Consider the following 72,089-nt stretch of genomic DNA (forward strand, 5'->3'; position numbering starts at 1 on the left):
TCTGAATTTCTACTCACTGTTCAGTATTTTTTATTCCTGAGTAACTCATTAGGCTTTTTATTATTTTCTTTTCTAGTTTCTTCTGTTACAGAGCTTAGCTTCCCCAGTGAATTGCACATCTTTGGGTTTCCATGCTTGGGAATTTGCTCTCCAGGTCAAGAGCTAAGGAGCCAGTTTGCATTCCATCCTGTTCAAGAGACCTTCTCCTGTTCTGCATATCCCATCTTGTCTAAATTTATCAAGGGGGGAAAGGAATGTATTACTTTGGCCTGAAAAAATTCTTTCTGAGTTCCTACTCCAATAAAAAACATAATATTTGAGAGAAATTGGCCAACTTAATCTCAGCCTGAGTAGATCAGATGGTTTTGGAGAGAATCTTTTTGTGGTTGTTTCTGTTCACATGGTGACTGAAGCAATTCAGGCTTCAGCACATACCCTGATCATTAGGTGTCATTACAGAAAGTAGAACAGTGATCATGCTTAACTGTATTTTCTCCATCTTCACTTATTTAACATACAACAGTCAGTGTAGTGGAGGTGCTCTTAGAAAGACTTCTACAACTGCTAACCAGATTCAGGGTTTTATCCAAACACCTGAGAAATCTTGGAGTTTTCTCCTTAGTCCTGACAGATTTGATCACCATTATTTTAAAAAATGTTTTATTTTACTTTATTTTTAACATGTGCTAATTGTACTCATTAATGAGGTTTAATGCAACCTTCAGCACTGATCAAATCCAGCCTCCCTCTGTCCACCTCCCCACTTCCAGCCTCTACTGAGCGCTGCTCTCCATTGAGCTTTAACTTCCACAGAGGAGAGAGAGCACACAGAAGCTGTCTTCCTGGGTCTGGCTTATTTCAACTAGAGTGCTGTCCTCAGCTTCTGTCCACTTTTCTGCAGGTCGTGGTGTCTCATCTTCTCTCTGGGAGGCTAACAGCACTGTGAGCAGGTACCACTTTTTCTTTATCCATTTCAGCCATTCTTGGGGACCTGGGTTCATTCCACCATAGCTAAGACGTGGTGAATAGAGCCCTAATAAATGTGGGCATACATATTTCTCTTTGAATGCTAATTTCATTTATTTTGGGTGTTAACCTCAGGACTGAGATAGCTGGACCGTGGTAATTAGAATTTTAGTTTGCCGAGAAGCCACCATATTATTCTGTATAGTGGCCAGTTAATTTACATGAGAGTTTCTTTCTCTCTACTTCTTAGCCAGTATTTGTTATTTTTTGTGTTTTAGCAATAACCTTTTATATGGAGTGAGATAATATCTTACTATAGCCTTTTATTTTGCTAGTACTGGGGATTGAACTTAATAAGTTTTATCAGTTTATTACATGCCATTTCTTTTTTTTTTTTAATTTTATTTTGAAAGTATACAACAGAACAAGTCAGAATAAAGCCAACTAAGATCGTACAGTGAAATTGGTACAGAACTTCTCAGCAGGTTACCGGGCTAACAATAATAGGTATCACAGTATATTTTGTTATCTTTATAATAGTTGTTCTTTCAATCACATATATCAAAATCAGATGAAATATAGAACACTATAGAACTTATCAAAACAGAATATTGAATAGAGCAGTACCATTAATCAGAAAAGAGCAAAACAGTAATAAAAATATTTGCCTTCAAAGAGATGGTAGAAGGAAGTCCCCCTTATTTGCTATGGTCAACCTCCCAGGAGATGCTCAGATTTTTGGTTCCCATTTGCTAATGGGTGGGTGCGGGGGAGGAGAAGGGGGAGAGGGGAAGTGGGATCTTTGACTCTAGGCCATGAAGCAGTATGTTCACTATTGCTTAGCAGGGAGGCAGGATGATCGTTTGGTTTCACAGTGTCCTAAGTTCCAACATGGTGCAGATCTCAGGAGCTGCTGCTGGTTCTCCCCCTGGAAGGGCTGCAGTCTGCCAGACTGCCAATGCTTACCAGGGAGGGGAGGTGCTTGCTTGTCTTCCCAGGGTCCTAAGTTCCAACATGGTGTGGATCTCAGGAGACACTGCTGGTTATCCCCCTGGAAGGGTTGCAGTGTGGCACACTGCTACCACTTACCAGGGAGGGGAGGTGCTTGCTTGGCGTCCCAGGGTCCTAAGTTCCAACATGGCGTGGATCTCAGGAGACACTGCTGCTTCTCCCCGTGGAAGGGCTGCAGTGTGCCACACTGCCACTGTGTACCAGGGAGGGGAGGTGCTTGCTTGGCGTCCCAGGGTCCTAAGTTCCAACATGGTGTGGATCTCAGGAGACACTGCTACTTCTCCCCCTGGAAGGGCTGCAGTCTGCCACCCTGCCTCTGCTTACCAGGGAGGGGAGGTGCTTGCTTGGCGTCCCAGGGTCCTAAGTTCCAACATGGCATGGATTTCAGGAGACACTGCTGGTTCTCCCCCTGGAAGGGTTGCGGTCTGCCACACTCCCACCACTTAACAGGGAGGGGAGATGCTTGCCTACATGCCATTTCTATTAGAAGAAAAATGGAAAAAGTTTAACTTATGTGCTCATTTTTAATTTTTAAATGCAATTCTTTCTCTTTTTAATGACACCACCATTTAAGAAATCATTCTTATTTTATCTATTTATAAATCTGATATATGTTATTTGTAGAAAAATATTTTTTAAAATCCGGTGAAGAATAGGTAAAAGAAGAAAGCAAATATTCATCCAAATCTTCCAACCAAGAGAGAATTGTAGGTTTTTTAGTGAATGGCCTATAAAAAGTGTTAGTGTGGAGCTCCAAAGGAATTATGGGGAAATGTTATGGTATGTGGTTAGGGTTTCTGTGGCACTGAATATTATTTTGTTTTTGTCCTCAATATTTTATCCTGTGATCACGTGCTCTAGCTTGGTTCTGCAATGTTCCCTAAATGCTCATTTGATACAGGCTTAGTCTCTTTTCTGCAGTGTTGCTGGGAGGTGGTGGAGTCTTTAGGTTGTAGGGCTTAGTGAGAGGAAGTGAGGTCATTGGAGCCATGCTTTTGCAGGGATATTGAGAATCTAGATCTTTTCTCTCTCACACTTTGTATCCTGGCTACTTTAGGGGAATAGCTTGCTCTGTTTTGCTCCTTCCACGCTGCTCTTCCTCACCACAGGCCCCAAAACAATGGACTGATGGACAGAAACCTCCAAAATGGTAAGTCATAAAGAAATAAATCTTCCTTATTTTTAAATTGGATGTCTCAAGTATTTTGTTATAGTAATGGAAAGCTGGCTAATACAGTCTCTGTGGAAGGCATTGCCGGGATCAGCCAAACTTTGTTATTTCCTTAGTTGCAGCTTATCTGAATAACTCAAAATATCTCCCTTTCAATAGTTAATCCCCATAAAGTTCCTAAGTATAAAAGGCTAAGACATATGAGGCATGTTCTGTTTCCAATCAGACCTGGTTTAGGAAGTTGAATTTCTAAAAACAAATTCCCTTAAAATTTGTAGCAGAAGAGATGCTCATCATCACCAGACTTGAGCTTTTAAGGGTCCACGTGAAACCCTCCTTCCCTTTCCTCCCACTGCTGTAGTAATTTGGAGGAGCTGAGATGTGGGGCATCTGTCAGCCTTGGGTACCCAGTCAGTCATGTGTGGAGCAGAGCCTCCCTCTGTCTCCCACCCTACAAACCCAAGTGAGAAGTTAACCTTTTTATGCTGGACTTCTGCAATCTCAGGGTCTGTTTGTTAATGTCTCTCTTGGTCACCCACTAGGAGATGGTGCTTTCCTTAAGGCCAGGAGCTCTTTCTGCGTGCTCTTAAAATCTTTGTATCCTGTGGACCTTTCACTGTGTTGATAGTATGCAGTAGATGCTTGACATGTCCAAAAATATCTGAATGAACTTTGGTCATGCCAGGCTGTCACATTGGACAAAACCTCTGAGTTTCAAACACCCCTCAAGTGCTCCAATGCTCCTGATTCACTGTCCTTCTCCTCAGACTCGTCATCATCTGTTAGGCTGCAGGGTGCTGCCTTATATGCATTCTGGGGAAAGAAACCAAAAGCATGATCTTTGATTTTGGCACTACCTCTGTAACCCAACCTCTCACCTACCTTCGTTTATATAAATCTGCCTCTGACATGGGATTGAAACAATTTAGCTACTATTTGATGTCATTGTCAGCTTGCAAAAACAGAAACACATTATTTTGACAACTGGCTTCTTAGCTTGCACTGCGTAGTGTGATAAACACTTTACCTGAATTGTTCCAGTTAATTTTCACAGCACTGCATGAGATAATTACTGTTTTAACCGCTATGTGGCGGGGGGTTGGGGCAACTGAGCTTGGGAGCTAAGAGCTTAGAGCCCCCAAAAGACAGAGAGGGCCCTCAAGGAGTGACACTGTGCCATCTCTGTTAGCTCTCACCATGACCAGTGTCACCTCCAGAAGTGACACGCGTGTGGGTTGAAGTAATAAACAGCATGCAGATCTGGAATTCCAGACAGCCACACACATATCAACCCAGATGTAAAGTGACACTGCTAACAGGACATCTGTAATTACAACTTATTTTATTAGTTGCAAAGGGTAATTGCATCCAGAAAATTCCCAGTGCAGATGCATGTGACAGAGGTGATGTATACATTGCCCCAGGGAAACAATGCAGTGCAGAAGTTGCAGTAACACTAAGTGGTTTTCTAGCACTCATCACTGACCCAGTTCCATCTGGACGGTAGGAAAGCAGGGCCTGGGGGGCTGCTAGAAGTTGGGGTGCTGGGACCCTCCTCTCTGAGGTGTTAGACCTTTGAATCTCTCCACTCTTTGCCCCTAAATGTACCGAGGGAAGGTGGTGACTTTGGAAAATAATTCAGGCAAGCAGCTCCACTCTTGGGTCTGAGGGTGCAGCCAGCTGATTTTGGTAGAACCAGGGTTGCAGCCAGCCTCGTGCACGCAACCCTGGCAAAGCGATCATCACAACAGGCTCTCTCCAGACAGGGTGCTCAGCTTCGACAACAGTGAGCGTTGTGCTATTTCCCATCCCAGCCACGCACAGCTCAGCCATGGTTCCCGTGCTCACTGATGATTCCGATAATCGTTTTAAGTACTGCCTTTTAGGAGCACTGAGGTGTTGGAGACGAATCTCCATAACTGTGAACATGAGAATTTTCTTGTGCTAGGATTGAGTTGAAATGTTCTTATTACTGCGACAGATGCCAGATAGAAAGCAGGCGGGACCATGCTCCACACAGAGATGCTCAGAAAATGCTAGTTATTGTCAATGAGGAAATCATCCAGAAACTCAGAATACTCACAGCTCACAAACCACTTTTAAATATTTCTCATAGAAAATAGCAGTTTGTTATTTGTTTGGTCCTATTGGAGATCCTTATTTATTTACTTTTGTTTTTTTTTAAGCCAGGGTCTTGCTAGATAGTGCAGATGGCCCTTGAACTCACTTTGTAGTCCTGGGTGCCTCTGCCTCCCAAGTGCTGGGGTTACATGTGTGTGCCGCCATACCCAGTGAGAGCCTATTAAAGCTTGAGTCATCAGCTTTTGAAGTTGCTGTGAATCTGACAAATGACTGATTTTTCCTAAAGTCAGTGAGGAACTAACTTGAGATATTGGAAATTATCCTCTTGAATGTGTCTCATAACATTTCCTGGATGTTTCCTGATGTGTGTATCAGTTGGTCTGTGAAACGGTTCTCTTTCACATCATTGCCCTATTGGAGGATTGCTATAGGATGCATGAGGCAAGACACATATGTAAGTGCGGGAAAAAGAGCTCTAGAATCATAGTTTTTCCTTTTCATTGTTCTTTGGGAGTACTAACAATCTTCGTTTCTCTCCTGTATAATATTTGGTCCATTATTAGAGAGAGAGAGAGATAGACAGTCAGACAGACAGACAGACAGACAGACAGAGTGAGAGAGCAAAGGTAAAGCAAGGAAGAGAGAAGGGATGGAGGGAAGGAAAGAGACTGGAGGAGACCATGAGAGAGTCCCCTCTTCACTGAGGAGCTGGGTCTGGGCACTCCTTATCTGTCTGCCGTGTGCTGAAAAGTACTTAGTAAGGAGGCCTAGAAATTATTCTGGAACCAAGAGGCAGAGATTCAGTCAGTTCTGGGGTTTCTAGATACACGAGGAAAGATGCAAGAGGGGGCCTGCCTTAGGATTCTAGGAGATTATTGAAGAGGAAGAGTGCTTGCATGTCCTACTACCACGTACCTTCAGCCACTGCAAAGGCTGAAATTCTACACCAGTGACCTGAAATCTAGGCGCCATTGTAAAAGCAGGAAATAAGTAGGAGCTTTTTAGGTGCCATCTTTAAGCCCAGGCTTGGACAGATGCTCTATGTGTTGTAATTCCTGCAAGAAAAATTTGATTACATTGTGCCTTCCCCATATGTGTGTGTGCCATTCAGATGCACGTGTGCAAGGAGTAGGGGTTAAGGAGTGAATGTGATTTGTGAATGACCACGTGGGAGGGCTGTCTGTGTCCAGTGTGCTTCCTACTATGAAAGCCTGATTTCTTCCCTTTTTTCTCCTTGTCACCAACTCAGAGACATGCCACTGCCTCCAGCTTCACTGCTCACCTCCATTCCATTTCTGTGCAGGCACAGGGTGGAGTTTGTGCCAGATGGATGCTAGAAAGAGGGGAAGCAACAGTGCAGGCATCCACATCGCTGCTTCGATGTTTTGGTGCCAACGAATGTCTTCCTAATGGCCTGCAAGGGACAGACACATTGACACATCTCATTCTTTCTTATTATTCTGGTGGGAAATTTCTAGTGGCCTGAATCTCTGGATTGTCTCACTTGTGCAGTTTCCCTTCCTTTCAACTGTCATGAATTATTCTGCCATTGTGCAACTAGAGCAGTAAAACATTTCAGGGTGGTTTCTTTTAAAAACTCCAATAAATGCCAAAGGACATTATTAATCCAAACTCCTGTAAATGTCCAGTGAGAAAGGAGACAAGCACATACTTCCCCCTAAGTCTGATTTAATTTGTATTATGTAAGGGGGCTTCCTGGTTGGGAACACAGTCTATGGTTTGGAACAAAAATCTGGAAGAATGTTGGACAGTCCTATTCCTAACACACTTAAAAAGTTCCTTAATTCTTGGTTCGTTCAAACACTCATCCACTTATTCATCCATTAATAGATATTCATCAAATATTATGGTGTGCTTATCACTGCCCTGGGTGGGTGCTGTACATATAAAGGTTAGTGAGACCCAATCTCTGATCTTTGGGGGCAGATTGATTCTTAACATGAGAGTGGTGATGCCACGTGTAGAGGGGATGGTGCTGACAAGAGCAGGGGGCCATGAAGTTGACAACTTGGCTCAGAGAGTGGCTCTGCTCAACTGAGGATCTTGAAAGGACTCAGCAGGCAGTGGGGCCTGACTCTAGTGGAGGACTGGGAGGTGCGGGAAGCATGAGACGGGTGGGGGAAAAAGACACTGGAACAAGCACACTGTGTTTCGTAACAAGGGGTCCATTAGTAACGTCAGCCCAAGAAATTTCAGAAGAGTGGTAGAAGCAGCAAGTTGGAAGGTGACCAGCGGCTGAGGTGGTGGACATGAAAGAGAAAGGGTGAAGGGATGTGGGATGGTGGTTTCACTGATGGTCAGATCAGGGTCTGAGGAACTGGTGTTTTTTCTTCTTTTCTGATTGCCTCTTATTTCCTGCAAGTGTTCATCTTATTGTGGTGCTATTTGACTGCACTCTGTTTTCCAGCCTTCAAGTTCCAGGACGTGGGTACTGCATGCTTCCGAGACCACCCAGAGAGTGTGTAAACTGCTCTCTTTCTCTGCCTGCAATTCTGTGGATGGTTTGAGTCAGAATCAAAACACTGGTGGTTTAGGTTAAAAATGCAGATCTCTGGGCCCCATGCTATAGATCTTCCACATTTTAAAAGACTTTCTAGGTGAGTTTCATGATCAGTGATGGTTAATTTTAGGTTTCAACTTGGCAAGGTCAAGATGCCAGCTGTTTGGTCAAATGCTAATGTACAGGTACCCCTCACTGGAATTATGCCCCAATAAATCTGTCAGAAGTTGAAAAAGCATTACGTGCTCCTGAGTTACCAAACATCATCACTTAGTAACATAGCACACTATAAAGTATTAGTAATAGTCATGATTGGGTGGATGTGACTCCTTGTCTCTACCCAACTTTGTGGAAAAGAATCATTCTGTGCTGTAGTTTGAATGTTAAATGTCCTCAAGGGTTTGTATGCTTAAGGCTCTGTCCCAGGGTGGCACTGTTGGGCTGTGCTGGATCTTTAGGGGCAGGATCTAATGGGAGGAAGTTAGGGCACTAGGGGCACAGCCTTGAAGGGGACTGTGAAACTTTGGCCCCATTCCTGTCCTTTCTTTTTCATCCTGGCTGTAAAGTGAGAAGTTTTTTCCCACTATATGCTCTTGCCATGATGCACTGCATCATCATGGCCTAAAATAATAGGGTCCATTGGTCATGTACCAGAACCTTCAAAACTGTGAGCTAAAATGATCTTTTTCTCTTTATAAGCAGATTATCTTAGGTGTTTTCTTGCAGTGAGAGAATGCAGACTAATACAGTGTGTACTGCTAGCCTGAGAAAAGGTAATTTAAAATGTGGTTTCTGGCAAATGCAACTGCTTTTGAAGCACCCTACAGCAGAAAAATCATAAAGTGGACCATTCGTTGTGAACATTGTAAGTTGGGGACATTGCTGTGATGGTGTTTTCAGGTGTGTTTAATGTTTGAGTTGTTAGACTGTGAGTAGAGAAATTTCCCTCCATGATGTGAATGTGTCTTATCCAATCAGATGGATGAAGCCCACTGGAACAAGGACTAAGCTTTTGGGATGAGAACAAATGTGACCTCAGTGTTGCAACACAGAATTCCTAGCTGCCTGGTTCACCCATTGGAGCCAACCATTTCTCAGTTTCTAGTCTCCAAACTTGCTATATGCGTTATGGACTTTCCAGCCCCTACAATCAGATGCACCAAATCTTTAAAACTAGTTTATCTTCCACAGATTTTCTTCCTCTGGAAAAACCTGCTAATATGGTGGCTGGGGGCTTGGAAATCTGTGTTTTAACTAGGGCTCCCCATAACTGTGATGAGCTAGGCTGGCGAAGGCTGGAGAGAGCAAAGTACATGGTGAAATGATCATGAAGTGCTTTAGAACAGTCACTTCGCTTGAACCTTCAACTGAGTGTTTCTCATGTACCTCCCACAGGCCTGGGACTCATTCCAAGCACTGGGCAGAGTACAGTGCACAAGACAAATGTAAACAGCTCTCATTAGAGTCTAAAGTCTGACTCCAAAGAGTTGTAACATGCATCATCTCAGGCAATTAAGAAGTAAAGCTTGTATACATTTTAAAGATCTACAACTATCCTCTTCTCCTTGTACACTAAACATTTTAACTCCATTCATCTAAATATACACTTACAGTGACTTCACACATGAAGAACGAATCTCTAGCCTTAGAGTCAGGTCTTTTGGCATTCATGTTACAAGAGATTATCTTTTAGTTTGGTAAAAGTAAGAGGCACTTACTTTTTACCAGGCATTATGCTAACACTCTTTCCTTCAGGAGTTCACAGGCTAGGGAGGAAAAGACTGGAAAGTAACTCGCCGTTGAAATACAGCAGAGTCGTTCTGGAAGCATGCGTATGGTGTCCTGGGAGGGCAGAGGGTGGGGAGCCCCTACCCTGAAATTGGTTGTAGGAGGCAACTTCTTTAATGGTCATACCTGGAAATAAGACTTCCCTCGAATCAGTGGAGTTATGCTTCCTGGTGTGAGACTTAGCAGAATCAAGGCACAAGACACCCTATTTATTAATTCCTTTGTCTACCATGGTTCCTAAGTTTGGTGTTTTTTAGCTCCTGCTTTCTTTGGTGCTGGAGCCATTGCTGAGGGATGTGGGTTGGGGTAGGAGGGAGGTGTTGCAGCTAACACTGTGTGAGGAAGATAACATTGAATCTTGATCCCACATTTCATTTTTCATTTGCCCGGTTTCCTGATATTTTCTATTTGGCCCCGAGTGATCTTATTACATATGCTTTTCATGTAGTCTGTCACTTGTTGACCCTATCCATGGCATCCTTAGAGCTGAGATTGAAGGCTTGTTCAGTCCCTTAGATGTGGGGAAAGAGAAAGGACTGAAAAGAACCCTACAAAATTGGGATGGTCATCTCTGGAGTAGGGCTGCTTCCAACCCCATTAGTTAACAAGGGAGGCTGGCAAAAATCACAAAAGTTTGGTTTTTATTTAGCAAATTAATCCACAAAAATGCACACATTCTGTGTTACCTGTGCCCCCAGGGCAGTCTCCTCCCCTCGTCTGTGGCACACTCGTCTGTGGCACACTCGTCTGTGGCACACTCTCCACTCATTTCCAGCTCTCCCACTTCACTGGTGGTAGGTGACTTGGCTCCTCTTCCACTGACAAGTGGAGGTTGCCCCAGAGAACTGTTTTTCACTTCAGCAGTTCTGTGACTCCGTCTTTGTGATTCTGGAGATACAGTTCTCCTTTGCCTTTACAGGACTCAACCTTTCACCTTTCTGTTAGCCCCAGTCTTTTCTTTCATTATCATGTTTTGCTCTGTCAGTTTTCTCTCTTTTTGTGTCAAATCTCTCTCTCCCTACTGTGGTTCCTCCTTTGCCTTAAACACATTCATATTACCTGACTTTGAAACTGCCACTCCTGTATAAATTGCTTGCATAACATGTACTCCTACATCCTTCATGTGTTCCCTTCTGTTCTAGAGAATATTGGAGGCTAAACACTGCATTTCTTAGGGGCTCAGGATATAGTCCAGTGGCATAAGTGCCTTTCTGACAAGTGCAAGGTCCTGAGTTTGATTCCTGGTACTACCTCGTGCCTCTAAAAACCCCCTACATTCCACAGCTATTGTCCTGGATGTGACTTAGGCTCAGGTAGGTAGAGGTACCTAGATGAGATTTGGCAAATGAAAATAAAGTGAGATATCATGAAACCACTCACATTTCCATTTCTTTCTTGGCAAGTGGAGGTCGTGGGGAGCATGTTATTTTTCTGTAGCAGGTGTGATTGAAGCTTCAGTGCCGGACAGAAGATCCAATTTGTTGGAGTGGATTGTGGCAGAGATGGCTTGTTTCTGTTTCTAAAAGCTAGAGTTATGGGCTCCAATTTCAGCTGAAGGCTCCTTGATTTTATAGTGTCTTGTTCATGGTAGGGGCAGTAGCTTCTTTGGTGGCCTGATTCTGTGTTACGGCTTTTGGGAGTTGTTCTAGGAAGCTCAGCCTTAAGTCTGTCTTTCAAACTTCCCATTTATTGGCAAGCCATTTTACAGCGTTGCATAAAATTCTCCTTCTACTTAAACTGGCTAGAAAATGTGGGGCTGGTTTTCAGAGGGTTCAGTACCATAGATGGCATTACTGGTGCCCTGCTTATAGGTGACCTTTAAAGACTTTAGGGAAAATGAAGCCTCTAAATGGGGTGGTCATTACTCTTGTGCCTGGTTGCTCATTTGCTTGAAGGAGCAGAAGCCCTGATTCAGAGGGCTCATGATTTGAACAGATTCTCAGTGACTTGCAAGACACACAATTGGTAATCAGTGACAAGGAAGTCTGAGGAAGGAGGATGTGAGTAAACCTCTCCAAATGGGTAAGGTATGAATATATTTGTGTCCTATAAGAGAGTTCACCAAAGAGGAGCATTTGTAAACATGAGCTACATAATCAAGTGACCAAGATGACTGAGTCTATGAACTTGTGTGTGTGTGTGTGTGTGTGTTTGCCTTTGTTCAGTGTGCTGATACACAAAGTGGCAGTAGTGACAGAGCTAGAGAGGGGTGTGACCTCAGCAATACTGACTTCCATGCATAAAAAGAATGGGCTACAGCAGAGTTGCTTCCTTTACTGTCTGGCCAACACGTAGCCTTCAATATATCACCACTCCCCAGGGGATCAGTCAGCCACTGTTGGCAGATTGATCACACTGGGCCACTTCAGTGGGGGAAGGGGCAACACTCACTCTCTCTGGAATCTATGCTTACTTTGGATTGGCCTTCACCGCTTTTGCCAAAATCACCATCTGTGAGCTTTCAAAATGCCTTATTCATCCTCGTGGTATTCGGTGCAGTATTACTTCTGACCAATGGACTCACTTCAGAGCCAATGAAGTGTGGAAATAGGTTCCTGCTCATACAGTTCACTGGTATTAGCAATTTCCCTGACACCCTGAAGCAGCTGGCCAGACAGAACAGTAGAATGGTCTTGTAAAGATGCAGTTAGGTGCCAGCTGGCTGGGGTCACCGGGCATGGCTGAGAGACTGTCTTCATGACTGTGTATATGCCTCAACTCAGCAACTAGTACATACAGTGTTTTCTTTACTGCGGCAGGATTCATGTGTTGAGTCAATTAAGGAGAGGAAATGGAAGTATCTCCATTCGCTATGTGCCCTAGAGTTTCAGTGCTGAAATTCTTGTTCCTATTCCAGTAATTTTGGATTCGGCTAGTGTCAAAGACTTAGTTCCCAAAAGTAGAAGATTTCTGCCAGGGGACATAGCAGTGGTTCCATGAAGCTGGAAGTTGAAGTTGTCTCCTGACTCTCAGGATTCCTCACACCACTGGATGAAGAAATAATGGGATGGGAGGAAGGAGGAATAGTGTGCTGTGGGTGATGATTGGTTTTGATTTTTCTGTGGTTGCTACTAAGCTAAAGGGGCAAGAAGGAAGCTATTTCAGCTGAAGAACCCATTGAAGACAAAGGGAGTAGGGAATGGAGGATGGAAGAAGGAAGGTACAAGTGTTGGGCTTCATGACTAGTTTCAGTAAATAGGCTTGTAATGTGATGAGATGTCTTCTTTAATTCAAACACATGCATACATACATTTTATTTTCCTCTGCTTCATTCCTGTACCATGATATATGTCCCAGTTGTTAAGGAAGAGACACTCAACTGTAAAGACAATGAGGGTCACCAAAAGGTGACCAAAGGGTCTTTGTATTTTCTGAGGTCAGTGTCTGATTTTGGATAAGAATTGTGTGATGTTAGGTGGACATATGACTTTGCCATTGTTTTTTCTTGGATGTTCAGCATAGTTAAAAGGGGTACACAGGTCCGCGAGGACCCGAGGCCTTGGGCATACGTCAACTCAGCTGGAGCTGTTTCCCAGAAATCATTTCCTTTATGAATTCAGGTTCAGATGAATGTAGGGCTAATTACCAAGGACCCACGTGTGAAACTTGGAGGGCTGCAGTGAAGCAGCAGCTGTTGCACTGTGCAGGCTGATGGAGCCCACAGCTCCTGCTGCCTCCGAGCATTGTGGCTAGCCTGCTGGGGTGTCCTGTTGGCTGGGGGCAGCCACCGAGTCTGCACTGCTCCAGGTCCCTTTCGTTCTCCTCAATCATAGGTCAGGCATGCGTAGAACTTTGTGGCAAAGGACACTGACAGTTTCTGCACATCCCCACTGAGACTGTGAGTGGTGAGAGAGTGACACAGGTGTCCCACCCCACCCCGTCACATATCCATCTGTTCTCTTGCCTTCCAGGACCCAAATTTACAGCAACTTCAGGCCTGTGATGGACACACAAAAGCAACAGCCCCGCATCGAGTTCCTTACTGGTCCTACAACCGTGGAAATCAGTTGCCACCAGAATTCCCTTCTCCCGCATTGCACCCTGTGATATTGTTTCTCTACTAAAACTTTGCCCAACATAAATAATTTCTGTTTCTTTGAACCAAACCCTGAGCCATATAACTTCCAAGGTAATGAATAGTTTACCTTTCTATTGTTTTAATAGATAGCAAATGAATGGATTCACTTAATGTTTGAGTTCACTCTAGACTGCTTTGTTACCAAACACTGGTTTCCTAAATGCTTAACACCGATTCATATATGCAGCCAAGCCGCGTTTGCTAAATATTGTGAGCGCAGCAATAGAGTAGGTCAGCTTCCGTCCTCAAGATCGTATGGAAAAAGCAGACAAATGTGGACACATGTTTTTTATTTTTGTACTGCTCCAGGAGACTACTCTTTCAGGGTGCCCAAGGATTGATCACTGTAGTAACTGCCAACTAAAGATTTGCTTATTCTTGTCTTACTGAACACCCCCGGAGGCTATAGGCATTGGGAAATGCTAGTTATTACCTAGAAAGCTCTGCAGGGCCATAGTTTGCTTTGTGTATTATGGTGTCCTCAGCACGCAGGGTTTCTGGCATGAGAAGAGTTAATAAATATTTGCCATATAAATGGGGGAATGTATTTTCTCCTTAAGATTTACTCTTTCATTGGTGTCTGAGAAATTTTATTCTCCTTACATTTCTTCTATCAATGTTTCCTTTTATCCATCGAGCCTTCTTCCATAAATATAAGCCTTCCTTAATAACTTTTTTCTTAATTCCTCCCTTTTGATTGTATTTATTTACTTCACAAGTAATAAGTGAATATTTCATATGCACCCAAAATTATTCCAGTTGTTTGGGGTTCAAGAATGAATAGAGGACTCCTGCTCTGATTTCATCCACCTAGTTCAAACACCATTTCCATGAAAGCGACTTCTGAAATTTCAACTACCCCCAAATCTTTTAAAGTAAAAGGCCTAAGATCAAATTCAATACGTTCATCATGGAACCTGACACCAAACCCATCACTCTACAGGCAGCACATGCTCTGATCATAATTCTGGCTCCCCATCTCTTGGGCGTAGTATTTTGTCTTTAGACCATAAATTTCCTGTCTACATCTATCTGTTCCCTTGACTGTTTTCCACCCTGCCTGGACTTCCGTAAATTTCTGGCTGCTTTGTTTCCCTAAGAGCTGGTGCCATTTCTTCAGCCTGGAGTGTCCTCAATCTCCCATTGAAATCCTCTTGATCAATCAAAGTTCAGCCAATCACCACATGAGAAATGTTCAGAGACACCACAGTGGAACAAATCACTTTTTTTCTCTTGTTCTCCACTTGCATTTTTTTCTTGTCTTGCATTATGACAATTCTTTTCTTGTTTCCTTTCCCTACTAGACTGTAAGTGCCTTAAAGTGTTTTATTTGTCGTTACGTCTCTGACCATAACATCTAACATGGTAATGGACTATAGTATGTGCTCAGTAAATACTTGCTAAAACATGCAACATCCAGACTGAAGCAGTTTACCTTGGGAGGAGGCTGAATGCAAATGTAAGGGAGGAAGACAGGCTGCCCAGTGGGGCCGAGCACAGTGCCTGGAACCCGGGACTATCGGAGTGGACCATCGCCAAGGGCCAGGCTGGCACATCAGAATGTGAGGAGGTTTGCAAAAGACAGAGGGGAGTTCAGCTGCAGAAGAGTCGCAGCTCTTCACCTCATAGTTTACTGTCATGCTGGAAGTCATGGAAGCTTTCTTTCTGAAACTAACTCATTCTAGAATTATCCAGATCTACTTTCCATCTGTCTCCCTGTCTCTTTGATGCTACAGTCTCCCAAGCTGAAACAAAAAGTGAAGTTACCTCAGAGAAGGAGTATAAAAGAGGAAAGGACTTGTTCGTTCAATGCCTATTTCTATCTGTAGCATCTCTCACTGTGCTTTCAGTAAACACATCAATAAGTACACTTTCCAGGAAGTCAGTGTTCCTAAGTGTTATCATCTTATAAAGGTTGTATTATTTCTCACCACACACACACACACACACACACACACACACACACACACACAGACACACACACACAGACACATACAGACACACACACAGACACACACACACAAACACACACATACACACACACACAGATGGACGTGTCCATGTCATGTTTTGTTGTATCATTTGACAAGGGACCTTGCCAGCGCTGTTCATTCATAACACTTGGCTCATGAAGTGGCTTTCTTGAGATTATATACATCATTGGGCCTCTTTGATCTGGATACCATTTTCTTTTGAAAACTTTCAATTTTTCCAGGAAAAAATGCAGTTTACTTTTCTGAGCAGAGATAGTGGTGAGGCCAGTTATTTATGAGTTATTGCAAAATCCCACAAGGAACAGCATCCCAGGGAGGAAAGGGCAACTCTTGAGATGCCTGTTGACAACTGTTTGGATGAGCTAGGAAAGTGTGTTCCAACGAGAGTTGGATTGACAGTGAATAAAACCGCATCCTGTGCAGAAAATACTAAGTTTTGGAGGAGAAGACATTTCCTTTCTTTGTCTAGACATAGGATTTTAGAGTTTGTAACCAGAATGATCTTGGTGAAATAGTGCTGGAAGTTGTGTTATTATGACAGTTGATCATCATACTTATATACTTTAATTTAGGATTATCAGCACTGGATACGCCTTTTAAAAAAATTTTATTTAAAGAAAGACTAAACAAATCAGATAATAAGTAGAAATAATACATATGTTCAGAGATAAAAATAAACAATAAGAAATCACTAGTTGATGTTTACATATTGTTATTTTACAAATAGTTGTTCAAGATACAAAAATGGAACATGTAAAGTGGGAATTCAAACAGTGAGACTGCAAACAATTCTGTTCAACTGTCCAACAAAAACGTAGTAACATGGTTATCAATCCTATATACATAAACATACATGCAGTTATCCATATCTTCATTTATGTTTAGATTAAACAAACTAAAGCAGGTTAAAAATCATTCTGAACAAAGAATAATAGCATTGCTGGATTTCACATCATGACACTCCATGATCAGCACTGGGTACTGTAGTGTGTTTTTTAAAAAATTTAATTTAAAGAAAGACTAAACAAAACAGAAAATGGGTAGAAATAATACATAATTTCAAAGAAAAAAGTAAACAGTAAAAAATTACTAGTTGATGATTACAGATTGTCTTCTTACAAATAGTTATTCAAGATACTAAAGTGAAGCATATAAGGTGGGGATTCAGTGAGATTGCAACCAGTCCTGTTCAGCTATCCAAAAAAAAAAACTTAGAAATATAGTTATCAATCCTATACACTTAAACACACATGCTGTTATCCATATCTTCAATTATGTTGAGATTGAATAAACCCAAGCAGGCTAATATCACTCTGAACAAAGAATAATACTATTGCAGGGTTTCACATTATGACACTCCAGGATCAGCACTGGGTATTTTAGTGTCTCTTTTTCTTCAAAGTATCTGTTCTGTTCATTGTGTGTCAAAAGATTAATTTTTATAAATTGTTTATAGATTCTACACATGCATGAGTCTTAACATGTATTTCTATCCTTTCTATGTTAGAGGGAGAAACAAAACAAAGCTAGGCAAAACAAAACATATTCCTATAAACATGTGAAACGAAATAAACATATAAGACTATTGTACAAAGAGTTCTACCATGGTTCCTGTGCTGTCTCTTGTTATTTCCAATAGAATTGGCCATATCATTGGATATAGTATAATTGAATATATCAGTACATAACAATATTAATAAAAATACAACTTTGTATATAGTATAGAACTTCAAAAACTGGTAGTTATCAAACCAGAATGTATATCATAGAGTCTTGTCATCTTCACTGTAGTTGCCTATACTTTCAGACTTGATACTATCAATCGTATCAGTTTTGAATAAAATCTTCTCTGCCTCATTTCTGTTACGATCCTTTTTGCCATCAATTGTCTGCTTATCTTCTTCATTCTGTTTTCTGCTCCATTCATTGAGGCCTCTCTGCCACTGTTCCTGGAATCCTAGTACTTTTCTCTCTCTCTAGAATGTCCTGCAGTAGTCTCTGTAGAGTTGGATTGGTGGTTACGAATTTCCAAAGTTCCTCTTTGTCTTGGAAGCATCTTGTTTCTCCATTAATTTCTAGAGACAGTTTAGCAGGGTATATCAATCTGGGATGGAGGTTATTTTCTTTCAGGGCTTGGAATATTTTGCTCCAGGCTCTTCTTGACTTGGTGGTTTTGTATTTACCTGTCCTGGGTGGAGAAGTCTGCCATTATTCTGATGGGCCTTCCTCTATAGGTTATCTGTTTCTTGTCTCTAACAGCTTTTAATATTCTTTTCTTATATTGAATTTCTGGGATCTTGATTATTATATGCCTGGGTGTAGCTCTGTTTTGGTGGTAGGTGACTGGAGTTCTGTATGCCTCATATATCAGAATGTCATTTCCTTTTCCTATGTTTGGGAAGTTTTCCTTAATTATTTCTCTGAATAACCTTTGTAGTTCCTTTGTTTGACCCCAGCTTCTTCATTCACATTCTTTATTCTCAAGTTATAGATCCTTTTGTCATCTTCTAGCCTTTGTATTGTTACTGCTTGTTTCCTTGTTATTTTAAAAAAGTTTTTCCTTTCATACTCCCACATTGCAGAATTATCCAAACTGGATAATCTGTCCTTAGTTCTTTCAAGCTAATTTGCCATCTTTTCATAGAGTTTTTAATTTCCTGGTGATCTCTTTGAATCTGCTTTGTGTATTCTATTTCTTTTTTATATTCTTCATCAAATGTTTCTCTCCTTTGTTTGAGTTCCTCCCTTCTTCTGTCTGTGTCTGCTTGAGGGGTGCTTAGTGTCTCTTTTGTTAATCTTCTTATATCTTGCTTTATTTGGCTAAATATTTCACTTTTGAACTCATCTATGAGGTCCCAAATATATCTCTTTATGTCCACAGGCGCTGTGTCTGATATTGCATGTTTGCTGTTCTCATTCTCCTTTGTATTTATCTGTCCTGGGTCAATGTTCTCAGGGTTGGGGCCTGGGGACTTTTTGTTGTTGCTTCCTCTTCCCATCTTTTTTGCTTCTTCCAGGAGGCCCCGGTTCCTTTCTTTGTTGGTTACAATTCTTCTGAAGTGTGTTGTCTAGATGACCCTTCCCACTGCCGTGTGCTAGTGAGTTGCAGACAGGGACACTGTATGCTGGCCCCTCCCCTCTGGATCAGTCAAGCTGCTGTGGCCTGCACTGTATTGCTCTGTGCCACCTCCCCTCCAGATCAGCCACACTTCTGAGGATTCACTAAGTTAGTGTGGTTAGTGTGCGTCACCGCTGCAGGGACTTGACCTCAGATAACCTATTGGGTCTCAGCCAGGTCACATGACCCAGGCCTAGCTTACTCCACCAATTCTGTTCAGGAAGGGAACAATTGACTGAAGTCACTGCTGCCCCTTGTACTTATCAGTCCTGCTCAGTCCCACAATGTCCCCTGCCAGAGCCCCCCTATTTGTGGAATGGCTCCACTCCCATCACTCACCACATGCCTATATAAGAACCCCACCAACTCAGCTCTCCGTTCTGCTCGCTGACCTCTTAACTCAATGCAACTGTGCCTCCAGTGAGTCGAAGCTGTGGGACCTCAGATGGCTCGGCAAGTCATGGTGGGTTCTCGGCAAGTTGCAGCGGGACCTTGGCAAGTCACCATGGGACCTTGGCAAGTCACCATGGGACCTTGGCAAGTTGCCGAGGGACCTTGGATGGTTGGCAAGTCGCCTTAATTTCTTCTTGGGATAAGAGAATTCATCTCCCTCTGTTTGGGGCTCCCCACTCTGTATTATATTGAATTCTAAGTTGACTATCTCAGGGAGCCTCTTTAGCCAGTTGTTATCTATCCACCATCTTTGCTCCCAGTCCAGCACTGGATACTCTTTACATAGTTATTTCTTGTTTGCTTTAGGTTCTTATCATTTTTGCCTTGCAATTGTGTGATTTTTGCTGTGCTTATTATAAAGTACATTCTGTAATTATTTAAAAATATAACAAATTGTTCTGAGCAAAGTTTTCTAATAGCAGTATAATTTATGTTCCTCTTATCATTTCAAAAATCTCAGTGATCTTGTTCTCCATAAGATTTGGTTGGATAATTTTTGGGATATTCCATATTTGTCCAGACTCTGTGGCTACAATCTATTTAGATTTATTTTGGGGGGTCTGTGATACCTGTCAACTCAGATTTTGGGTCTGATATTCTGTACATTTACCTAAGCTGAGCTGAGAGGTTGATTCAACTTTAGGTCTGTTTTTAACCCTTGGGGAAACTGTCTCACATCATGGGACTCAGCTCTCATGCTGGGATGCAGTCTGGTTCTGTGTAGCCTTGCATCTTTCCCTAGCAATATTCGGCAACTAATACTTTATATTTCTTCACTCACAATCTATAACTCTCATAATACATAATTTAGAACAGTCTGGCTCCCCAAAGTCTTGTGTGGAAGATACATCTCCCAAAGAAACAGGAAGTCATTGTTTGATGTGTTTTTCTGGTTGATAATGGAGGAGCCCAACTCCTGTGCCGTGCATTTACTTCATCCAAGTCACCAGCCAGTGGCCAGTGGTGTCTTCTTCGTCCTAGTGAAGAATGGGAGCTGGAAGTATGGAGACATCAGCATCTTGTACTATGATCAAGCAGAGCTAGAAAGACTAGGGCTCCCAGCACTTAGGTCTGGTCACCTAAGTCATAAACCATGTGTCATCCCCATGGTCCCTTTGCACTCATAGTCCACAAACACCAGCTAGGTAACAGACATCACAGGGAAGCTGACATTGCACATGTTCCAAAAAACCAGAGCTTGTAATTTTTGGCACATTTTATTCTTACAAGTGGATGGGGGAGGAGATTAAAAAAAACTTTGCAACTTAACATCTGGTCATAAAAATGAACCACATAATCAGAACAAGAGTCCTTAAGAAGGAGAAAAAAGTATTTACTTTAGGTTTCTGTAATTTCAAACCTGAGAATTCTGTATGAAATGCTTAAAAAAATAGCTGACAGAATAAATACACTAAAAACTGAACAGTAGTGTGACTGATCCCTCCCTCTGCTGAGAAGGAAAATGAGGGGAACCCTGAAGTTTGATAGTGTGATGCTCTCTGTGATTGGAGGAGAAAAGAGGTTGGAACTCATCAAAGTATGGGCCCTCCTCCCCACCCGTGGGCCACCGAGCCTGTGGGTCTGTGGGAGGGGGGTCTCATGTGGGTTGCCTTTGTCTCTATGCACCTTTCAGTTGTCATGGTGACTCCTGGGTCCCTGAGATTTCACATGACAGTGAGGTGCCTTTTTGGCTTGTACTCTGGATTCTCAGGTTGCCCTTTAGGGTTATCTCTGGGTCCAAAATAAGCAACGCCACACTATTCTACCTAAAGGATTAAAAAAAAGCCAGGCAGACTGTAATGTATTTGAACCCAGGGCTTTGCCTTCTCATAGAGCTATGCCCCCAGCCCTTTTATATTTAAATTTTTATTTTTGAGATAAGGTCTTTCTAAATTGCTAAATTTCCCAGATGAGGCTCTAACTTGTGCTCTTCCTGCCTCCACTTTCTAGAATGCTGGCGATTTCACAGGTTAGTTTTGAACAGTCCATTTCATCTCTAATGTGTAAGTCAATCACTTTGTGAATCCAGCCTATCTTACATCATTTAAGAATGATTACTTTAGTATCTAGATGGCAGTAGAAAATCATTTGCCATGTGGCACTGAAAGGCAATTTACTTTTTCTGGGCCTCAGTTTCCTCTGCTGTAAGAAGGAGATCTGACAGCCTTCTGTTACTAGGATGTAGGAGTCTATCGTTAGCCTGTGACTAACCTATATGGATGGCTGCATTTTCTCCTGTAGATGGTGAGAGTCATTCTGCTGCTTATTTGAGTGGTCTTGTACCTGTAGAATCAGCCCCTGAGCTGAGCTGGTGGTATGGAGTTGGCTTCCAAGCTAATCCTTGCTTTGCACTGGGTGAGTTTTCTTTTTTTCTAGCTACCCATTCCTCCACACACTACTTGTAGCACCTCTGAAGTGCTGGAGGACATCTTTCAGAGTACATGCCAAGAAAGTGTGCGGTTTGATTCTCCCTAGCAGCAGCTGCCTGAAAATCTAGGTCCTGCTCACCATCGCAGTTGCTTCCATGAGAGATCAGGAGAATAAATTACTTCGCCAACACTTATTTATGTATTTTCTTCAAACTGAGCATTTAAGGAGTTTTATGCTTGAGAACGAAATCTGAACTCTCTCTTGTGAGCCCGGCCTGTGCAGATAAGGCTGCCACCCCTGGCCCTGCCAGCTAGCTGCCTTTCCAGCTGCCTGGGTTCCCTAGACGGGACCTGCAGCAGGGCATGAGCAGGTCTTCTTGCCTCAGATGCCCTGTCCCTAAGCTTCCATGGCTGCATCTTTCTTGTCATTTGATCATTTGATTCACCGTAGAAGATCAGAGGCCACCTGATGCAAACACGGCCTCCCTTGTACTCTTGCTCCCTCATCCGGGTCATCATGTACCTGATCACCACAGTGCAGGGAGACGGCAGAAAGCCCCTGTTTGTTTAATTTTTTTGTTGTCTGCCTCCCCCTGATAGCATGCGAATTCCTCGAGTACACAAACTTTGTTTTGGCAACCGTTACATCAATAAATAGTGATTAGCAGCTAGGCGATGATCGCTCTAGGCCAGTGCGGTCCCCTAGGACTGATGAGACTGTTCTGTCCTTCACACTGCTCAGTGTGGTGGCTCCTGTCTCATGTGTCTGTCGCACACTCAAAATCAGGCTACTGTAACTGAGAGTATGAAAATTGAATTTTACCTAATTAAAATCTAAAACTATCCCTGTGGCCAGGGCCAGCAGAGTAGACTTGGAGGTTCTGTTTGGTCTTTGGTGCTTAGTGACTCTGTCAGTTGTCCAGTCAGTCAGTCAATGAGAGATCAGTAGTGATGCTGATGGCAAAAGCAGCAGCAGCAGCAACTTTGAGACTCTTCTCCTTCCGGTGGCTTCCCTTCTTATCTCTTAGTAGGATCAGTGAAGTAGAACTTCTGCATCTGATGGGTCCACGGTGAAACTCCATTTGAAAAGTTGTTGTTAGCCTCCTTCAGTGGAAGCAGCAGATAAATTTTATTCATTGCTCTGCGCTTTTCAAGCCTGACCTCTTAGATATTTTCCTTCTGTTAATAACTTGTAGGTTGTGTGCAGCTACATATCTAATAGCTTCTTAAGGGGTAGGGTTAGAAGTAAGTTTAGCTCACAGAGCACTATTGCTTGACTAAGGTTTTAAAAATATCCGTGTTTTCAGGGGCAGACAGTCGCCATTGTGTGGAACTCTTTCTCTACCCTGAGATTTATTCAGGAAAACCAAAGACAACCAACACCGCTATTCACAGCAAAGCCGGGACAAAGCTCTTTTGTAAAGAAACTGTTTATGTGCTCTCAACACTTTCAAGGCATCACTCGGGGTGTATTACCTCACGCTGATTTACATTTGCTGTGTAATGTCACTGCTTTCCCTTGGTCTGTGAAAGGACATTGAAGGAGAATTTTTTCCAGGTTTGCAGCTCGCCGTTTCTGAAGCCCGTGGAAATGCTCTGTGTATTTGGAACGCACCGCTAGGGGAATAAGGGTTTTAGGACCGCGGACTTGCCCATCGTTTATCATCATTATGTGATGTCTGTCAACAGAAAACTGTTTCCCAGAATTCCACGAGGAGTTGCTCCATATAGAAGCGTGGAGTCTGGTGACAAGAAAAAGGCACTGCAATGGAGAGTAATGGGAAAGGGGTGGGGTGGGGTGGGATAAACAGAAGCTTTCAGGGCTAATTCACGGCTGGCGTCATCTCCATTAGCGTTGGGATTGTTTGACGTTCAGTTCAGAGACTATGACCAGGGCTAGTTTCCATCTGTCATGGTGATTAATGGGAGTATTGTTAGGTAATAATAGTTTAATAACACAGTTGGAGCCGAAGAGGCACACCAAAAGTATATGTGCAATGGTACAACTAAGAGAAATTGGGAAGAAAGGCACAAAAGTCAGGAGATGGAGGTCCGGTCCTCAGCTCTGCCACTCAGCTTTCACTGGGCGGCCACGATGCAGATGGGTAGCAGAGTCTGTTAATGGGATGGAGAGAGCTGTTGGAGCTCCCTGAGAGGGCGTCTTGCTGATTTTAGCACAGTTTAGTACTTGTATCTCGAGGACTGCAGAAGTTTGTTAAATCGTAGCTCTTTGAGCCATTAATAGCTGAGTTCACAACAATCAGTGCAGAGGGGAGTAGATAATTCCTCAAGCAGAGAGGCCAGATTCGACCTTCTAAATAACACCCAGATTGTGTTATATGCTATGGCTTTGCACTTGTCTCACTGTTTATCACTAGTGTGAATCAAATCGATCAATTTTTCTTATTTTTCTGAGTTTGCGGTATACAAAATATTGTTGACCCAGGACAACACATGTCAGTGAAATGACCCTTCCCCCCAGACAGCAGGAGCAGCTGGTGGGCCACGTACCAAACTTGGCACCCCCATAAACCCAGAACCTAGGCCACAACTTCTATTCTTGAATGCTGGAAAATTTTAAGCAAGAAATCACTTTCCATACAAAGAAAATTGGCAACAGTGGAGTATTTGCATGTTAGCTTTCCTTGCCAAACACAAAGGCACCTGACCTCACCAAAAACCATCCAGGTTTTCCTCAGAAACTTCCCACCAAATGGATCAGGACATCAGTGGAAAATGTTCAGGAAACAAGTGTGGGCTTCTGCCAGAGCGAGGGGCAGAACCTGGCCAGCGCTGTGTGCTCTGACCTGTTAGTTGTATTTGTTGCCTGTCCTATCACGTCCTCATGAGAGTATGGAACCCAGTGGGAGAAAGGCAGGCTGAGAGGCACTGATGCTGGCGAAAGAGGTGCCCGGAGGATGGACTGCAGTTAGAGGGAAGGAAGAAGCGGGTGTCTCTGGTTCATGTCAGTCGCTTTCTCTATCCGCAGGACAAAATGCCCAGCACTTGCAGTGTAAAGCAGGAGGGGCTTATTTTCGCTCACAGTTCAGACCATGGTTGGCTGGTTCTGAAGAAGAAACAGAACAGCAGAAGGGCACAGCAGGGTGACACTGCTCATGCCATGGAAGCAGAGAAAGAAGGGAAAGAGACGCAGCCTTCGGGTTGCAGCCTAAGTAACTTCCTTTTAAGCAGGCCCACCGCCCTGGTGTAAGGGAAAGAAGGTCAGCTCGGGGCTCCTAGAACCCACTCAATTTCCGAGGGCCCTATCTATGAGTGCATGGAGCTCTCGGGGCCATCGAAACAGAAACCGTAGCATTATTGCTACTGTTTTCCTTTCCTGTCAGTGGTTTCATTACATTTCTTTCCCCTGGCGATGTGGGCTACATTTCTTTTTACATCCCCAAATACACATGCAGGGCTCAGGAAACTAAAAGTTTATTTCCTAAATCAGATATAGTTTTATTGTATTTTTACAAAGAAGATAGCTACTCTTTATCATTGACGCCCTAGCAAAAACAAATGGCTATTTAAAGACAGTGCAGGAATCATATTTATCAATCCCAATCAAGACAGAGGTGTTGCTGGGTGTCTGGCATGTAGGTTTCTATTTAAATCTGGTCTCAGAGTGGGACTACACTGCACAGAGTTCAATAGGAGTTGCTGTTAGTGCAAATTCTAGGTTTTGTGTTTGCTTTTCCTCCCCCAGCACCCAATCAAAGTGAGGACTTCTGATAAGAGGGCATCAGGTTGAGGGCATTTATGGGCCCAAGGTACAAGGCAGCAGGCTTTTCCTGGGAATGGAGCAGAAGTCCAGGTTTGGACTTGGAGTGGTCTTGTTTTAAGCTTTCCTGGGTCTTCCATCACCTTGGCATGTTTCCTCGGCTAAACTCTGCTTATTAGCAGAGTGGTAAGACAAAGAGGTGACTTCAAGATGGACTGAGGGGACTAACAGAAGGACCAGAGGCCACTCAATCTTTGCTTGCCTTGTTGGAATAGTACTACGGCAGGGCTCGGGGCCAAGGCTACAGAATAATATAAGAACACATTGCTTGGTCTTTATGGCCTTCTTGTTCTCAGAAACATTAAACAGGGTGGGTGGGTGACTGTGTCGGAGGTCACAGATCCCCAGTCACTGTTCAGGCTTTAACTTAACAAGGAAGGATCTATAAAGTACCAACTTCCCACATCTGTTCCAGCTGCTTATTATTCCTCAATCCACCACATATTCTTTCCTCCAAACTGAGCTGGGCAAGTGTGGTTGTGTCCAGGATCTTGCATACAAAAAGTCTCCGAGAATCAGGTGACATTCTCATGGCAGTGCCCTGGGCGGAAGGGTGACTGTTCTTTTTGGTTTCCTTTTCACTCTTTTCCTAGAGACATGTCACTGTAAGCAGCAGGCTCGATGAGGGCAGGGAGCATTGTCAGGGACAGTGGACACTTGTGCACCTCCTGCTCCTCCTGCATCTGACTGTGTAGCCTCTTCTCTTTTCATTGTGTGTGATGAAGAGGCTGAAACACTTACCCTCCAAGGTCTTTTCACCCATGCTGAGATGATGGAGCAGAGATTGCCTGCGATTCCAAAAGAAAATTTGGGACCAAACTCTTGTTCGCAGGAAATATAACCATTCAAACATGAAAACAAAAAGTTCCAGCCATTCAGTTTAAAAAATTAGCATTTAGATTCCTCGTTAATTATGTAATTAGAAGATTTTCCTACCTTCTGTTAGTTGGCAAAGGCCTTTTGTGAGCTTATGTGTGTGATATAAAATTACTTTCAATCTTGACTACTGTTTGAAAAACAAGGACCACGATGTACTCTAAAGTGTTTTATGGCTTGTTTAACATCCATGTTCTCCTCCTAAAGACTCTCCATGTATTTGCCTATCATTTGTGCTCATCTCCCCAGTTCCTCAGCTTTCTGGACAAATGACTTTTACTCTTGCTGCCCTGTACCCCACTCTCTGAGGACTTTCTGAGGGGTTAAGCGTTGTGCGTGGCAGGGAGCTACAGGTCTGAGCTTCAGACCAGCCAAGTATTCCTGGCCACAGCCTATGGGTTTTTCCAGCAGGCGGTAAAGGGGACCCTGGGGGAATAAGAATGGATCTGTACAAATCCATCACCTCTGCTGGGGACGATAGTTGGAAACAGACTTTGTTCTCATGATGGGTCACTAATAATGAGATCACTGTTGCAAGGCTAAGGAAATAGGAGTGTCTGCCAGGAGAAATCATTTGACATATCCCAGTAGCAGAGTTGCATGCAGATGGCTGGGAAGAGAAGCCAGCGAGACAGCTTCTCTTGGTTCCAGTACCTGGGTTTCTCTGGGCCCATCCTGATTTCTTCAGGCCGTGCGCTTGGGTGGTTTGCTGAGCTGACAGTGAGTTTGGCATGCTCTTGCAGAGTGATGGGCTGGCTGCTCAGGGCAGTGACACCAGGAAAGGGGCCCAAAATGTCACCTCTGCTTTGCAACCACTCTTTATTGTTGTGCCCATAACTGCAGTGTCTTGATAGGAGAGCTTTCCTGGATTTCTTTGCTATTCCATGAAATTTCACCAAAAAAGCTCTCCTGAGGAGGAGTACTCCCTCAAGGGCAGAGATTTCCTCGGACTTCCACCTTACGATTTTTCAGTGAGTAATTGGTAAAAAGAATCCTGAAAAGATACTGTTGTTTGTGAAGCAGGAGGCCTTTGGTACCTTACCATTAAAATCTTCTGAGAGAGAAAGTATAAAGCCAGAGTTAGAGAAAATGCTAGGTTCTTTTAAAGCTGTGGAAGCTTGCAGGTGTGTGATTGGAAAAATCTACCCTTCCCCTTTTTCTATATTGCTTTTTGGTTTCAGTCTAACCACCATTAAACTTTCCTTATGCCAAAATGCAATTTTAATTGAGGCAGAGAACTGGAGTAACAATTTTGTCTTTAATAGAAATTTGTTTGTTTTGTTTTTTAGAATCTTATTCTTCTAAAATTTGGTGACTTCAGGAGTAGAAAGTCCATTGATTCAACATGGACATTAATTCAGCATGGACACTTCTGGTAAGAATTTTCCAAATCCCATATTTTAGTCAATTTTTCTTGTCAATTGTACATTGCTGTTAGGCAAAATCGAGATGCATTATAAAATGTATGAAGTGTGTAACCTGACTGAGTGAAAGTGTTTCTCGGAATTCTAAGAGGAACTTCTGTGTTTTGTTTTGTCTTTGCATGCTCTGTGAAAAAATGCAAAACAAAATAGAAATACTCCAAGATAAAACCAAAACTTGGCCTGGCTACCTACTACGGCCTTCCATATAGGATCTGCTGAGAAATGAGGTTGTACCTGTTCCCTGTTGAAAATCTTTTATAACTTGGCTAGGAATTAGGCAGCTTTTAAATTTGGCAGGTCTCTGGGTTCCATTAAGAACTCACTGAAATCCTTTCTTGCTTGCGCCTAGATTTTAACTGCCCCTTGAAAATTTCAATTAGAATTGTTACAGGATTAGGTGAGGATGGAAATTAGATTAATATAAAGAAACAATGAAAAGATAGCATGCTAGGAAATTTATGGTGCACACAGTTAGGTTTTACTATAATCATCAGATCTCTCCTAATACATAAGTGAGCTATTACCCTGATGAGGTATGTCACCCATGATGAAATCACAGCAAACTTCGGAAAGTTCTAGTAACACGAAAAGCATGCATAGTTTTATGGCTCTGAAGCAAGTTGCCTGTTCACCTGCAACCAGATTTAGTTGAATAACTAAACTAATTAGATAAAAAGTAATGCATGAAAATAAATATAAAGGCCTAGGTTAGGTAAAGAAAAGCCATATGTAAAATCTGCATGTTATATTTATATTAAGGTCTTGTTTTAAGGTATGCAAGAAAGGAAATTGCAAATTAAGCCTGGTACTACATAGACTGAAGGCTAGAGCTTTCACACTGTGCAGTATTGTTCAGCCTGGGACATTTTATTCCCCATAGTTCCCTCTTCTCACTCCCAGCACACAACCCATACCGTGATCTCCTGAGAGCTGGGCGAGGGGAAAGCTGAGGCTTTCTTTACATGGTGGCTGATGGCCATTGTCACAAAATAAGGGCTAACCAGGAATGCACATTTCACTTCTCTGGTGGAACACTTAATAACTAAAAACATTCCTATACAATAAAGGTGACTTTCTCGTGTTTCTGGTGTTCTGTGCTGCGTAGTTTAACACATGCATGGGCTCCTGTGATCACCGTGGCAGTCGGGCTGCAGAACAGTTTTATCGCTCCCCAAGCTCTCTGCTGTTGTCGCTTCATGGTCTCACCCTGCCTGTATCTGGACAAAATATTTTTTTAAGTTTTATGCAAAGACCTTTGTGGTCCCTGAAACATGTCCCTAAGTCATCACTTGTAAGGTACGGGGAAAATGTATTCTCTGCCCCTCATTTCAGCAGTTTGCTCATTTTCAAGTGCTTCTTGAGAGTGTTTATCATCTGCAGATTTACTCAAAATTAAATGGGATTGGGTTGAGTAGGAGCTTCTGTCCTACAGGCAGTGGGTAGAAAGCACTTGCTGGAATAGAGCTTCAGATCACAGGGCGGTGGATGGTGCCTCTTGGAAGGAGCAGCAGTTAGGGGAGATGAGTCTATGATCCGAAGATAGCTGGGGTTTAAAGCTGGAGAGCAGAAATGAGAAAAGGACATCTCAGGATGGGGAAATGCTTGAGGAAAGCTTAAAAGTGCAAAAGCGTGAGACAAGGATGCAAACAATACCTCGCTCTTCTTGGCTAGCATGAGGGATGCCAACATGGGGATACTGGGAAATAAGGTGAAAGAGATGCCAGGACAAGGATTTTATTCAGTTGATGGTGGGAGATCACTGTCTTGGTACTGAGTGGTAAGAGACTTGATCTGAAATATGCTTCCAGAAAGGTAATTGTTGAAGGAAAACCAGGTTCTAGGGCAGTACTGTGGGGGATCCCAAAAGGACGCTGAAGATGCTGCAGCTGCTCTGTCAGCTGCTCCTCAGTGAACACAAGCCAGAGGCTGCATCACGACCCTGGTTGTAGACACCATGCTGGTACACAGGGCCTCGGGTGTTAGAGTGCAAGCTGTCCTTGAAGCATCATTGAGTCACCTGTTAATTTTGGACCTAAATGGCCCCTCCAGTAAATTAGCAAGCAATACCAGGTGATATTTACCCAAATGTTGGAGTCCAGAGTCTAATAGCCAAAGGAGGGGGGGGGGAACTAAATCAACAGCATTTCTTTGAGACACTGTCTTCATGAGGACCCTTATCTGAGTAACACATGGTGCACATTAGCGCCAGCAACCCCAAAGCTCAGCTCTGCAAAAACTCGTCCACTCATTGTTTAAAGACCACAGTTAGAGAGCAGGTACTATGTTCAGGAGTTGAATGGCTATGGAAGCTCAGTCAAGGCCAGATCTTCAGCCGTCAGACACAGCTACCGCCTGTGAACCCCTGGCCTGGCCAAGCCAATCAGTTCTCATATTTTTATCAATTAGAGAACTTTCTGTGATTCCAAGTTTTCTTGAATACTGGCTCTTTCTTTTGATTTTATTTTAGTATTGGGACTCAACTCAGGGCCTCATACTTGCCAGGCAGGCACTGTGCCCCTGAGCTATCTCCCCGGCCTGGTTCCTTCTTTAAAATCTACTTTCTTAATGTTATTCTCTCCTTTTCCACTTTCTTGCTAATCCTGCTCTCGAGCCCTGTCTCAGTTGAGGTTCTGCATGACCTGCTTGGGTTCTTTTTTTTTTTTTTTTTCTTAATTTAACTTAATTTTATTTTAAAATGCCTGTGTTCTTGCTCAGCTTCAGAACTCTTGTCTGTCTGGTTTTGGCTGCCTTGTGACCTTTTTCTGACATTACCTCACTGGGGCCAAGACCACTGATTCTAGTCTGATTTATTCCAGGCCATTGACCGAACTTTGACAAGGGGTTTCATCTTCCACCACTTCTTGAACTTTTCACTCTGGTAATATCAAATTGTTTTCAGATCCTCCTGCCCCACCCTGTCCCCAAAGAAGCATATGACATGAGGCTGTTTCACAGCTGCTGTACTCAGATGACGTGAAGAGCTGTTTCTCCACACATTTGGTTCAGGGAACAGTTTTAAAACCTTTTAGTTGAGTCTCAGATTAATCATTAGGATGCTAGATGTGGTTCTGTTTTAGATAGATTTCAGAGTGCTTGGAGAAGAGAATTTATTCAGAATTGAGTTAAAAACACATTTGGTTATAGAGACAGAAGATTAGAATGATTTCTTCTAAGTGTGGGTACATAAGAGTTTTGAATTTTTGTCCTGGTGGGAGAGGATAGATGCAGGTGAGGCGAATGTTCCCAGTACAATGACTAAACGGAGTGCTGCCTGGGCTCTAGGTGAGGCCTGGAGAAAAATCGAATTTCCACGTGACCTGCTGGGATGCGGTGGGATGCAAAGGTCTCAGGAACTGAGGGATCTAGGTCAGCTAGGTTCAGCACAGAGAAGATGCTAACACATGTGGTCCAACACCACAAACTTCTCTTCCCTTAGGAACAAAAAATATAGCTGATATTTTAGGTCCCAGAGGGAGGAAGCTAATTCAGGGAATCTGTGGAACTCCTGTCGCGCTGTCTCTGGAGACTGCTGAGGAGTGGCATCTTGATTAGGATCACACCGAGCTTAGAGGTCAGGGTCAAGGTGAGCTCTTGAAAAGACCACCACTATCTTTTGGATGGCCTTAAACTGCTTCTTAAGAGTGCCCCAACTCTTCCAACCCCCGACCCTTGATGTGATTAAGGGGGCTTATGCTCCCTTCCTAGATGAATGACTTCTGATGGCTTCCTGGATGCCTGCAGCCAGCACTGTCACCATGGATGTTCTTCCCACATGCTGAGCAGTTCCAGGGGTGTTGTGCAAATCTAGGGGCAGGAGGAGAGCAGCCATAGGTAGACGGTCTCCTGCATGTCCCTGGGATCCTGAGGACATCTTCACCTCCGAGCATCTGGATTCCTTGACTTTCATTGCTTGTTCTGTCAGCATCTGTAAAACATGTACCCTGAAATTACAAGGACCTGCGAAGCAAAGGAAAGTTTCCTGGGGCTGGGGTGGGTCCCAGTGCTCCTTTACACACTGAGGAACTGAGAAGCGGCAGGTATGTGGGAGCAGGGGGAGACCGCGGGCAGGGGGAGGTGCTGGGGTACAGGCTGCCCCAGCCCCATGGGTCTGTCTGTTCTTTCTGCTCAGCCCAGCTACCCACTGCTGGGAGGTGTGCTCTGTGTCACCCTCACCCTCTCCTGCAGTCCCCGATGGCGGACTCTGTCATTGTTCTTGCTTTACAGTTAAGGAAACTGAGGTCACAAAGTGACACCTGTGGAATCCTATCTCCAGCGCAGGGTGACTGTGGATTAGAGAACCTGAATGCATCATGGTTAGAACAAAGAGACTGTGTTTTCCCAGACTGAAATTGTAAGGCCCAGTGAGATAGTGACTCTGACAGATGCGACCGTCCATTAAAGGAAGTCAGCTTGCGCTTCGTGCTCCTACCTGTCTCTCAGGACTCAGTGTTTGAGAGTTAGGTAAGTCAATTCTGTCAGGCGTGGCATACTCTTTGCCCCTCCTCCTTCTGTTCTGCTTCCTCCGCAGTACTTTCTGGAACTCTCTAGCTTCCTGATCCTTTCTCCTCCTTTGACAGCCTGTGGCTTCAATAGGGAGGTGTAGCCACCCTGTCTTGTACTGCTAATGCAGGTGCTTCAAGCAGGGGCTAAGAGGTAATGGATAAAAAAAGAGCTGAGCTGGGTTAGAGATGCTAGGGGGCTGAGTGGAGGTGGACTGCAGAATTAAACAGGGCAGCAGGGTGGGGCAGGTTAGGCCTCTTTCCGACCATAGTGTCTGAGCAAAGATGGGAAAGGTGGGGTGTCTGTGTGCGCACACATGTGCACAGGTGCCTGTGAGTGAGTCTCACCACCCAGCTGCACTGTGAACTCCCAGGCAGGGATTGTGTTTTATATACTTGATATTCCAGTTCACAGTAGAGGCCAGAGGTGTTTTGTTGAATTCAGTGTGTATCAGATTTAATAAATTGCTACTAAGAGTGAATTAAGTATGAGTGAATAGTGGGGTGATTTATTTTTCCTTGAGAATGGCCCCTTCTCAGAAACATTATTGCTCTTCTCAGGCTGTAGAGGATATATGCGTTTAGTGTAGAAATCCGTGATAACACTAAGATCACTCATAATAACTCCAATTCCAACATAGTAATTCTCAGTATAACTCATGGCGTCACTGCAGTGCATTTTGGTGTATTCCTGTCTCTCTCACACATACACACCAACACACAACACACAACACACATCAGTTACAACAATCAGTATCGTGATTGGCAACGATAGGAAGAAATTGCAATGACTGGCCCATCAGGGCACCAGGCCATCATCGACCTTTGGTGGCAGGGTGGTGGGGACAGCCAGGGACACAGAGAAGGGCCCAGTGCAGCAGGAAGACACCCTTTGCTCACAGCGGTCCAAACTTGTCTGTGTGGACTGAACAGCAGGGCAGGGTGTGCTGCACATGTAACTCTGTCCCTTGCTTTTAACATAGCACAACCCCAGCATCACTCTAGGCCTTTAAGTTTGCAGTTTCTGATACATTTTTGTTGAGTTGTGAGATAAGTGTCAGTTAAAAGTTATCTAAATGTGGGGCCACGGATTTGGCCCCATGGCACAGGCACCTGCCTGGCAAGTGTGAGCTTGTGAGTTTGATCCCTGGTACCCCCCCAAAAGTTATCTAAATGCAGGAATTTTTATCTTTAGAAGAATAAACTAAATGAGCTGAACTTCCCATCATTGCCCACTGTATGATGTGTTGTTGAGGACCCTCATGTCTGTCCTGCACTTGCCTGGTAGAGTGAATTGTGATCAGGGCTGGGAGGGTGAGGAACGAGGAGAGGACAAGAGCAAAGTAGCATCACCTGAAGGCCTCAAGTCTTGGGTGCTTCCAAGCCATGTTCCAGGACACTTCTGTGTGTCATGAAGTTGCCCTAAGGTGTGGGGATGGCTGGGTCTCCTCTTCCACTGCTGCCTTCCTGTCTAAGATTTGTCTGCTTATAGCTGCTGCTGTCAGGGCCCAGCCAGTTGTCCAAAGCCAAAATGGAAAGCTCACATAGCTTCTGAAGAACTCTCTATGAGTAAATTATGTCCTCACCACAAGAATAGCTGCATAGCTGAGCAAACAGTGCTGCAGAATTTGGTATTTCCTCCTGTTAAAGACATTGGCAGTCCCAGAAAGATATATGGGATAAGGAGTGTAGGTTTATTTTATTTTGTGGGTTTTGGAATTAAACCAGCTGTTTAGAGCAAAGACCCTGGGGTTCTACAGATCAAAAGAGTGATTTAAATTTATTTGTTTAACAAATATTTATCGATAACCCACAAGATGCCAGGAACTCCCAGCTGCCCAGGATGAATGGTGCTGGGTAGTTGCCTTGGCTCCATGGCTGTATGAAAGGGGGACAGAGCCATGCTTATGTATTTCCATATTTCAGAAATGTGAATAAATGCATACAGTTGCTTCTCAACAAAATACTAATTTTATTTATTTTAGGTCAACAGTTGCTTCGTATAGGAGAGACCTTACTCTTATTCCCCAAAGTCTGGCTCTATGAGCTTTCACAAATTTATAGGTCTACTATGGACATTACAACCCCCACATTGTGTTTTCAGTCTTTCAGGAGGACAGTTTGTGATGTGCTGAGGCATTTGAGTAGGTAGAGAGTTTAGAGAATCCATGCAAAGACATATGCATTGTTTAATGGAGAATAAAATGGTTTCTTGAGGGAGGCCCACATGTGCCAATTCCGCTGCCCTGTGCTGGAGAATTAAGGAGGTTCTGGAGGCTGCACTCTTCCAGGGATTCTGAGCCACAGTCAGGCCTGCAATGGCTTCCTCTGTAGGTCTGTCTGTGTGCTGGGGTTTGACTGGGCACAAGACCTCCCCGGCTGCAGGATGGAACCAGGAAAGGGAAAGAGGTTGGATCCTCATGGATGTCAGGCATTAGCCTGCTTGGAGCTATGATGATTTCACCATTGGCTAAAGAAAGAGCTAAAGCAAGGTGCATTTCGTGTGTGTGTGTGTGTGTGTGTGTGTGTGTGTGTGTGTGTGTCTGAATGTGTTTTATCTTTTCAGACTTTTCCATTGCTACCTGATTGCCCTTTGATAATGTAGATGGAAGGGAAATATCTTTTGTTAAATAAAGCACTCCATTTGTGAACATATCCTCTGCTGTTAAAGAGTTCTTCAGAAAAAACTCAACTGGAATTTTTATTTCAGGCATTGTTGTACTCTTTGAAATGACAGATTACATCTTAATCCTGCGCACATTCTTACGGTGAGGATTCCATCTGGAAAGACCTTCCATGGAAACGTCTGGGCCACACATGTCCAACCAGTCCTTTGCCAAGAGCTTAATGGAGCACGCAATCATTGGGAAGAGCCATTGGGGTCCTCCAGAGAGACCAAGCATAGCCCTGGAGCCTCAGAGTAGCCTGGCAAAGGCATGGATGGGCTTCAGCTTCCCTCGCTCGAGCCATTTGCTTTAAATCATCACAGTTAGACACTCTTTCTATTTTTAATCCCACTAAGTTTGAGATGATTGAGGATATTTGACTTTGTCAGTTTTATAGTTTTCCTTTGGATTCTTCCCTGTCATTGAAGTTAATGACAGACGTCCCCAGAATTCTTTTTGCCTTTTTAATGTATTTTATTTTTATTTTCTAAATTTGTTGGATACAGTGTCAAAACAATGCAGTTAACATTTTCCTCTCCTTAATAATCATTTTTAAAATTAGTAAGTGATAATTGTACAAATTTATGGAATATAGCGCGTCATTTCAATACATGCATGCAATGTGTACTGAAGAAATCGCAAGGTAATGAATGTTTCAAAATCTCATTGATACTACTTTGTGTTTGGATTTTCAAGCTCCTGTCTTTCAGTTATTCATAAAATAAATCAGAGGAGATTTTAAGTGGCAGTCTTTTCACTGTGCTAAAGAACCCTGGAGCTTTATTACTTTTACTGAACTGTGTATTTGGGGTCCTGTTATCCCATTGCCCAGAATTAAAGTGATAATCGAATGGATCTGCTCTAGAAAACACAGTAAATACACATCTGGAAAATACTTCTTCCTAGGCCTTTCAGAGTCCAAAAGTCATAACTGATGGCAACTGAACCTTCCTTTGGGGCTTGTTACAGAATCATGGAGTGCCAGGAGTCTAACATGAAGACCATGTGGAGTCATTGTGTCATCTCATTGTTGAGAGGAGGAGAATTTGGAGAGGGCTAATGCTTATCCAGGGTTGTCTTAGTTGCTTTTCTCCTTGCTGATGTAATACAAAATTAGTGGAAATTTATTGAATCAACTAGCAGCCTGTTGCTACATTGAGATGGACTGAGCACATCTTGCCTGTCACCTAGTTAAGACTGCTAAACCCAGTCAGCCTCAGCCGTCTGTGTCCAGCTGCTTCTCACAGATAGCCACCAGGTCAACCTGACCCATGTCCAGGGGCAATATCTGTATTTCCCCATCTAAAAATATATCCTGTTTTTCCAACATGTTTCAAGGACTTTCTACCTAGGACAGACTGGCCCAGGCAAGGACACATTTAACTACCTTCAATATCCACCGCTCCTCACTTGAATTTTCCTGTTGAACAATTCCTTTTAAGTAAACCTGCCTAAAACAAATCTGCCTGACAACATATGACTTGAATCATGGAATGAATTATATAATAACTTGCTATCAGTTTATGTACTTCCTGGTTGCAAATACTATATAAACTAAACCCAAAGCTAACTCAGGTCTGGTGATTTGGAACTGGTCTTCCTGCCAGCCTGCTGGCATAATAGTTTGAATTCCAGATCCTTGGTGTAAGGTCTCTTCCTTTTGATTTGGTACCAGATTTCTACAACACTGAGACAAAATATCCAATATCCATGAGCTAAGAAAGAAAAGGTTTATTTAGCTCACAATTTGTAGAGGTTTCAGTCCATCATTGGCTGGTTTCAAAGCAGGATCGCTTGGCAGACAAGCTTCTTGGAGGAGAAACAGTTCATAACAGGCAGAAGGCAGCAAAACAAGCAAGCAAGACTTTAGCAACTTTTCCCCCCTTTTATATTCATTCGAGGCTACCAGGATTAACATGGTGCCAAACTAATCAGTGGAGTGACTTAGTAATCACTCACCTTTAATCCTACCCTTAGTATTAGCATTGCATCATGCGTCAGTCACACACTCTAGATTCAATCATTTCTGAAAAAAAAAAAAAACACCTAAAATGTGAGGCTTTGGGGGACATCTAAACACAAGTCATAATAATGAAGACAGAGCAAGCATATAGCAGGGTAAGTCCCTGAACACTCATTGATGTACTTTTCCATATTCAGCTCATGGTCACTGACTGCAGTCAGCTTGAGAGAGAGAGGACAAAGAGATATTATTTCTTATTTGACCTGAGAAACCCAAATGAAAGTTAAATCAACCTTGGAGTCTTTATGAACCACTTTAAGTAAATAAGGACTTTTGTTTAGTACTAATTGGTTCTTGGTCGACTCCTACCTTTGTTTATACCATCAGTTCTTAAACTTGTGGTAGTGTTGTTTCTCAAGGCTGCCACAAGCAATGAACCATTGCTCACAGAGATTCATTGACACTGAACTCATGATCAATAACACTGTAATTTATGCCTGAATGAAGCTTCTCTAGCTTTTTATTTTGGGGAGGGACATCATAGCTTTCTGTATTAGGAAAACTGAGGAACACTTTTCACTGTACACAGGGACTATCTTACATAGCAAAAAGCACCTATGTGGAAAACCAGCACCCAATGGCCTGTGAAAGGGGAGTGGTTTGGAAGACAAGAGCTGAAACAAGGAGCAGGGCATCGGCTTGTTCCTCAGCTGGGAATGCGCACACTGGGGACTCAGCATTTTTGCCACTCCATCCATGTCCATGGGTGATAAGCACAGGCAGTACTGATCTCTGGGGTACAGGACATGTTTAGTAGGTAACTGCGAATAGTGAATTGTGCGCAGTACAGGTTAATGCATACAGTACCTTGCGCATGTCACCACTCACTGTAATCTACTTCATTGATTTTTAGTCTCTGTTTCTGTTCCAAGGACTTTGTCCTTTACTCTGGGGTATGGTGATGGTGGCATCCCTTCCCCCAGAGTCCCAGGGGAAGCCATTGATCTGAGTGTTCTTACTTGCTGAGAGTGATGCTGTGAAAATGACTTCTGCCAGGACCTAGGTTCTGCGTGCCTCATCCTAGAATGACTAGTGGGTCCTTCTGTTGGGACCATGGTGCCCTCCACATAGACCAGCTTCCCATGGATGAGGAGGTGGCTTTGTATACACACTGGTCCTAGGGGCACTGCTACCATCTGTTTTTGCTCCCAGAGTTCTGTCTTCACCTCACTCAGAACTGCTTATCGTTCCCATCACTAAGCATGACCAGGCTGGGACCGCACATCTGCACCTCTGCTAGACCTTTCTTCTGGGCTCCAGATCTCCTTCTTCAATCTTCTTGGCCTTTTCACCAAAGGGACCCACTGAGATGTCAGCGTGTCTAAAGAATTCTCATTGCCTCCTGTCTCACCACAAAGCTTGCTACTTTCCTTCTGCTTGGGATCGTGGCTACTTGGATCATTGTTCAGTTGACCTCAGAAAATTGAATTATGAGAGTTATACTTAATTCTTCCCCCTGCTTCATCTCTCTGGTGAATGCCCTATGGATTTCCATAATGTCCACCTTCTTATCTCTCCATCTGTTCATGTCTCTCCCATGGGATGCAGTCGCTGTAGTCTGGTCCTTCTGCCCTCTCCAACTCTTCCAAGAGTTCTCTTAGAAACACAGACAAAACTATGTTATTCTCCTTCTTTGATCTTTCAGCAATTGCCCAATGATTATTAAATGCAGTTTAAATTTAATAACTTTTAAAAATAATTTGGCCCATTTTCTCTCATTTCATCTCCTATCACCCACCTCCTTTTATATCTACCACATTCTTTGAAGTCTTAAACCATTTCCTACCCTGCCTGCCTGCTTGCCCTGAATGTACCCTGTGCTCCCAGACCTGGATTGTGTCTGGAATGTTCTTCCTGCATGCATACACCTTGGGAGCACCTGCTCACTTCTCTCGCATGGCTCAAGGTTGACCTTGTGGGTGCAGTTTTTCTTCATGTTCACGATGAATTAGTTCTCTTGCCTTCACACTTGCAGAGACCTTAGAATAAGCCTGAATTATATTTTCTCATGTTGGAATTTTAAAACAGTGTATATAGTTTTGGACATGAACTTTTGATGCCTGAGGTACTTCAAGGAAGGCAAACTCAGTTGGCAATTCCACAAATTGGGATGCAACATTCCTTGACCTATGAATTTCCACAGTGTTTACATAAGGTGAACATCACAACTCTAGAGCTTTGTGGCTGCTTAGTAGCTATTATTTTGTGCTTTTGGAGGAGCCTGCTCCCTCTTCTCTTTCTTACTCTGTATCCCTTTCCTAAGTTCAGATTTAGAACCACTTTGAAAGCCTATTGCAGACTTCACACCTCTATTTGCTTATTACTTGGTTAAAATTTCTCTGTTTTTCTGTAGGAAATTTCCAAGGCATAGTTTTGAGAATCTGTTGTTGGCCTCCTCAACTTTTGGGAAAGAGCTACAGTACCATGGATTGGGTACAGCAGGAAGGGGGGCTAGTGTCAGTTGAGGGGCTTTGGCTAGCATGGAATCAGCCATTATGATCTCGTTATCAAAGCCCATCCTGGGATAGCAGAAACAGTGCAGGTGTGTCTGATTTCCACTTCATCTCTTGGGAAAAACTTTTCCTCTTGCCCTTCCTTTGTCTCCTTCCTCTTTGAGCCTTGAACCATTTTACAAAGCTTGTGACACGGTGGGCCTCCAAAAATGGGCATGTTGAGCTAAAACAGAATGAAGGCTTCTTCAGCAATTCCTTGGGGAGTCACTTTGCAAAGCTGAGTGCCCTCCATCCTATAGGGTAATCCCAAAAATAACCCTAGAAAAGCACTTATCTTTCACTTTTGTGTGTTTTACATCTTTGACCTGTCACTGAAGGACAATGAAGGGGATTTGATGTGCATTAGCTACTGGTGGTGGTCTCTGACACTGTTCATGTCCTGTGCTTAATGGGTTAAATCTTTGTAAAGCCTGGGCTTGGGGGGAACCTCCTTCCCCAGAGTCAATAGGCATTTGCCCCAAAGGTGTCTAGGTGGAAATTCAAATCAAAATGCATCACATATTTTATATGTCAGAACAGTGACTTTGCCTACGTTTATGTGACCTTGAATGTGCCCACAGGACAGTGATCTTTCTTGTGTACCATCTTCTTCTTGAACATCCTGTTCATGAATTGTGAGGTTCAAGACTCCCTTGAGAAACCAACTGTGATAGTAACTGTAGCGTCGGTTTGATAAGAAATGCCCAACTGAGTGGTTTAGCATAGCTCTGGGGGAGATTAAATGGATTTACTGAAGATGCAAAACCCACTCTGGGTGTGAGTCCACCAGCCAATGTACTCAGCCTGAACTGAATGAAAAGGATAAGGAAGAAGGAAGACCCACTCCTGTTTCTTCACAGGAGCTCCAGTTTTGGCCTTCACCGCGGACTGTTCCTTGCCTTCCATCCCCAACCCTCTGGCCTCCTGAAACAGACCTGCACAGGACTCGCTAGCAAGGTCAGTGCCTTTGGCTTGTGACTGGATCCTTTGGCTCTCCAGTGTATACACAGCCAGCCCTTTTGCACTCTCCCACCCTTGACTCTGCTTTAGAGTACAACGACAGCTACACCAACCTTGGAAAGGAAGATGTCCATTGAGAGAGTAAATGGCTGCACATCTCAGATGATGCAGAAACGCATTCATTTGTAATCAGAGAATGAGATGGTTTCTATAAGTCCTTTAAACTTATTTCACTCTATTAATTTTTTGATATTCAATTTATTTTAATATTTAATATTTATATTTTTCTAGTTTATATTTTTATTAATAAATATCCCTTTAGCAAAGTCATCTAAATATTGACTATATTCTACAGAAAAGAAATATCAGTCATATGCATGAGATGATTGTTTTGGGCCTTTTATTTTCATTCCGTACACTTTGTTAGCACCTGCCTTTCTAAAATTCAGGTAAATCAGCTGAATACTTTCCTTGTCTTGTCTTATCTTCTCTTGTGTTTCTCTGTCTCTCTCTGTCTCTCTGTATGTCTCTCTCTGTCTCTGTCTGTCTCTGTCTGTCTGTCTGTCTGTCTGTCTCTCTCTCTCTCTCTATCAGGAATTGAACCCAAAACCTCATGCAGGCACTGAGTCTCCTTGTCTTTCAACTCTTTTATTCTCTGATGTTTTTTTTTCCATATTTCAGGCAATATTTTAAAATATTCCTATAATCAATCATTCTCTGATTCCTTCAGCTTGTTCTACTCATTCAGCAAAGTTTCAAAGTGAAATAAAATTAAACAAATTCACAGACACTGCCAAATTCCAAACCTACTGACCTGGCCAAATGGAGTTAAAATGTTCTGGAGTGAAAACTTAATTTTTTTTTCGATTGGTTAAAAATTCTTTCCAAGGGATGTCAGATAAGTATTACAAGGGGAAACATTTTTAGGTTTCAACTAATTAACATTTTAGACAAATAGAAGTTTTTATGGTGGAAACTACTATTTTTATTAACAAAGAAGCAGAACAATAAATGTCAAATGAGCTGTAAGTAATCTATATATAATGGAGGAGGCATTTATAACTAATGATAAATCTATTGCATTAAAACTATTCTTTTTCAGTTTTTCTTACTGAAGAGAAAAAATTACTCCCTGCTTGTGAGTTTTATAGCTTGAGATGAAATGGAAATGTTTTACCTGCTATAGTGTACCTATTGGTCACAGGTTTTTATCTTAGGCTGGGCTCTCAACACAACTGTGACCAATCAAAAAGCACAGTTAAGATTTAGTGATGTCCTCCCTGTACCTAATTATGTGCTTTCTTTTAATCTATATTACATTTTCTACAGATATATTTTGGATCATTTCCACTAAGATCAATCAATTCATTTACATAGTAAAGCAAAACAAGTAGTAACATATCTCTTGTCAAGCCAACATTGTTGACATTACTCCTTAGTTAATTGGATTAGAGACTTGTGGGTTCTGAGGTACCAGTGCGTTCTATCTATCGATCAATGTACTTGACTGCATGGAAGACAGGAGGGTAGGCATACTGGGAGAAAGAAAGGAAGATTTAAGATGGTAGGGAAGGTATGTAACATACACAGCGAGCCACCATAGCGTGTGATAAGGGTTTGGTCTCCTCTCAGTTTATTTCCATTGAGGGAGGCAGTGTCAACCATGTTTAGTTTTGAAATAACTGATTAAGATAAATAAAATCCTTTAACAGAATTTTAAAATATTTCTAAAACTAAACTAAACTAAACTTTCTAAATAAAACTAAAGTAAACTTTCTAAATAAAACTAAAGCTAAACTTTCTAAACCTGTTTGGAAATAGATCATATTCTTTTTCAAATGCTATTTTCAAAAGTAAAGTGTATCTTGTTAATAAATACTAGCAGAAAATTTAAAAGGGATAATGATGAATTACTCTTCAGGCTTAGTTTCCTTCCTTACATGTAAAATAAAGTTAGAAACTAGATGATTTACCAAGTTCTCAGCTAAAATGGAGTTATACTTTAAAAAGCAGCAGTAAGAGGATTTCCAAAGGCATAGTATTTAAATAACTGTTTTCCTCTTGTGTGAGAAAAAGAAGGAATCATTACATTATGGATAGATAAAATAAGTTAAATATTAATACAAAATTCCACCTACATGGAATTTCGTGTTGTCAATATTTCACCATATAAATGAATGAAATTTAGCTAAGTGAAAGACTGAATTTCATTGTTTCCATAGCCTGCACGCCCCCGCCAAAAGTGGGCCAGAGGGTTCCATGTCTGTGTCTTTTTCTAGGCCAATCTTGATGTTATAGTTAACTATAATCATATCATTTGTTCGAATACTGCAGTTGATAGATATGGCCACTATCAACTAGTGTGACACCAAGAGAAAAAGATGTGTTCTATCAGAACTCCAGAGTGAATTACCAGAGGAATGGAGCCCTGTTCAAGAGATAATGCTAATCTAGAAATCCCAAAATTACAGAACAATTTACTTAGAGCCTTTTCCTGTTCGCTTCATTAATCAGAAAAAGAGCACTAAATCTGAACTAAGGACTATGGTTCATATAACAGGAAGAATTCCAGTTTTTCCATCTTTATTTCTATGATTGTACAAATCTAAATTAAAAACATTGAGAACTTTCAAAATGTTCATCATGTATTTTCAAGTTACAATAACATCTTAATGTAGTACGTTATGTACAGAAAAATGAAAGAGACAAGCTTAACACCAGCTTTATGAAATTAAGTAGAGACCTAACCACCAGCTTTGGTTTCAAGTTTTTGTCTTAAATATTAATATTCTAAAAAAGAAAACTGGTTGTTAGAGAAGCTCAGGAAATAAATGATTTTCCTAGCATATGCATATTTTAGGGCTAAAATCATAGACAACTTGCCCCTCACAACATGAAAATAATTTTACATATGTCTATTTAATGAAGTATGTTTTTGGAAACAATTTTATTTCTTTTCCAATGTCTCATCATGTCAAAACTATCCTCAAGTAAAATTTTCTTTTTTTTCTCCAATAAGCTGTCTCCTGTTTTTTCTTATCTAGACCTGATACTCTAAAAATTTGATTTTGCGCTCAGAAATTTCAAAGTATCTATTCTTCTACAGAAAGAAATACATAAGCAGGTATAATAAAATCTTGAGATATCAAAACAACTCAAGTACAGAGTTTTAGTAACTGAATGAACAGAGGCTCCACTAAAGTAGCTGTCTGTAGAGACTATGGATGACAGTATGCCTCCATTAAACAGTTTTGGGATGAATTTCAAAACCAGGGAAGGGGCAGTGCTAAAATTATTCGTGAAATTGTATAGTCTGCCTTTTGAATGAAATGTGTACTACCCAATTTAACCATCCACCTTGTTCAGCAGATTTGACTTCTTTTTCAGTCAGAACTTGGGCAGCAGGCATGTCACCCATTCATATATATATATATATGCATATGTATATGTATATGCATATGTATATGTATATATACAGTGTGTGTGTGTGTGTGTGTGTGTAACTAACTTTTAGTGAATTATTTACAAAAGATGTGGAAAGGATGATGGGAAACCACAAATGATGGGGAGCAGCCCTTCTTTTCCGTGAGTCTGAGAAGGGTACAGAGAGTGAGCTGCTGGTGGAATGCTGGACCTGCGGACTTGAAAGGAAGGCAATCACATCTCCAAGCTTACTTTCTTCTTTGTCTTCAAAATTCTAACGATGCTTCCTTTAGTGAGACTTGATGGAGAGCTAGAGAGCCGGTGAATGTCTTCTACCCCACCCATTTCAGCCTCTTGAGAAAGCCTGAATACTGATCCTCAGGGCCTGTTTATGACTTTCATCCGTTCATGGAAACTCAAGTATCTTTCAGGGGACTAAGGGAAGCGTGGGACACAGCTGCTGTAGGCAGTCCTAAACGGATGGTGCTTTGCACACACTGAGAACGTAAACTCACTGGAAAAAGTATGCAACCGACAAGTGAACTGAATATGTTTTAGTTCATTCATTATAATTCAGCCATATTCCTTTTATGACCCTTTAATATGAACATGTGTGAATGGTTATTGTCATATTCAAATAAGCTGTTTTAATCATCCATCAGCCTTCAGGTGGAACAAATGTATTTTTTTGTTGAGAATTATAATAGAGAATGGAAAAACACAAATGACAAGAGAGTATATGTACACACACAAATATGTGTGGAAGCATCCCTGCGCATACACGGATGAGTGGAACAGAGTTCTGAAAATCTAACTTGGGTTGGGGAATGTGGAGATTAAAACAAAAATTTTGTGCAATAATCCAAATCTTACTGCTTTTGGTAGTTTTTATTTTGTCCAACAATTTCAATGTCTTGGCACATTCAATGATGTCTTATTTTTGCTGGAGCGTAGAAGGCTGCTCAGTAATCACGAGTGCCAGGAATAGAAAAGACAAATTGAGCTGAGTGACTCTTGGACAGATGGCGAGTGTTGATCCCCAAGCCTTGGCTAGCTGAAGTGGGATCTCGATGATCTAAGCAGGCTTCAGCTTGTCTTGTACAATCAGGTCATCTATCATCCAATAGAAGAAACGGAATGTTTTCCTGTGAGTATCATGCCAGCTTTTGGTTTTATTATTTATTGTTCATGCCCATCATCCATCCCTATTCAATAAAAGTGGCTCAGAAGCATTAAATGAGATACCAGGATAAACCATGGGCTGCACATTGTCTCAGGCCCACAGAACAGAGTAAAGGATGATGTTAAGTTGGTTTTTATCTCTAATGAAAGTCCAGATGGTGTCAGTGGTACATTTGAGCAAATATTTGAGGGAGAAATTCTCACCTTACACACCCTGTTTCCAAAAACAAAGGTGAAAAAGACTAGTTCCCAACCTGTCTTCTGAGGGCAATGCCGCCCTGATGCAAAAACCTGTCAAAGGTCTGTAACAGAAACAACAATAAGAACAGCAGCAGTAGCAGCAAACCAGAAACCAAAACAAATAGAATCAAAAGAGAAAGAAAGAACTGTAGGCCCACAGCCTGTGTGAGCAAAGATATTAAATATTTAATAGTACATCAGCAAATTCAATGCAACATTGTATGAACAGTGGTAGACATCTCAGAAATGCAGAGCTGGCTTCATGTTTGGAAGTCAATCAATACAATTCAGCACATTAATAAAATAGAGAAGTGAAGCGAGGATCATTTCCATAGATGCAAAGTTGATCTTTATATGCATGATCTGAATCTGAATTCACACTGAATCACCATAAAATTTTCATTTACTTTTCTTTTAAATAAAGAAAGGAGAATAGAAAAGTCCATAATAGCATAGAAGGACTATATTTATTTTTGTAGTGCTGGGCATGGCCCCGGCTACACACTGAGCTGTATCCCCAGCTCTTTCATCTTTTATGTTTGAGACAGGGTCTCATTAAATTCCTGAACTGGCCAGGCTGGGTTTGAAATTGCAATCCTTCTGCTCCCCCCACTGCCAGAATGGTCAGGGTATAGAACTGCACTTCCATTCCTGAATTTATATTTAAAATTTTAAAGTAGAGGAAGTAAAATGATGACAATTGCAGCAATTCACACTTCAGAGATCAATTTGGACTTCCCCTGGGGTTAGCCACGAGCTTCACCTCCACAGTGCGCATACACCTAGAGTGTAACATTCACCATATCAACATCTACCCTGTGGGGGTGACCTTTCTCAGCAGCTTCCCAAAGTAAGGACTAAAGTCTGAGGGCCTTTTCACATAGTTAGTGTTAATTTAAAAAGGAATGAGAGAAGTGTCCGAGTGATAGGGGTAGCTCAATAAAAAGCAACTCATCTGTCCATCTATCCATCCATCCATCCATCCATCACCCATCCATCCATCTATCCACTGATTTAATAAATGATGTAGAATCTACTTTGTGCCAGGCACAAAATAGATGCACCTGCTCCCTGTATGGTGTGTGTGTTCCCAGGGAATTCCTCAGAGTAATAATATGCTCCTCTTTGGCTTGTGTGTCAGAAACCCAGTGCGTAAGTGTAGGGGAGGTTTTCGGTCTGCCATAGTTTAGAGAGTTTATGGCTGGGCTAGAATACAACTTCTTGCATTGTTCACTTTATTTCTGGCACAAGATGGTCCACTTTCTTTACCTTCCTTCACCTTTCCTATCACAGTACAGGCTCTGCCTGTTTCAGGAGTTGGTTCTACCCTCTGGTCCTGCTTCATTACAGTGACCTTGAAAGAATATTTCTTTCTCCACCCCAAGGCAATTGATTCCAGATGGTGATGCCTCGTCATTTCAGACTTATTGACAGAGACATTTTGTGAGTAGTTTTGATTATGTTATTGGTTCTGCACTGCCTGCTCAGAATTTTTGGGCAGAACTTTTAGGCCTTGCTTTTTCTTGGAAACTACATATTCAAGAAATTCTTTGATTTATCTTAGTGTCATGGAAGAGCATGGAACTTTTTCTAAATTTTTCTGTGGGTTTCAAAGAAATAATTTGGGAACTATTCAGGTAGCATAACAATATCTAACAGGAGTAATAACTGAAATTAAGCTGAATTCTCCAACAATTTGGATGGATACATTATTGTTTTGGACATTGGGCAGTCTGAAGATTGATACAGTTGACACATTTTACCCCCTAGAGACTGGTGCTGAAGTTGTTTATGAAATGATGTCTTCTACCGTTAATGCCATTGTTTTGCTTGTTAGTTACAGAATTTCTCTGATTTTTCTGAAGCTATTTAGTCAAAATATGAAGCTATTTTGCAAGGTTTATGAGACTTAACTGATTATGTATGGTTCTTGACTCCTAATGATTCTTGAAAATAGGTTCATAATGACTATGAGACTTCATCTTGTTGCAAGACTTCTTCCTCAAATGGAAATTTGTCTTTATAATACTACACTAGTTAGTTAAAGAACATTGCTCATTATGTTGAATATCGATTTCATCTTAATTACTTCACAGAGGTTATATTGGCTAATCATTCTATATTGGATTCTCTTCTGTATTCAAGAAGGTTTTTAGATTCATAATGACAGAGACAGAACCTTTTGTTGCGTGAGTTATTTTCTTAGGTAAACAATTTAATCCTTTATTATTTATTTATATTTTGTTCATCAGAAATAAAAATAATTGCCCTCTGAAAGCATTCAGTTTCTCTTCTAGATGTAGTTAATGTCATGTTCCTAAAAATTTTTTGGACGTTCTAAGGATAGGCGGTAAATGGGTGAGGAGTTAGGTAGCCCAAAGAAATTGAGTAAAGTGAGTCACTGTTATCATATATTTTTGACTATTTTTAAAATAAAATCTAGTTTATGATTCATGGATGAACCAAGCTAATGGAATTCAAGATTACTGATTGAAAGACAAGAAACTAGCACCTGTTGAAATTATTGTAATCTTCTAAGGACATTTTCATGAAGAATGATTTTTCCCATATTACAAATGAATAAAGTGATCATAACTTTCACCAGATCAGACATGTGCTTGGTTAGGTGCATGCCAGGTGTATCGAATGATGATATGAATGTCTGTATTTCTCTACAATCCCATGTTGAAGCATTAATCCCAAAAGTATTAGGAGGTGGCATCTTTAATTATAGATGAAGTTATGAAAGTAGGGTCCTATAATGGGATCAGTGTCCTTCTAACAAGAGACTGCAGAGTGTCTGCACTCTGCCACCTCCCTAGACGAGACTCCAGTGAGAAGGTCATGGTTAGAAAAGCTTCTTAAAGAATCACATTGGCCAGCATCTTGCTCTGTACTTACCAGCCTTCAGAACGGTGGGACATACATCTCTCTGGGTTAAGCCACCCATGTATGGCAGTTTCCTACAGCATTCCACGAGGACAGGTAACTTGTTTAGGAATGGTGATCCTGGTTTTGTTCAGGATGTTTCTTTTTACTTTAAAGATTGCTAGAAAAAAGAAGAGGAAATTACTTGACTGTTGTGACTTGGATAAACATTGTGGAGTTTATCACTCTTGGAAAAATCATAAGAAATGAGCAATTGTATTAGAAAAGAAAAGAAGGAAAGGAAAGGATCAAAGGTCTCCAAGGTCTCCTGCCTGACTTTTGGAAGAAGACTGAAGCTGGTACATGGTAAACAAAACTTCCTGTCTGGAGGCTGCCAAGGATTCCAGGAAGATTACACTGGTTTTTTGCTCTGATCAATGCAGGCTCTGCTGCTCAAGGAAAAGACCATATAACTACATAACTCCTGATGCCAGCCCTGTGAACTTATTGCATGTTCCGTATGGGTCTTACGTGATCTGAAAAAAAATTGCCTGTTCAGATTGGGCAATGAGTCCTTTTCAAGTACACTTTTCATACACATTCCTCAGAACTCAGTGATTCTGCTCTTTTTTCTCTTCTGTGATTCGATAAGCAAAAGGATGTTCAAAATTAGATTTTGTACTAATGTGACACTCTGTGGTTTCTTTCTCTCTCTTTATCCTTTTCATTGTTGTTAACAGATCATTGTCAAGCTATTTTCCAGTATATCTATGTTACCATTCAAGTGTGTCCTCATTAAGTTTCTGTGTGTTGAAAACTTAATGCCCAAATTCATATGCTAAGGCAATCAGGAGGCTAAAGCATGAGGGTGGGTCCCCTGTGATGGCATTAGTGGCTTTATAAGAAGAGTAACAGAGACTTGTTAGTTGCTTCCTCTGACTCTTCTGGTGATGCCCTTTGCTATATTGTCATGCAGGAAGACACCTGCACAGATCCTAGCACCATGCTCTCAGATTCCCCAGTCTCTAGAACTGAGAGCTATGTAAACTTCTGTTTCCGTATTAGTTACCAGTCTCAGGCATTTTGTTATAGTGACAGAAGCATAAAACAATCTGCTATTTCTAATTCTTGAGATTCCAATTCTCTTATTATTCAATGGTTTGCTTTCTCTCATGGTTGGTTATTTTTATTGTTAGTTCATCTACAGCTGAGGTTGTTTTTAGAGCCCTTTGCACCATGGATCATTGAGTTATTCCTGTAGAGTAGTTTGCACATTTCAATGTTTTAGCTCATTTTTAAATGTTAATGTGTCATTCTTAGATGTCTTGGGAAGCTTGGAGTAGAAATCAAACCCCACACTGAGCATGAGCCGAGGCCAAGGACTCACATGTCTCACATGATGGCTAAGGTAGTTTAAGGAGAAAGTGAGATTCTTGTGACTCACCCAGGTCAATGGATAAAAGTGTTCTCTTTCCCACCTTGAATATGGAGTGACATGCAAGATTCTCCACTATTTTTAGAAGGCTGAACTCAGGCCCATTTCTAGGTTCCTTGATCTTGAATTCATATATCCTGACTCTCCTGCTGGTAGACCAGATCTGAACCTCTTGGGGTGATACATGAGACAGATTTCCCATGAGTCACTTGCCACCAGCTCATTTCTTTGGATTGTAGTCTCACCATTTTCTGGGACCTGGGAATTTTTCTTGTTTCACTCTTAGATTATTATTATTTTTGTTATATTTTTAAGTCAGCATTTATATATCTTTGAAGGATGGTATTCTCTATGCCAACTCAATCTACTGCACTGGTCTCATGCTTCCTGTTGCTAAATGTGTAATATTTTAGATGCTCTGGCTCCTGTTGATTTTTCTGAAGAGCTTTTCATGCTAATCGCATAGTTGCACTTACAAGATGACCATATATATATAATATGAAACTACGCATGTAACATTACATGAAACTATGTGTATAATGTACTGGCTCATTAAGAAATAACTTCTTTAACCACTATTGTGGTAAGGTAGCTGTTAAATCAGAAACCACTTTAGCTTAGAAAATGATGGGGAATATATTTAGGCTCAGAATTTATAAGAAGGCTTTGGAAAGGTTGAAAGCACAATTTGCAGCGTGCCTAAGGGTTGAAAGTTGTATTGACTCTTTAGAGCAATGAAACTTTGGCAAACCATATATTTTAATGAGGCTCTTTTTTTTCTTTTTCCCTCAGAGAGAAGACTGGAGTTCTACTTGCTGTATATAAAACCCCCTATAACCTCTTAACAGGTGTTCCAAGGATACAGAAAACTACTGTTCTGCTCTCCTTTGAGACATCTTGCATGTCACAGAGTTCAGATCCAACCACAAGGGTAGAGGCGGGAATCGCAGAATTAAATTGGTCCCTTTCTCCAGCTTCAGAGCCAGAAGAGAAAGTAGATTGCCATTTGGATATGGAAGCAAGTGGTTTTGAGAACACTTTTTATTAGATCTCATCTGTGTCCTTTTCTGTTATTCATGGTCTCCTGAGGGAGATTTTAATGTTTCTGTATAGATTTAGGTCATTTGCTTCCAAGTAAACTTTATTTTTTAAGATTTTGCTCCATGAAAAGTTTTCCCTGCTAGACTTCCTAGAAACAATAAAATGCCAACAAATAAGGAGGATCAGAAAGCTGCAGTTCTCTGGAACAGGCTCTTCCAGGACAGAACAGAAACCATATGTCTACTTCAAGCATATTTGGAAAAAACTCCCATCATGTTTTCACTCATCTTGAGGTTTCGTGTAGTTAATGGGAAGAGGAAGGCTAAAATAACTGCATAAACCTGAAGAAGATTCTTGACCTGCTAAGAATTTCTCTTCAGATGCAGGAAATGAGATTATCATATTTTTGGAGGGGTCAGCACTAGGGGAAGGATTAGAAGAGCGTGCAGCAATTAAAATAAAAGCAGAGGAAAAACACAGCACACCCCTTCTTCTGCCGTGACACCTCGTAAAAGCAAAGTCCCAACCCAAACAATGAAAACCCAAGAGCTCTAAACAAAATCTAGTACGCTGAAAGGTCTCAATAAAAATATGTAGCACTATATATTTAAAAAAAGGAGAGCAGGATGTTTTCAAAGCTGTAGAACATCCAGCCAAGCAGGGGGAGACTATAAAAATGTACAAAGGGTAAGGTCCTGTTGGAACTGTAAGTTTTCCTACAAAAATCCTTGAAGAGAAGGTCTCTGATTCCCTTTCCATAGAGAAAGGCAGCTCAGAAGGTTTCAGTTTCTTAATTTTCAAGTTCAACAGTGAGCGAGCTACATGCTACATCTCTCTTTTAAAGCACCCATGGCGTGCTTGCATAAGAAAATCAAGTGAAGTTTGTTCTGTGCTACCTACTACAGAGCATGGTGCTTGCTTTATCAGGTTGGTTGTATTTTCATTATTAATCAGTACCATTTTTGTCTCATCCCCTGGTCTATTTCCTATGAATCAGAGAAATAATTGCTTTTCATTTCATTTTCTTGTTTCTTTGAAAAGAAAGACGACAACTGGTAGTTTTGTCTAAAATTATGGTAAGGTGATTCTGCGGTGATGCTGTTGGAAAAGGGCTGTGTTCCAGGTATCCCCTATGATAACAGCAAAACTTGCCAAGAGAAGCATCTTAAGAAAGAGTGCAGTTGAATCCTCTAGTTTTCTCCAGCCTGAGAGGGTTATTCTTTAAATAACAAGCTTTTCCATGTGCTGACTCAGGTGCAAAGTTGGATTATGAGGTACATGTTCTTTCTCTCATTTTCAAAAATCAGCTGCTTATTAAATTACAATAAAAACTAATATAAATAAAAGTTGGGGTGTGTAATTTTATCCCCATTGTAAGTATTTTTTCTACAATTCCCCAGCTAGAATTTTGGGATGTCCCTATCTCTACGTTAATTTTCCTTTTCCCTTGGATAAAAACCTCATGGTTTCGCTGGAATGGTACAAGAAGCCTTTCCTCTGTGTTACGATTGAAGGTGCTATGTGACCCAAGAGAGAGGTATTTGCTGTCTTCTCTGAAACAATACAGTGCCTCTCATAGCCTAGGAAAATTTGAATATAATAAGAATGAACACAGGGTCTCAAGACTTCTTACTACCCCAATATTTTCTATTTGGGATGGCCATTTTTCCAGTGGATGTATCATGGAGTGAACTTGGAAAGCATTGCCAAATTACATTTGTGAAAAGAGATGTCCTGTTCTGGGTAGATGTTTAGTAATATTCCTGGCTTCTAGCCACTGAATGCCAGTAGAACCTTCTAACCATCAGGAAAGGGATTGGCTTCAAAGTGGAATCATTTGTGTCAGACTCTGGCAAAACAGAACTCAGGAAAGTATCCAAAGAGGAGCCTGGTTATCTTCTCCATCAAAGCTTTCAACATGGTCTTGATAGTCACAAATCTGAAGTGTATATATCAATTTTAAATATCTTTCTATCAAAATTCTACAATTTACTCAAAAGCACAATGTTGGTCTCAAAGAGACAGTGGCCTGGAGGCTAATGAAAGTAGGGCGATATTTCCAGGAGAAGAAAAAGGCAGAGCACAAGGCCACTTAGGATTTTAAAAATAAAATACATGCATGGACAGTGTGAGAATGAGCTTGTGATGGCTTTATCTAGATGTTTGCCCAAAGCCTCATGCAGTTATAGGTGGGGAGTTTTGAAGGTGGCCGGATTAGGAGGTGAGGCTGGGAGTAAGGATGTGGGGCCCAAATTAAGAGTGTGATGCTGGGGCTAAGATGGTCTCATACTGGGTGTGGGTGACATCACTCAAAAGGCAGGCAGCCTGGGTGGAATTCAAGGGGCAGAGAGAAGCTGCTGCTGCTTCACTGAGTTGCTGGCTTCTGCCTGCCCTGCCACTCCATGGACTGTTTCTCCTTTGCAGTGTCCCTGTGCCATGTGCCACCCTGCTTTGCAGCCAGCTGACTATGGACTGAAACCTCCTCAAACTGTGAGCTAAATAAACTTTTCCCCCTTGAACTTAGAGTGCTGGATATTTTAATTGGTGGTTAGACAACACTATCTAATCACCTATTAAGATAAGAAATTGAGGTCCAAGAAGTCAAATGATCACTTTTAGAACTTCCCTTACATTTTGTGTTTGATTAGGCACTTTTGTGAATGAATCCAAAGGATGATAATTGCTCCAAGACATAAAGGAAATGATAAATAGCAATAATCCTTCATCTCTGCACTTGCCAATACCCCACAGATAGCTACGAACATCATGTCTGCAGCTCATTATGCAGAATGTTTATCTTCTTAATAATCTCGTGCTGTTCTTTGGGAAGAGCTGGTTTCTCCAGCAACTTACTTAGCCTTCAGCAATAAGATTCATTTTTATAGTATTTGCTCCACAGAACTTACCCCACAGTTGAAATGCTACATGTGGAGCTTGTGTTCTTTTGGTCATAGATGTCCAAAGTTAAAGGGGGGAAGAGTAGAGTTCAAAGCTTAATACAGTGACTGGATTTTATTTGTCAATGGCTTAAAGTTTTGTAAGCCTTTTTATATTGGGAACAGGAAACCTGCCGGGATTATTGCCTCTATTTGGTGAGTGGACACAGCAAGACTTTCTTTAGTCTGACAAGTAATCAGAAATTTTGATTTTTCAGCTTATAAAAATACCTTAAAAAAAGAAGTATTTTTTTCAAAATATTTTGAACAAAAGGAAAAATTTTAAATTTTAAATGGTTATCTATGTGCTTATTTCTATCTTGCACTGGTTCTCAACCAGGGTCAAACTTACCCTCCAGGGGACATTTAACTATGATCAGAGGCATTTTTGATTGTCATGACTGGTGTCAGTCAAATAAACAAACAAGCAAACAACTCAAAACTACCACCACCACCACAACAAAACAGACATGTATGATGGTGCGCTTTGTGATCCCAACACTCTGGATTACAAGGGTTATAATTTTGAGCCCAGCGTAGGCCATTTAGTGGCTCAGGACCCTGTTTCAAACTGAAAAATTTAGAAAAGGGCTGGGGATGTAGCTTAGTATGAAGGCCTTGGGTTCAGTCTCCTGTATTGCCAAAAAATAGTCAAACAAACAAACATAGAGATGAATCTCTATGCAAAACAAAGACAAATGGAAATATCTAGGGCCACAGGTACAGGCTGAGGTTGTCTCTTGTATGTTTGAGAACAAAGGAAAGAAAGAAAGATGAGTTTGTTGGTTAGGAGAACACTACATAGGGTGTTTCTAAAGCAATCTATTGGCACTTTTGGCATCACTGAGAGCAAGTGAGCCTGGATGGGGTGCTGCAGTTACTATGTAAAATGAGCCCAAAGCTTGAGCTGCCTCTTTCCTTGGATTGAGTTTGAGAATGGTTGGGTGAGTGTTCTTGCAGAACTGCCTCGCTTCCTTGTGTTGCTAGCTGTCTTTGGGAGCCAGTGTGGTAAGCTGCACTCTGAGATTCAGAAAGTTTTCCCGCTGTACTTCCGTCATCAGGCAAATCACGCCTAAGACTCCCCCTTCTCGGTCTTCCCTGACTCCATCTGCCAGACTTTGACATAGCAGCTCCACTTTGAATCTGAAAACTCACTGTGGTGGGATGGGCTTCTTGCACCTGATTCCTGACAGTGATCGGGAAACACTGCTACAGACCCACAGGCACAAGAAAGTCAACCCTTTCCCTTAGCAAAGAGTCACATGACTTAAATGGTGGTATTTCTGGAGCTAAGAAATCTTGTATAACTCTTTCCTCTTTCTTAGAATTTTAGCAGTTTGGATGGCTTACAGTGGCTGGACATTCATTTATATAACATGGCCATTTGCTAATGTTCTTTACCCTTTTACATATTAGAGAGGCGGACATTAGTCAAATCTTGTGCCTCCTTCTGACTGCCCAAGACATAACCCTGGGAGCTCGAAACAATAATGTACATTATGCAACTGCAAACCATGTATGTGAGACTTAAAAAGCAAAAGAATATTGCCAGCCTCTTACCCTTCTTTCACCCCCAGTAAATGCAGCAGATTCTTCCTGCACTACCACAAGCCTTGTAGTCATGAAAAACGAACCAGAACGAGGAGGAAATAGACTCCATTCTCCTCCTTGTCTTAAGCCTGTAAAACTGTATTGCAATTGGGACAAAGTATTCTGCCTTTATGACCACTTTAGTTTACTACAGAAGACAAACGTTGAACATCTTTATCTGATTTAGCCACTTGTCCACTGTCCAGGTTTGGCTGATGACTGGAGCATGTTTGCCCTTTCCCACATGTTTGAGCAGAAGAGGAACAGATGCATTTGTCTCCTTGCTGCACTCTGAAGAGTTCGTTTGTAGTTATGCTGGTGTGTGCCATCTTCCTAGGTCTGCGCGTGTCACCATGGAATCACGCAGCTCTATCACTTCTGTAAAAGTGTTCTTGCACACAGGCATAGCTCCCTTGGTTGCTAGCTGTCTTTGGGAACTAGGGTAGTAAACCACGAACTCTTTTCTTCTTCACTTTCTCCCGTTTTTCTTTCTTTTCTCCTTCTCTCCCTTTTCCCTTCCCTTCCCTTTCCTTCCTTCCCTTCCTACTTCCTTCTTTGTTCTCAAGTCCATCTAGATCTCTGTAGCATTTGGCATAGCTGATGTTGAGTACCCTTTCCTCAGTTTTCCTTCCACTTTTTCTCTGGCCCTTTATTATCAGTTCTTCCATCCCTTTTGCCACAGGTCTTTCTTAACCAAAGTTCTATTGTTAGACTTCATCTGTGTTAGCCAGCTTCTCTGTGACAGATATCTCACTTTTCTGATCGCTTACACCTTATCCACTTCCTGAGGCGCTGATCCCATATAGACAACTGACTGCCAGAAACTCACTTGGTTGTCAGTGTGAGCAACACAGAAATCTTCCTTCCCGCAAGCCAGCTCCTCCTTTTGACTTTTCTGTATCGCTAAATAGCTGAGTTCTCCAGTTTCCCAGGTTCAAGAGCTTGGTATCACCTCCAGCTCTTCTTCGTTTACTGTCTCCTCAGCCGATAAATCTTCAAACCATGTGGAGCTGACTTCCACATTTTTTGCGGGAGGTTTTATTTTGTCCATTCCGTCACCCATTCCTGCCCAGCATCTGAAGGACACTTTGCACCGCCCCTGCCTTCCTGTTCTAATCTGTTTATGTTTTTTAATCAAAATATCTTTCCCCTGATCATTTCCTTCCTAAACTCAAAGCCATCAGCTGTTCCTCTGGAATGAGGGGCACAGCATTTCGGACTCCTGACCCACACACAGGAAGCACAGCCCAACGCCTCCCACAGATTTTACTCTTGGGGTCTGGCCTGGTGCAGACACAGACTACCACCTCTGCCGCTGATGTTTATGTTTTATCAGCTCCATCTGAGATACCCCTCATTCACCAAGCCCTTCTGCATTTCTCCCCTTACAAGCTCCAGTGTCTCTCACTATCTTTGTAAGGCACTGTGCCTGTTGGGTGTCTATTCTTGCTGCTAGGTTTTGTAATTTTTGTCACCTCCCTCTCTTAGATTATGCCATATCTTCCAGGTCTCAGCACCTCTGTTCCCTAGCACAGTGGTTTTGGGTGTGGGGTTAGGGGTCTGTCCTGAGAGCGCCCATAGTTGGGCACAGCTCCTGTGAGGGATGCAGTGCCAAGCCAGCCCTGGAAAAAGGGCAAGACCAGGGCAGAAGTGCAAGGTGGGCAGTGGTGAGAGGAGGGAGGGCGGGCCACTCTCAGAAGGAGCACTGAAGCTCCGTGTGCGCGCTGTCACGGGCGTATCTATCTACTCACTGTTCAGTCCTGTTACAGAGGGGAACGCACACCCTGCACATATGCACAAATTAGAATGTTCCCTTAGTCAGTGTTTTGTAGCTTTTGAAAATTAATAGATTAATGCTATTTTTCTGAGGGACAAATTGCATCCAAGCTGACTGAATCAGCTTCTTGGATGGCAACATAAGCACAAACATCTGCTTCAACAGGAGGTTATAGGAGTCAAGAGCATCCCAAGGGGCTCAAATTCTGGCTCAGCTTCTTCTTGTGACCTTCCTGTGATTTAGTGTCTCTGGGCTTAGCAATAATAGCAAGTCTTTCCCAAGGTTGAGAAATGCAAATTGAAACTTCACTGACATCTACCTTGCTGCCCCTCCACCCTGCCAGCTCCATCCCCCAAAGTGGTAGAGCATTAAATCACTGTAATACTTGTATAGCCCTATTTATAGCAGCACAATGCATAATAGCTGAGTCAGACACACAAACTTAAACATCACAGTTTCTGTTACCTAAGAAATGCAACAAATCAAGGAAGAGCAAAATACAAGAACAATAACAGGAAACGGAGATGGATCTTTTGCTAAAGGAAGCATTACCTTCATGCACCAATTTCCCGTTAGCAATGTAATCATTACGTACAGTGAACACGGACAGCACAAAAATAAAAATCGAGAAAGAGAAGAATTCGCTGAATGATACTATGTGAGGAGTTAAGGCTGAGGTGGAGACGCTGACCATGCTCTGTAGGGATTGGTTAGCACTGTTATCACGGAGGATTAACCATGACAATGAACTCACCATTACTGTCAGTGGGTGTGGCCTACATCATCACACAACTGTGTGCACATGCTCCTGAGTTAGGGGTGTGCATGTGTGCGGACGTGTGTGTTTCACCCTTGCCTCCATAGTTAGCTGTGGTTAAATATATGTTCTCTGCAGCCACCTTGTCCCGAATTAAATCCTGGATCCTAATGCCCCACGTGTGAGTCTAATGACAAATTACCCAATCTCTCTGTTCATCAGTATCCTTAACTGTAAAGAGAGCTCAAGAACAACAACAATACTGTAAAGGTACGTCCTGCATGGTGTAGTTTTGTAGCATAAATGAAACCTATTTTTACCAGTGGCTTGGTGCAGTGGTACCTCAGTAACTGTCTGCTGTTCCTTATTAGCTCTTGATGGTGGCAGATCCGTGTAGCTCAGACCTGCCGGCAGCAGCCTGTCCAACCCCAGGTTTCGCCACACTGTCTGACCTTGCCTGTCCCTTCTGGCTAGTAAAGCTGTTGGTGACAGACTGAATAATAAGTCACAGGCTTGGGGTTAGCTAATTCTGTGCATAACATGCAAGCACTTAATACTAATCTGGACTTTTCCCACCCTGGCTAATCATTACTTCTCAAAAATGCTGACCCAATCTGAAAATAATCTTTGGTTCTGTCATTAATTTAAAAAGTCATGTTTTCCAGTGTGGCTAGCTTTCTCAAACCACTTTCCCAATGAATGACATTCATTACTGTGGTGGGTATTCATTTTTGTTAAATTAATCTTTTAAGAGTGAGTAATGACCATGCAAGTTGGAATATGTTTTGCTCTGTTAGTGGGGAAACATTTAGAAATTCACCACGGCCAGGCTGAACTAGCCAGAAACCAGCAGGATGGTTTGTAGGGGACATAGTGGGGTTACCATTATTGCTGTAGCATTCATTTTAGGAGCAGCTGTGCGCTGTTGATACGGTACCCTGATGGGTCCCCTTACCCAGAATCTCCAGGCTTCTGCAGTGAAAATTGTGGTAACCATTGCCAGCTCATTGGCTTTCACTGAGACTGTCTTGTGAGGTTTGCAAAACTGTGTGTGTGTGTGTGTGTGTGTGTGTGTGTGTGTGTGTGTGTGCACGCGCGAAGGCTTTGTGTTTTTATTTATTTATTTTATTTTCTGGTCTTTTTGAGACAAGATCTCAAAACGATCACCATGAGGCCAGGTATTTATGTTCCTTAAGCTCGGTGGTTTTGAGGTTTCACGGGAAAAGGAGACAAGATCTCAAAAAGACCAAAAAGTACAATAAATAAAATAAATAGTTCAGGATGGCCTTGACTTCACTTTGTAACCCAGGCTGGTTTTGAACTCACCATGATCCTCCTGCCTCAACCTCCCGAGTGCTGGGATTACAGGCATGTGCCACCAAGCCTGGCTTGTGTTTTTAATGATTGGGAAATCGGGCTGGGGATTTAGCTCAGCGGCATAAGCACCTGCCTTGCAAGCAGGCAGTTGTGAGTTCGATCCCTGGTACCAATAAAAAGGAAAAAGACAAAAAAAAAAAAAAAAAAAAAAACTCAGAAAAAATGATTGGCAAATCACCTCAACCTCAAAATGTAGTTTCTGGTTGCCAAATAAAATAATAGGTCTATTTCTACAAATATACATTTACTGTAGGGTAGTTAATTTTCCTTAGAAGTGCATCTTTGATTCATGTGTTTATTTTGATCTTCAGGACTAGAAATTGAACCTAGAACTGAGCTCCATCCCTAGCTCTTTAAAAATTACTTTTTATTTTAAAGCAGAATCATACTAAGTCCCTGTTCCTCAGGCTGGGTTCAACCTTTGCAACCGTCTTGCTTCAGCTTCCTAAGCAGCTGAGATTATAGGTGTGCACCACGACACCAGTTTTGACTGGAATATTAATTTACATTTTGTTTCTGTGGCTGTAGCTTTTACCTTTATTCCCATCATGAGGCCAGGCATTTATGTTCCCTAAGCTCAGTGGTTTTGAGGTTTCATGGGAAAAGGAGAGCGTGCTAGGCCCTCAAAAGATGACCACCCAGCTCGCACTTGGCTTCTGAGGGCCTGGACTCATCAAGAGGCATCACATTGGTGCCTCTGATGGAGCTGGGATGCGGCAAACCAGCTGAGGTTAGATTTGCTGAGATGAGGGCTCAGACAGGCTTGGGCTAATGGACGCAGCAGCTCCTCTGTGGGACCAGCACGGCTGACAAAGTGGCCTTTGGGTCCCTCACATTGGATACAGCAGTGAGGGTGAAATCTGGGCAAACAGAGCCCACTGAGGGGGCACCTTTAGGTTTCCTGGGAACCAAGGGCACCAGCGAGGCACAGGAACCCTGGGAACCACAGTCACTCTGAAGATGATGCTTCCCTCAGTTTTCTGGCACTGAGTGAGCCCCAAGGTTGAGGCTGGAGCTTCTGGGCATGGAGAGTCCTTCTTCATGGGACAAGAGGTGGGAACAGATCTAATTAGATTCAGAGGAATAAGTGAGTCTGAGCTTCCTGTAGCCAGATGTTGTGGGAGAGCCATACCTCCTATGTTTGGGACTTTGTCAGAGGAAGATGGCACACAATCCCAGCCTAGAAGCTACGGAGATGCTTGGGGGCCACAGTCATGGTGGTCCTGCCCACCTTCGTGTGACACTGAGAGGAAGAAAGCTGCTTGAAAGACCCTGAGCCTGGGACCTGTGCATGTTTAGGTCTGAGTGAGGATTCCTAGTTTTGCCCTCTGAAGCAGAGGCTCAGAAAAAGGTGTCACACGGGGAGTGGCCGTAATGTTAGGAAGCACTCCCCAGGTGCACCTCGAAGCATCTGTGCCTTCAAACTCAGGAAATAGGATTCTGCTTTTGTCTCTGTAGTTCGCCAGGAAAAGGGAGACTGCAGACTTGACTTGGCAGTGCAGCATCCATCAGGCTCTAAGGACAGTCACTTGAGGAAGACAACGGCTAAGTGATCACTGACTTTTCCGGCTGGATGGACATCACTTGAAATAGGAGTAAGCGTCCTCTGAATATTGAATGCTATGGGTTCATGTGTGTGCGTGCATGTGTGTGACATGGATCTCTTTGGCAATCTGGTGGCTCCTCTCAGGACAGAGTTTAAAAATGCCTACAATAAGATGTATAAAGAAGAAAAAGTTGTATTGAAATAGAATTATTAAAATATTAAGAAAAACATATTTAAGTTACATGAAACTCTTTTCTTCTTTGTGAAGGTGTCTAACAATTACCGTGACCTGAAAATGTGATGAGCAAAAACTAAAATTTGAGAAATATAAAAATATCCGCACTTTCTACTGATGACCAAACCAAAGGAACTTTAATCATCAAAGGACATACTTTCAGTTACAAATTAGTGAAATAAATATTAATTTTTTATATTCAGATACATAGATTTCCTAAACTTCATGAGATTACAAAGCTTTCTGCTAGGATTTTGATGAAAACAGACAAATGTGTTATGCTCTGTGTGTGTGTGTGTGTGTGTGTGTGTGTGTGTGTGCGTGTGTGTGTGTGTCTACAGGTTTGTTCTGATTTATTTGAAGATCCCTGTCAGCTGTTTCACTGGGTCTCTTAGGAAAAAATGTTTCCCATTTAAACAGCAGGTCATAAAAGACTTCTTTGGAAAAGTGTTTGGAGAGCTCATTGCTTCACAAAGAGATGGCTGTGGTGTTGTCCTTAACCATCTGGGGGTCTCTGGACCTCTTCCTGGAGCCACTGGTTTTGGTGACAAGCTCTGCCACTCTGGCATCATGAGAAATAGAAGCAGTGATCCCAAACAAAAATGAAAAAAAATTTGAAAAGGCTTCTGCCTGGGAGGAGAGGAGGGATCAAAGGTCGAGCTGCCAAAGAGAAAAGACTTCTGCCTTCCCATGAATTCATTTGGCTTTGGGGCTGGGTCTCTTGCGGGGTGATGGTAGGTTCTGGTCAGGTGTGTGGGCTCCTGTGTCACTCACGCTCCTCTGAGCAGAGACCTGATTTATTGTTTAGAGAGATTCCCAAGAAACATGGACTTGGATGTTTTTCCTCCATCACAGCAAGAATTCTTCTACCAACTGCAGGGACAGATGACAAACTGAGGGACATGTCGATGACAAACTGTAGCCCAAGTCTTCCACGAGTGCGAAGGCTCTGCTGAGGCCTCCATCTGAAGGGGATTTCTCCACCTGTATTACCTCTTTCCTCTCTTTTCCTCCCTTTGCTTCTTCTCCCATTACTTTTCCTCCCTCCTTCCTTTTTCTTTCCTGCACACTCACCCACCCTATTACCCAGAAAATCACACACCCATGGGTGTGGTCTGCTGTGCATATATTCTCCTAGTTTTTGTTGATTGCACTTGAATTTCATGTTTTTGAGGAAGGTTAGGGGAAACAGCTTTATAAAATGCAGACAATCAGCTACAGTCACATGTTGCTTACCAACACTGATAAGTGAGCCATTAGGTGACCTCTTCCTTATCCTGCAGTGCACTGAGAAGCTACACTGGCAAATCACTCCATGTGCCTCTGGATAGTGCCCCAAAACACTGCAAACATGTGGGGTTTAGGCTGTGGGACATCACATATTGTACAGTAAACTTTTTTTTAACACATAGGAGTGCATTTTAAAGTATTGTATTGTATGATGGTTAATCTTGGTTGCTCACTTGATTGAGTTAAACACCCAGGGAACTGGTGAAGCACATTTCTGGGTGTCTCTGTGAGGCTGTTTCCAGCTTTACACATGGGGCAGCAGACTACGGGGAGACACCTGCCCTCGATGTGAGTGGTTGCACCCAGTAGACTAGGGACCCAAATGGAACAAAAGGAGAGGAAGGAGGAAGGCTGCCAGCCCAGGCTTTCTCATCTTTTGTTGTTTTCTGGTTAGCATAAGGTGAGTAGTTTTTCTCTACCTTCTTGCCACAATGTATTTAACTAACCACAAGTCTCAAAACAATGGAGCTAGCTGGCTATTATGGACTGAAATCTCTGAAACCATGAGCCGAAATAAACCTTTTCTTGTAGCTGATTTATCTCAGGTATTTTGGCACAACAAGAAAGCTGACTAACACATATAGGAAACACATAAAGCATAACATGCTCATTTCATTATCAAGTAGTAAGTGTGCTGCATAATTGTGTGTGCTGTAGTTTTATATGACCTACAGAGCAGTGGTTTGTTTGTATCAGTTTTACCACAAACATGCTGATTGATAGGAATTATTTTTGGCTCCATTAAAATCTTCTAGGACCTATGTCAGATTTATGGTTTATTGTTGACCATTTTATATTGGTCAGTTTTTCTGCCCACATTTGAAATAGTTCTACAGTTTTAAGGAGGAGAGGTTTCATTTGGCTTATAGCCTCATGGGCTTCAGTCCATTGTTGGAAGATTGCAAAGGAGAAACATCACAGTGGATGGATAAGGCAGAGCAGAGCTATTTCCTTCATGGCGACTGGAAAGCAGATCTCAGGGGGAGAGTGCCAGGGAAGAAGGGTCATGGGCCAGGTGTGGTTCTCAAAGTCATGGATTCACCAGCCCCCTAGACACATCCAGAAGTGTGCTTCACCAGTCTCCTGGGTGTTTCTCAAGCCAAAAAGTTGGCAAATAGATTAAATGTCACAACTCTTATGGGGCATGTCAAATGTACTTTAAAATTATCAATGCTAGTTGTATTAGCTCTCCAGCACCGTAAAAAGTACTTGAGACAGTCAACTAATGAGGCGAGAAGGCTCATTTTGGCTCATGTGGATTTGGAGGTTTTAGTCGGTGGTCCGTTGGTCTCCGTGTTCCTGGTCCTGTATCATGGTAGGGAGTGAATGGTGACACAGAGCTGCGCATCTCAGGGCAGGACATGAAAAGAGAGAGGAGGAAACAGTTGGGGTCTCACAGTTCCACTTACACGTATACCCCAAGTGTCAGAAGGCCTCCAACAGGTACTCCTTCTTAGATTTCCCACTAAGTCCCCAAAGCGTTGCTCTGAAGACCCAATCTTTAGTACATGGCCTTTGAGGGCATTTCTGGTCCAAACTATAGCTTTTAAAAGAAAAGTACAGTTACAAGGTGACCATGCAGTTAAAGCAGAAGTGGCTACAGGCTGACTCGCATCTCATCCACATACATTTGGTTCTGTGAGACTTTTCAAAGACTTTAGCAATGAGGAAGGCAGATATAGCTCTACACACAGAAGGAGCAAGGTGACAATCAGTGTAACACGTGGCCACTAGAATGAAACCCCATAGTCGGTCAGGTGAGGGAAAAGAAGCTTCCAAATGTCTGAGTAGGAAGAGCTCATCCCAGATACAAGTGTCAAATGAAGGGTTCGTGTTTCACTTAGATTCTTGGCAGCGTCTCTTTCCCTAAGTATAACAGAGAGTGCCCTATAGCAGCATGTAAGGCATTAGGCCAAGCAGCCTGATATCAAGCATGAGAAATGTGGCAGAAAAATACACTGTGAATTTACATTTAAAAAATGTACTATAAAAACACATTTTGATTCGTTCTCCAAATACTTCCTCCTCACTCGGAGCAGTGTGATCCCAGGGATCTTGCTTTCTGAAGCAGTTCTAGAAGTCCTCTTTCCTGGGTGGCTTTAGTGGCACAGAGGTGGCTGCCTTGACACATAACTGATTCAAAATGTTTACCTTTCAGTCATCTTAGCTTCAGGGAAGGCTGAGAAGTCGCACAGTGTCAGATCCAGTAAATAAGGTGGACAGAGACACAGTGTTACGTTTTTAAGAGCGCACTTGGCTTTCATTGTAGTTTTGGTCACATCTTGTAAAGACCTCACAAAACAAGACTTCCCAAACTGCTTGGGAAAGTGGCAAGAAGGACGAGTAAGGGTATTCAAAGTGCAGAGGAACATTTTGAGGGAAATTAGTGGCAATAATTTTTTTGCTATAATATTTTTTTAAAAAATGCAGACATTCTTACATCACAAAAAGAACAGTGTGTGTTTTCATTGTTTGATTTTTTAATGCCTAAATCTTGTAATCTGAACATCCACCTTTAAGATAACAATATATAGCATATTGACAGTATGTAATATGTTGATTTCCTATTTTTAAAAAACTTGTATCATTTTTATCCTGCAGACATTCATTATATTATCTGATTACTGGATGTTTTCAACAAACTTGTGGCCAAAAGAAGCTGCTTCCAGTAACCTTGCTGGGAGTGAGTGTGTGAGCAGCCTGTGCAGGGTGCCTGGAGCGGGAGCAGTACTCCCAGGGTCACGGAAGGTCTTTGTCTGTTGAGATTCCCAGCTTGAGGCCTCAGGGCTGGGGTGACAGTGGGCCTCCCCTTTGGGCAGCTGCTTTCAGGAGAAATGTCAGCTTTGGAAAATCACACCATGGATCACGAAAGACCTATTTTGTTAAGAACAAACTGCTAGCCAACAAAGCTAATTTCATTTCATCCAGTCTCCAGTCTGAAGAATAGTCCATGCACATTTTTGCATCTGCTATTTTTCTTCTGATAATTAGGATTGTGAGGAGCAGAAGTCTCTTTTTTCCCTTTAATTTAGCTTTAATCATTTGGATATCTGGGTATTTTACATTAAAAATAATTCCTGACTTTGGCCACAGAGTCAAATTCTCTCTTTTTTTCCTGGCTTACTCATTTAGGGTATATTCTTATACGGGGTTTTCATTTGCAAACAGCCTAGTGGGAACCTGATCCCAAATCATCAACGTGACTGCTTCCCTGCACCCCAAATCCCATTATGAGAAGGCAAAGATTATGCCAAGTCACTCTTCCTTCAGTGGACTTGGTACACTCTCATGTTTATGGTCTTGGGGCTCAAATTCAGGGCGTTTCTCTACACTATAACCTCAGCCCTTTGTATTTTATTTGAGACAGAGTCTTGCTAAATTGCCCAGGCTGGGTTCGAACTCCTATCCTCCTGCATTAGCTGCCTGAGTGGATGTTATTACAGGCATGCATATACCACCATGTCCTGCTTTGGTACACCTTTTAATAGCTATGTCCAAGTATACTCAAATGCACTGTTTAAAGGTTAAGTCTCCCCGAATATGAGTTATAAAATGAACTGGAATAGAATTTTCATCTATTGGCTTTAATATAGAATCTCAATAGGAAGAAAAGAAAAATTTCTGGTTCACACAAAGGCCCCACTGTTTATAAGCTTTCCAAAGATGGTGTTTCCAAATATGATCTCAGCTGCACCCTTTCCTCAGGGGGGCAAAATGAGTTGGTGAGAGAAGACTATCGAACCTTCTTTAAGAGTAGAAAGAATAAGCCCAAGGTAGAAACTTCATGTAGCCAGATACAAGGTACGCAGAGGCCAGCCCTGTGCTGTGCAGAAAGTGGTGTCGCTGGTCTGTGGCCCTGCATGAGGTCCTCTCACTTGGTTACACAAAAGCAGGACACATTCTTCTTACAGCAAACCTTGCAGTTGTGTTTGGTGAGTTGCATGGTCCCTTCCAGGCCATGCGTGGGCAGTATCTGTCATTGTTATAGCCAATTTATTTTTTCTTTGGCTTTTTTTAATTGTTGTTTTGCTTTGTTTTTGGTACCAAGGACTGAACTCATGACCTTGCACTTACCAGGCAGGCACTTCAGCCACTGAGCTAAGTCCCTGGCCCCAATTTATTTTTTATGAAGTGACCGAGCAGTAGGGCTTAATAATGCCACAGTTCTCCGTGCGTTGTGGTGGGTATTTCAGACAGCTGAGCACCCAAAAGAGACGCCCAGTGCTGGTATCAGGACAAAGCGGTCTCAGTCCACTTGATGGACTCCCTGGGCTCAGATGGTAGCTGGACCTGAATCTGCATCTGGAAACTTCCATGCTGTTTCTCTTTTTTTCTGACACTAAATAACTTACTTCTTCTCATGTTCCTTTTACATTGGATTTCTTCACTCTCTAGCCCTCTAGGTCACAATTTGGGCAATGAAGTGAAAGAGTCACAGGCAAGGTTCTCATAAACTGTTCACTAGTGTCTTCAAAATAACTAATATTTTATTTTTCTTATCCCAGAAGTGATACCTAATCATTGCCGAGGACTTAAGCCATTCAAAGTAAACCCTTCGGAACACATACAGAGGTATATCTTTATATTCCATATTTTAAAATGAATTCCCTCTTCCTATTCCCTTTCACTCCCCAGGTCTTCTACCTTTAGGTCTTTACAAATTTTTATATATTGTGAGAAAATATTTGATGTTTGTTCTTCTGTGTCTGGTCTCTTTTGCTTAACATGATGCCTTCCAATTCCATCTGTTTTCTTACTAATGACAGAATTTCTTTCTTCTTCATGGCTGAGTAATAACCTCATTATATACATTTTCTTAACCAGGCATCAGTTGACGGACACCTAGGGTGATTCCATAACGTAACTATTGTGATTAGTGATACAAAAAGTACATTGACTTCATTGTCTTCAGATGTATATCCTGTTGTGGTTTGAGTCTGGATTTCTTTCAAAGCCTGGTGCAATCGTGGGTGGTGGGCTTTTCAGAGGCAGCTGAATTGAGAGTCTGTGATTGGTTCATTAGTGCTGGAATTGGGAATGTGAGTGCTACATCCACCCTAGGCCTGGTAGCCTGCATGTGACATAAGGCAGGATAAGAGGCCTGCCCTTCCACTTTTGCTCTTGTTGCTTTTGGTATCTTCCACTGCCTTGAACAGTTGCTCCTGTAACATGTTACCCTGCTCTGGAGCCAGCTCATTACTGACTGAAAGCCCCACAAACTGTGAGCTAAATAAATCTTTCCTCCCTTGATTTTGTATGTCAGGATTTTGTTTCAAGATGAGAGAACAGTAACTAAGACCCACCCCAAAGCTGGAGAACTGGATCACATGGTAACTCTACAGTTTTTTGAGGAAGCTCTACACTGATTTTCACAGCAGCTGCACTAATTACATTTCCACTTTCATTGTAGAGGAAAGAATGGCATTCTTTACTGCATCCTCCCAACACTCACTGTTATTTGTTTTATAATATCCACTTAAAATGGGTCTATAATTTTATTTTAACATCCATATATTATTTTGCTGTGTGTACCTGCCAAAGTGTGGTTAACATTCTTCTTCTGGAAATTTATATTGATTCTAATTTTCAGTTCTTGTAAACAGTGCTCCAATGAAGGTACTTTGATTTGGTCTCCTTCAGGATACATCTTCGAGTGAGTTAAAATTGATTTCTTTAGAGTGAGTTTCTGAAGTGAAATGATGAAGGCTTTCCATGTGTTCTGTCAAATCACCTTATCCAGACGCTGCATCTCCCTTTTCTCTCTCCTGGCTTTTCTTTCCTTTGACCTCCAGCTGGCTTGTCCTGCTTTCTTTGGTGTGATGGTTCCTCACAACACTTCAAACCCTGCTTTTCAAATGAAGTATCATGGGGCCTCCTAGTTTTCCTGTTTTGCCTTGGACTCAGATTTGCCCTCAGAATCCCATCAGCACTGAGGCTGGGAGCAAAGCCTATTCACCATCACTGTTTTGCGGCTGCTAGGACAGCAACATGAGGGCCGAGAAGGACAGCAGAGGGTGAGGGACCTGTCACCAACGCCATCACCCGTGCTGCTCAGACACCTACGCTTGGTGGTGTCTCAGGGTCCAACAGGACTGAAGGGTGGGCGTGAGGGGTTTAGGGTGTGAGGGCAGCTCCCGGGGTGCAAAGCCTTGTGCTTACTCATGGCCCCAGGTTCATAGTGGGGCGTAGTGCAAGGGTCTGGAGGAGGCATAGGTAGAGCTAGAAGGGTTCTTCAAGCACGAGCGGCTGAGGGCTCCGGGAGAGCAGCCTCCACTCCGTTAGCTAAGAGGACACCCACCAGGTCCCCCATCGCAGTCTTTCTAAAAATGCATTTTCTCTTAGATGCATCCAGCGGGTCATGTAGCGGCCAGGGGAGAGGCAGCACCTGCAAGGGGATGCAAGGCCGCAGCTCTGCGCCCTCAGCAAAGGCTGTCATCTGAGATGCTCTCTGATGTGCGTGGGCCTGAGGGGCTCTCCGGGCTGGAACGCGTCTCTCTCCACCTCCCCCGGGCGCTGGACTCCTGCCTCTGCCCTGGCCTCCCCACATGCCAGTCACTGCCCGGGAAAGGTGTCTCCGGTCAGGCCGTGAAGGCAGGAAGGGCTGGGGGAAGTGAGCACTGGTTTGGGATTTAGAACAGATTAAGCCATTTCTGCAAATCAATTTGCAAAGTGGCCTGAACGCCCACACTGGAAGGAACCTCTCGACATTTTTCTTGGCCGAGACAATGAAATGTTTTTGCTGCTAATGTTTCAAAAAAGTCTTGACACTGGGTCTTTCTCAGCTTTGTTTTGGCAGCCTTGTAAAAGCCCCACCCCTTTTGTAAAACTGCAAAATACGCTGAGAAGCAGAGAATGCTTTTATTCTTAATTCAATATTCTTTCCGAGAGAATACATGGCTTCCTAGGTGCCCTCTGCTTTTTTTCTCCCTGTTAACCCTGAGCTCCTGGAGGGCCTGGCCCGCAGGTGCCAGGGAACAGCCTTCCAGGAGGAAGATTGTGGTCCCCAGCATGGTTCTCTTCCTCTGCTCTTTCCCTGCACACCCTCTTTCCTGGGTTCCTGGTGATATTAAAGTCTCCACATTCTTTTTTGATTTTTGGTACTGGGAATTGAACTCAGTACCTTGCAACTGCCAGGCAGATGCTCATGCTGCTGAGCTAGATCCCCAGCTCCTGATGGTATTAAAACTTAGTTATTGAAAACAATTACATCATTCATTTATGGATGTTCAATTGTATCAGTCAGTTTTTCATGACTGTAACAAAACACCTGAGTCAGACTACTTTATAAAGAAAAAAGGTTTATTTAGCTTTGTTTTAAAAATTTTTCTTTAAGTATGTTTGCCAGGCATAATAATCATAATCATCTCACTGAATTATGTGTCACATTTTGATCATTCTACTTTCCCTCCCCTTGCCCTACCTTCTGCTCAGCTGCCCCAGATTCCCTACCCATCTCTGTGAAGTCTTCCTCCTTTTATCTTGTCATCTCATTATTTTGCTGTTTGAATTATTTATAGTTTGAGTCTCTTGTACAAGAGGAAACATGCAATATTTTAGCCTTTTGTATGTTTTATTTCTCTCAAGATTATAGTTTCAAGATTCAACTTTCTTTTATAACAAATAAGTCATTGTATTTAATCTTCTTTATGACTGAGGGGTACTCCATTGTACAAAAATGCCACTTTCAATACCAACTCATCAGGTGATGGACACACAGAAGCCTTCCATAATCTAACTATTGTGAGGCATTTTAAGCCAGTCAGAAGCATCCTTCCTTTTGCAAATAATTAAGATAATTTGAGTAATTTTTATGTAATCATCATACTACATGATGGGTTCTGCTCATATGAAACTCAGTGTGCTGCCTGCCCAACAAGGCGCTGGGCCCTAGAGCAATAGCGCGTCCCTTCAACACCAACTAATGCTTTCTTCTTCCAAACCCTAAATTGAACTTAACTGCATTTTGCACGCATGCCTGCTTTCCCCCAATCAGCTGTCAATATATCATTCTGCACACCTATTCAAACTCCAACCCCTGTCAAACCAGCGTGATGATTGTGTGTTCATGCTCCATGCATGACATGTGCCTCCTTTGAACCTTGTTACAACCTCAGCACATTATCCATCTGATGTGAAAAAAAAACAAAGCTTGCTGCGACTTTGTCTGCTTTGGAGGGATCCTGCACTCTTCTGCAGCCCTCCTATGTATGCAGTAAAGGTCTTTTACTTTTTCCTGCCTTTGCTTCTCTATCACACTAAAAAAAAATAGTAAGCATTAAATCTATGTGAGTTAACAGTTAAATATTTATTTTGATGTTTCTTATGAAACCTTATGGCTTAACATGACAAAGGTTCCTTTTTATTCTTGAGGAGTATGATGGTCCTTGGTCTTAGCTCTACTGAACTGAGCATCTGCAGCATATGGCCTCATGGTGGCTTCAGCTGAAGAAGAGAGGGGAGACACAGGGAGGCTTATATCTTCCTTACTGTTATGGTTTATACCTGGAGCCTCATGCGCTCATAGGTGGATCTTCTGGAAGTTGGATCATGGGAGCATGAGGGCATTGGTGGATTAGTCCACTGGTGAGTTTATAGCTGAATGTGATGTTGGGAGGAGGTGGATCACTGGGGGCGTGGCCTGGCAAGGTCTATCTCCCTTCTCCCTAGATCTTTCTCTGCTTCCTGCTGCCATTCCATGACCTGTTTCTCCTCTGCTGGGCCCCTTTGTCATGTCATGTCTGCCATGGAGCCAGCCCACTATGGACTGAAACCTCTACAAACTGTAAACTAAATAAACCCTTCTTCCTTTTATTTGCGGGTATCAGGTATTGTGTCTCAGCAATAAGAAACTAACTGAAATTTGTCCTTGAGTGATCTAAGGTTATATGCTCTCATATTTCACACACTTTCAGGGTCACATGGCCTCTGCTGAACTCAGGGAGTCTAGCTAGTATATCTGGAGAGCATTGCTATTCTCTGACAATCACAATTTTACAGGAAGACTTTTAAGTAGTAACCAATTTGTGCATATTCATTCAGATATTAAATGGAGATACTGAGCCATGTCTTATAATCCCAAGTCTAATATATTTACATAATAGTATCTCTTCAATACTCTAATAATGTAGATGGTCTAATAATTCAAAAAGTCTCAGAGCACTGACACAATTTTGCTTGTGCACAATGAGGGAAAATATAAGGAAAATCTCTGATTGTCCCTTCTATAAATATTATTGGAATCCTTTCTTAATATTTATGCTTTTCAGATTTGTTGTGTTTCCAGTGCCTACAGTGTAACTGAATGGTGATGAGACAGTGAGTGTGGTTTAGTAGAAAGACCAAAGGCTTTGTCATCAGGGAGTCTCTACGGTTGTTCCCATATTACCATCTATAAGCTAAATATTTTGAGCAAGTTTGCTAACTTCTGTTACTTTCATTCCTTCATTCATGTAAAGGAGATAATATCTATCATTCAGGTTTCTCAAAAGGATACATATACATTTCAGTTACTTTCCTCTCATTTCTGGGATAAAATACCCGACACCCAAAATGAAAGGAAAGGAATATTTAGCTCACATTTGTGGAGGTTTCAGTCCATAATCAGCTGGTTCCAAGGCAGGGTGGCATGGCACTGGGGCAACACTTTCAGGCAGCATAAGACAGCAAAAGCAAAAAGAGGGGGAGAGCAAATCTCTTCTCCTTTATATTGTAAGCAGCCTACTCCACCAGAGGCGACAGGTGTAGCAATCACAAAATCTCCATACTGTCTTCTTGCACAAGCTTAAGATGTTTAAAAAGTGAAGATCTTGACCTCTTCTGAGTCCTCTAGTTAAACTTTTAAACTTCGAAAATTCAAACAATGTATCAACCATAACAATGTGCTAATATTTATAAAGTGTCTGGGAAGAGTAAATACTCAGTAAATTCTCTCTTTCTTTTTATATCTCTAAAAAAGGCAACCAGTTCAAGTTTATGAAGTAAGCTATCTTAGCCTGAAACGATGAGATTTAAACCAGCCCAAATGCAAAGAAATTTTTATCAAAAATGTATTTGCACATATTTATATACTCAAATATTTAACCAAAGGAAAAACTGCCTACATCAGCAATAAAAGAAAGAA

The 72,089-nt window shown here is 42.2% G+C and overlaps 2 long non-coding RNA genes and 1 other non-coding gene across 4 annotated transcripts; 2 read left to right on the plus strand and 1 right to left on the minus strand.

Annotated features, from left to right (window-relative positions):
• Nucleotides 1–31,381: 31,381 nt before the first annotated feature.
• On the minus strand, nucleotides 31,382–58,133 carry LOC134478713 (uncharacterized). Its single transcript, XR_010051497.1, has 3 exons — nucleotides 57,842–58,133; nucleotides 48,019–48,166; nucleotides 31,382–31,557 (listed from the first exon to the last, which is right to left on the minus strand). It is a non-coding gene; the product is annotated as an uncharacterized LOC134478713 (long non-coding RNA).
• LOC134478712 (uncharacterized) lies at nucleotides 31,534–56,643 on the plus strand. Of its 2 annotated transcripts, XR_010051496.1 has the most exons (4): nucleotides 31,534–31,669; nucleotides 31,857–32,093; nucleotides 40,173–40,269; nucleotides 50,213–56,643. It is a non-coding gene; the product is annotated as an uncharacterized LOC134478712 (long non-coding RNA). The 2 variants fall into 2 exon arrangements; XR_010051495.1 differs by having other exon boundaries at nucleotides 31,541–32,093.
• An 11,867-nt stretch (nucleotides 58,134–70,000) lies between the features above and the next one.
• On the plus strand, nucleotides 70,001–70,101 carry LOC111753626 (small nucleolar RNA U13). The gene has a single exon (XR_002788424.1). It is a non-coding gene; the product is annotated as a small nucleolar RNA U13 (small nucleolar RNA).
• Nucleotides 70,102–72,089: the final 1,988 nt, after the last annotated feature.

This window comes from Cavia porcellus, unplaced genomic scaffold (genome assembly GCF_034190915.1).
Source record: "Cavia porcellus strain 051 isolate PalLab524CR breed Dunkin Hartley unplaced genomic scaffold, mCavPor4.1 scaffold_14, whole genome shotgun sequence".
Lineage (NCBI taxonomy): Eukaryota > Metazoa > Chordata > Mammalia > Rodentia > Caviidae > Cavia > Cavia porcellus.